Raw genomic sequence first — 71398 nt, forward strand, 5'->3', positions numbered from 1 at the left:
GTCTTCACTTTTTCTTCGCTTGTGTCATTTGCTTATTGCGCCATAACCATGGATAATCTTCATCGTTTATCAGGATGCTTGGGTCAGCCTTGACATTGAAGGGAGGAATTTCATGAAACTTTTCATAATCTTCAGACATGTCTGTCTTGCCCTCCACTCCCAGGATATCCCTTTTTCTTGAAAGAACCATGTGGCGCTTTGGCTCATCGTATGATGTATTCGCTTCCTTATCTTTTCTTTTTCTCGGTTTGGTAGACATGTCCTTCACATAGATAACATGTGCCACATCATTGGCTAGGACGAATGGTTCGTCAGTGTACCCAAAATTTTTTAGATCCACAGTTGTCATTCCGTACTGTGGGTCTACCTGTACCCCGCCTCCTGACAGATTTGAAGGAAATATGCCCTAGAGGCAATAATAAAGTTATTATTTATTTCCTTATTTCATGATAAATTTTTATTATTCATGCTAGCATCGTATTAACCAAAAACATAATACATGTGTGAATACATAGACAAACAGAGTGTCACTAGTATGCCTCTACTTGACTAGCTCGTTAATCAAAGATGGTTATGTTTCCTAACCATGGACAAAGAGTTGTTATTTGATTAACGGGATCACATCATTAGGAGAATGTTGTGATTGACATGACCCATTCCATTAGCTTAGCACCCGATCGTTTAGTATGTTGCTATTGCTTTCTTCATGACTTATACATGTTCCTATGACTATGAGATTATGCAACTCCCGTTTACCAGAGGAACACTTTGTGTGCTACCAAACGTCACAACGTAACTGGGTGATTATAAAGGTGCTCTACAGGTGTCTCCAAAGGTACATGTTGGGTTGGCGTATTTCGAGATTAGGATTTGTCGCTCCGATTGTCGGAGAGGTATCTCTGGGCCCTCTCGGTAATACACATCACTCAAGCCTTGCAAGCAATGCAACTAATAAGTTAGTTGCAAGATGATGTATTACGGAATGAGTAAAGAGACTTGCCGGTAACGAGATTGAACTAGGTATTGAGATACCGACGATCGAATCTCGGGCAAGTAACATACCGATGACAAAGGGAACAACGTATGTTGTTATGCGGTCTGACCGATAAAGATCTTCGTAGAATATGTAGGAGCCAATATGAGCATCCAAGTTCCGCTATTGGTTATTGACCGAAGACGTGTCTCGGTCATGTCTACATTGTTCTCGAATCCGTAGGGTCCGCACGGTTAACGTTATGATGATAGTTTCATTATGAGTTTATATATTTTGATGTACCGAAGGTTATTCGGAGTCCCGGATGTGATCACGGACTTGAAGAGGAGTCTCGAAATGGTCGAGACATAATGATCGATATATTGGACGACTATATTTGGACACCGAAAAGGTTCCGGGTAAGATTGGGACAATACCGGATCACCGGGAGGTTATCGGAACCCCCCGGGAGGTATATGGGCCTTATTAGGCCTTAGTGGAAAGGAGGGGAAAGGAGCAAGGGAGGGGGCGCCCCCCCCCCTCAAGCCCAATCCGAATTGGGAGGGGGTCGGCCCCCCTTTCCTTCCTCCCTCCTTCCTCTTCCTTCCCTCTCCTACTCCTAATAGGAAAAACGGGAGTCCTACTCCCGGTGGGAGTTGGACTCCCCCCCTTGGGCGCGCCACCCTCCTTGGCCGACCCCCTCCTCCACTCCTTTATATACGGGGGCAGGGGGCACCCCAGAGACACACAAGTTGATCTTCGTGATCGTTTTCTTAGCCGTGTGCGGTGCCCCCCTCCACCATAATCCTCGATAATATTGTAGCGGTGCTTAGGCGAAGCCCTGCGACGGTAGAACATCAAGATCGTCACCACACCATCGTGTTGACGGAACTCTTCCCCGACACTTTGCTAGATCGGAGTCCGGGGATCGTCATCGAGCTGAACGTGTGCTAGAACTCCGTAGTTTCGGTGCTTGATCGGTCAGGCCGTGAAGACGTACGACTACATCAACCGCGTTGTTATAACGCTTCCGCTTCCGGTCTACGAGGGTATGTAGACAAAACTCTCCCCTCTCGTTGCTATGCATCACCATGATCTTGCGTGTGCGTAGGAAATTTTTGAAATTACTACGTTCCCCAACAGCGGCATCCGAGCCTAGGTTTTATGCGTTGATGTTATGCATGAGTAGAACACAAGTGAGTTGTGGGCGATATAAGTCATACTGCATACCAGCATGTCATACTTTGGTTCGGCGGTATTGTTGGATGAAGCGGCTCGGATCGACATTACGCGTACGCTTACGCGAGACTGGTTCTACCAACGTGCTTTGCACACAGGTGGCTGGCGGGTGTCAGTTTCTCCAACTTTAGTTAAACCAAGTGTGGCTACGCCCGGTCCTTGCGAAGGTTAAAACATCACCAACTTGACAAACTATCATTGTGGTTTTGATGCGTAGGTAAGAACAGTTCTTGCTCAGCCCGTAGCAGCCACGTAAAACTTGCAACAACAAAGCAGAGGACGTCTAACTTGTTTTTGCAGGGCATGTTGTGATGTGATATGGTCAAGACATGATGCTAAATTTTATTGTATGAGATGATCATGTTTTGTAACCGAGTTATCGGCAACTGGCAGGAGCCATATGGTTGTCGCTTTATTGTATGCAATGCAATCACGCTGTAATGCTTTACTTTATCACTAAGCGGTAGCGATAGTCGTGGAAGCATAAGATTGGCGAGACGACAATGATGCTATGATGGAGATCAAGGTGTCGCGCCGGTGACGATGGTGATCATGACGGTACTTCGGAGATGGAGATCACAAGTACAAGACGATGATGGCCATATCATATCACTTATATTGATTGCATGTGATGTTTATATTTTATGCATCTTATCTTGCTTTGATTGACGGTAGCATTATAAGATGATCCCTCACTAAATTATCAAAGTATAAGTGTTCTCCCTGAATATGCACCGTTGCGAAAGTTCTTCGTGCTGAGACACCACGTGATGATCGGGTGTGATAGGCTCTACGTTCAAATACAATGGGTGCAAAATAGTTGCACACGCGGAATACTCAGGTTAAACTTGATGAGCCTAGCATATAACAGATATGGCCTCGGAACACGGAGACCGAAAGGTCGAGCGTGAATCATATAGTAGATATGATCAACATAGTGATGTTCACCATTGAAACTACTCCATCTCACGTGATGATCGGACATGGTTTAGTTGATTTGGATCACGTGATCACTTAGAGGATTAGGAGGGATGTCTACCTAAGTGGGAGTTCTTAAGTAATATGATTAATTGAACTTTAATTTATCATGAACTTAGTCCTGGTAGCATTAGCATATCTATGTTGTAGATCAATAGCTCGCATTTAGCTCCCCTATTTTATTTTTGATATGTTCCTAGAGAAAACTAAGTTGAAAGATGTTAGAAGCAATGATGCGGATTGGATCCGTGATCTGAGGTTTATCCTCATTGCTGCACAGAAGAATTATGTCTTTGATGCACCGCTAGGTGACAAACCTATTGCAGGAGTAGATGCAGATGTTATGAACATTTGTCTAGCTCAATATGATGACTACTTGATAGTTTAGTGCACCATGCTTAAACGGCTTAGAATCAGAACTTCAAAGACGTTTTGAACGTCATGGACCATATGAGATGTTCCAGGAGTTGAAGTTAATATTTCAAGCAAATACCCGAGTTGAGAGATATGAAGTCTCCAACAAGTTCTATAGCTAAAAGACGGAGGAGAATAGCTCAAGCAGTGAGCATGTGCTCAGATTGTCCGGGTACTACAATCGCTTGAATCAAGTGGGAGTTAATCTTCCAGATAAAATAGTGATTGACAGAATTCTCTAGTCACCATCACCAAGTTAGTAGAACTTCATGATGAACTATAATATGCAAGGGATAACGGAAACGATTCCAAGCTCTTCGTGATGCTGAAATCAACGAAGGTAGAAATCAAGAAAAGCATCAAGTGTTGATGGTAAACAAAACCACTAGTTTCAAGTAAAGGGACAAAGGGAAGAAAGGGGAACTTCAAGAATAACGGCAAGCAAGTTGCTGCTCAAGTGAAAAAACCAAGTCTGGACCTAAGCCTGAGACTAAGTGCTTCTACTGCAAAGGGACTGGTCACTGGAAGCGGAACTACCCCAAATATTTGGCGGATAAGAAGGATGGCAAAGTGAACAAAGGTATATTTGATATACATGTTATTGATGTGTACTTTACTAGTGTTTATAGCAACCCCTCAGTATTTGATACTGGTTCAGTTGCTAAGAGTAGTAACTCGAAACGGGAGTTGCAGAATAAACAGAGACTAGTTAAGGGTGAAGTGACGGTGTGTGTTGGAAGTGGTTCCAAGATTGATATAATCATTGTCACACTCTCCCTATACTTTCGGGATTAGTGTTGAAACTAAATAAGTGTTATTTGGTGTTTGCGTTGAGCATGAATATGATTTGATCATGTTTATTGCAATACGGTTGTTCATTTAAGTTAGAGAACAATTGTTGTTCTTTTTGCATGAATAAAACCTTCTATGGTCATACACACCAAAAAAATGGTTTGTTGGATCTCGATCGTAGTGATACACATATTCATAATATTGAAGCCAAAAGATGCAAAGTTAATAATGATAGTGCAACTTATTTGTGGCACTGCCGTTTAAGTCATATTGGTGTAAAGCGCATGAAGAAACTCCATGCTAATGGGATTTTGGAATCACTTGATTATGAATCACTTGATGCTTGCGAACCATGTCTCTTGGGCAAGATGACTAAAACGCCGTTCTCCGGAACAATGGAGCAAGCAACAGATTTGTTGGAAATCATACATACTGATGTATGTCGTCCAATGAATATTAAGGCTTGCAGCGGGTATCATTATTTTCTGACCTTCACAGATGATTTGAGCAGATATGGGTATATCTACTTAATGAAATAGAAGTCTGAAACATTTGAAAAGTTCATATAATTTCAGAGTGAAGTGGAAAAACATCGTAACAAGAAAATAAAGTTTCTACGATTTGATCGTGGAGAAGAATATTTGAGTTACGAGTTTGGTCTTTAGTGAAAACAATGTGAAATAGTTTCACTACTCACGCCACCTGGAACACCACAGCATAATGGTGTGTCCGAACGTCATAACCGTACTTTATTGGATATAGTGCAATCTATGATGTTTCTTACCGATTTACCACTATCGTTTTTGGGTTTATGCATTAAAGACAGCTGCATTCACGTTAAAAAGGGCACCATCTAAATCCGTTGAGACGACACAATCTGAACTGTGGTTTGGCAAGAAACCAAAGTTGTCGTTTCTTAAAGTTTGGGGTTGCGATGCTTATATGAAAAAGTTTCATCCTGATAAGCTCAAACCCAAATCAAAGAAATATGTCTTCATAGGATACCCAAAGGAGACTGTTGGGTACACCTTCTATCACAGATCCGAAGGCAAGACATTCGTTGCTAAGAATGGATCCTTTCTAGAGAAGGAGTTTCTCTTGAAAGAAGTGAGTGGGAGGAAAGTACAACTTGATAAGGTAATTGTACCTTCTCCCTTATTGGAAAGTAGTTCATCACAGAAATCTGTTCCTGTGACTACTACACCAATTAGTGAGGAAGCTAATGATGATGATCATGTAACTTTAGATCAAGTTACTACCGAATCTCGTAGGTAAACCAGAGTGAGATCTGCACCAGAGTGGTACGGTAATCCCGTTCTGGAGGTCATGCTACTTGACCATGACGAACCTATGAACTATGAGGAAGCGATGATGAGCCCAGATTTCGCAAGATGGCTTGAGGCCATGAAATCTGAGATGGGATCCATGTATGAGAACAAAGTGTAGACTTTGGTTGACTTGCCCGATGATCGGCAAGCCATAGAAAATAAATGGATCTTCAAGAGGAAGACGGACGCTGATAGTAGTGTTACTATCTACAAAGCTAGAATTGTCGCAAAAGGTTTTCGACAAGATTCAAGGTGTTGACTACGATGAGAGTTTCTCACTCGTATCTATGCTTAAGTCTGTCCGAATCATGTTAGCAATTGCCGCATTTTATGAAATCTGGCAAATGGATAAACAAAACTGCATTCCTTAATTGATTTATTAAAGAAGAGTTGTATATGATGCAACCATAAGGTTTTGTCAAGCCTAAAGGTGCTAACAAAATATGCAAGCTCCAGCGATCCATCTATGGACTGGTGCAAGCATCTTGGAGTTGGAATACACGCTTTGATAAGTTGATCAAAGCATATAGTTTCATACAGACTTACGGTGAAGCCTGTATTTACAAGAAAGTGAGTGGGAGCACTACAGCATTTCTGATAAGTATATGTGAATGACATATTGTTGATCAGAAATAATGTAGAATTATTCTGCAAAGCATAAAGGAGAGTTTGAAAGAAGTTTTTCAGAAAAAGACCTCAATGAAGCTGCTTACATATTGAGCATCAAGATCTATAGAGATAGATCAAGACGCTTGATAAGTTTTTCAATGAGTACATACCTTGACAAGATTTTGAAGTAGTTCAAAATGGAACAGTCAAAGAAAGAGTTCTTTCCTGTGTTACAGGTGTGAAATTGAGTAAGACTCAAAACCCGACCACAGCAGAAAATAGAAAGAGAATGAAAGTCATTCCCTATGCCTCAACCATAGGTTCTATAAAGTATGCCATGCTGTGTACCAGATCTATTGTATACCCTACCACTGAGTTCGGCAAGGGAGTACAATAGTGATCTAGGAGTAGATCATTGGACAGCGGTCAAAATTATCCTTAGTGGAATAAAGGATATGTTTCTCGATTATGGAGGTGACAAAAAGGTTCGCCGTAAAGGGTTACGTCGATGCAAGTTTTTGACACTAATCCAGATGATTCTAAGTCTCAATCTGGATACATATTGAAAGTGGGAGCAATTAGCTAGAGTAGCTCCGTGCAGAGCATTGTAGACATAGAATTTTGCAAAATACATACGGATCTGAATTTGGCAGACCCGTTGACTAAATTTCTCTCACAAGCAAAACAAGATCACTCTTTGGGTGTTAATCACATAGCGATGTGAACTAGATTATTGAATCTAGTAAACCCTTTGGGTGTTAGTCACATGGAGATGTGAACTAATCACATAAAGATGTGAACTATTGGTGTTAAATCACATGGTGATGTGAACTAGATTATTGACTCTAGTGCAAGTGGGAGACTAAAGGAAATATGCCCTAGAGGCAATAATAAAGTTATTATTTATTTCCTTATTTCATGATAAATGTTTATTATTCATGCTAGAATTGTATTAACCGGAAACATAATACATGTGTGAATACATAGACAAACAGAGTGTCACTAGTATGCCTCTACTTGACTAGCTCGTTAATCAAAGATGGTTATGTTTCCTAACCATGGACAAAGAGTTGTTATTTGATTAACGGGATCACATCATTAGGAGAATGTTGTGATTGACATGACCCATTCCATTAGCTTAGCACCCGATCGTTTAGTATGTTGCTATTGCCTTCTTCATGACTTATACATGTTCCTATGACTATGAGATTATGCAACTCCCGTTTACCGGAGGAACACTTTGTGTGCTACCAAATGTCACAATGTAACTGGGTGATTATAAAGGTGCTCTACAGGTGTCTCCAAAGGTACATGTTGGGTTGGCGTATTTCGAAATTAGGATTTGTCGCTCCGATTGTCGGAGAGGTATCTCTGGGCCCTCTCGGTAATACACATCACTCAAGCCTTGCAAGCAATGCAACTAATAAGTTAGTTGCAAGATGATGTATTACGGAACAAGTAAAGAGACTTGCCGGTGACAAGATTGAACTAGGTATTGAGATACCGATGATCGAATCTCGGGCAAGTAACATACCGATGACAAAGGGAACAACGTATGTTGTTATGCGGTCTGACCGATAAAGATCTTTGTAGAATATGTAGGAGCCAATATGAGCATCCAGGTTCCGCTATTGGTTATTGACCGGTGACGTGTCTCGGTCATGTCTACATTGTTCTCGAACCCGTAGGGTCCGCACGCTTAACGTTACGATGACAATTTCATTATGAGTTTATATATTTTGATGTACCGAAGGTTGTTCGGAGTCCCGGATGTGATCATGGACTTGACGAGGAGTCTCGAAATGGTCGAGACATAAAGATCGATATATTGGACGACTATATTTGGACACCGGAAAGGTTCCGGGTAAGATTGGGACAATACCGGATCACCGGGAGGTTATCGGAACCCCCCGGGAGGTATATGGGCCTTATTGGGCCTTAGTGGAAAGGAGGGGAAAGGAGCAAGGGAGGCCCCCCCCCAAGCCCAATCCGAATTGGGAGGGGGCCGGCCCCCCTTTCCTTCCTCCCTCCTTCCTCTTCCTTCCCTCTCCTACTCCTAATAGGAAAAAGGGGAGTCCTACTCCCGGTGGGAGTTGGACTCCCCCCCTTGGGCGCGCCACCCTCCTTGGCCGGCCCCCTCCTCCACTCCTTTATATACGGAGGCAGGGGCACTCCAGAGACACACAAGTTGATCTTCATGATCGTTCTCTTAGCCGTGTGCGGTGCCCCCCTCCACCATAATCCTCGATAATATTGTAGCGGTGCTTAGGCGAAGCCCTGCGACGGTAGAACATCAAGATCGTCACCACGCCGTCGTGTTGACGGAACTCTTCCCCGATACTTTGCTGGATCGGAGTCCGGGGATCGTCATCGAGCTGAACGTGTGCTAGAACTCGAAGGTGCCGTAGTTTCGGTGCTTGATCGGTCGGGCCGTGAAGACGTACGACTACATCAACCGCATTGTTATAACGCTTCCACTTCCGGTCTACGAGGGTACGTAGACAACACTCTCCCCTCTCGTTGCTATGCATCACCATGATCTTGCGTGTGCGTAGGAAAATTTTGAAATTACTACGTTCCCCAACAAGATTGACCCATTTGCACTTAAACAAAGGGACCTTAAAATCATGTCCGTAGTCAAGTTCCCATATGTCCACTATGTAACCATAGTATGTGTCCTTTCCGCTCTCGGTTGCTGCATCAAAGCGGACACCGCTGTTTTGGTTGGTGCTCTTTTGATCTTGGGCGATCGTGTAAAATGTATTCCCATTTATCTCGTATCCTTTGTAAGTCAATACAGTCAAAGATGGTCCCCTGGACAACAAGTACAACTCATCACAAACAGTGTTGTCACCTCTGAGACGTGTTTCCAACCAACTACTGAAAGTCCTGATGTGTTCACATGTAATCCAGTCGTCGCACTACTCCGGGTGTTTGGAGCGCTGACTGTTCTAGTGTTCATCGACATACGGGGTCACCAAGGTAGAGTTCTGTAGAACTGTGTAGTGTGTTTGAGACCAAGAATATCCGTCCCTGCATATTATTGAGTCACTTCCAAGAGTGCCTTTTCCAGTCAGTCTCCCCTCATACCGTGATTTAGGGAGACCTATCTTCTTAAGGCCAGGAATGAAGTCAACACAAAACCCGATAACATCCTCTGTTTGATGGCCCATGGAGATGCTTCCTTCTGGCCTAGCGCGGTTACGGACATATTTCTTTAGGACACTCATGAACCTCTCAAAGGGGAACATATTGTGTAGAAATACGGGCCCCGGGATGACAATCTCGTCGACTAGATGAACTAGGATGTGCGTCATGATATTGAAGAAGGATGGTGGGAACACCAGCTCGAAACTGACAAGACATTGCGCCACATCACTCCTTAGCCTTGGTATGATTTCTGGATCGATCACCTTCTGAGAGATTGCATTGAGGAATGCACATAGCTTCACAATGGCTAATCGGACATTTTTCGGTAGAAGCCCCCTCAATGCAACCGGAAGAAGTTGCGTCATAATCACGTGGCAGTCATGAGACTTTAAGTTTTGAAACTTTTTCTTTGGCATATTTATTATTCCCTTTATATTCGACGAGAAGCCAGTCGTGACCTTCATACTGAGCAGGCATTCAAAGAAGATTTCTTTTTCTTCTTTCGTAAGAGTGTAGCTGGCAGGACCTTTATACTGCTTCGGAGGCATGCCGTCTTTTTCGTGCAAACGTTGCAGGTCCTCCCGTGCCTCAGGTGTATCTTTTGTCTTCCCATACACGCCCAAGAAGCCTAGCAGATTCACGCAAAGGTTCTTCGTCACGTGCATCACGTCGATTGAAGAGCGGACCTCTAGGTCTTTCCAGTAGGGTAGGTCCCAAAATATAGATTTCTTCTTCCACATGGGTGCGTGTCCCTCAGCGTCATTCGAAACAGCTAGTCCGCCGGGACCCTTTCCAAAGATTACGTGTAAATCATTGACCATAGCAAGTACGTGATCACCGGTACGCATGGCGGGCTTCTTCCGGTGATCTGCCTCGCCTTTGAAATGCTTGCCTTTCTTTCAACATTGATGGTTGGTCGGAAGAAATCGACGATGGCCCAGGTACACATTCTTCCTGCATTTGTCCAGGTATATACTTTCAGTGTCATCTAAATAGTGCGTGCATGCATGGTATCCTTTGTTTGTCTGTCCTGAAAGGTTACTGAGAGCGGGCCAATCGTTGATGGTCACGAACAGCAACGCCTTTAGGTTAAATTCCTCCTGTCTGTGCTCATCCCACGTACGTACACCGTTTCCATTCCACAGCTGTAAAAGTTCTTCAACTAATGGCCTTAGGTACACATCAATGTCTTTGCCGGGTTGCTTAGGGCCTTGGATGAGAACTGGCATCATAATGAACTTCCGCTTCATGCACATCCATGGAGGAAGGTTATACATACATAGAGTCACGGGCCAGGTGCTGTGATTGCTGCTCTGCTCCCCGAAAGGATTAATGCCATCCGCGCTTAATGCAAACCATACATTCCTTGGGTCCTTTGCAAACTCATCCCAATACTTTCTCTCGATTTCTCTCCACTGCGACCCGTCAGCGGGTGCTCTCAACTTCCTGTCTTTCTTCCGGTCCTCAGTGTGCCATCGCATCAACTTGGCATGCTCTTCGTTTCTGAACAGACGTTTCAACCGTGGTATTATAGGAGCATACCACATCACCTTCGCAGGAACCCTCTTCCTGGGGGGCTCACCATCAACATCACCAGGGTCATCTCGTCTGATCTTATACCGCAATGCACCGCATACCGGGCATGCGTTCAGATCCTTGTATGCACCGCGGTAGAGGATGCAGTCATTAGGGCATGCATGTATCTTCTCCACCTCCAATCCTAGAGGGCATACGACCTTCTTTGCTGCGTATGTACTGTCGGGCAATTCGTTATCCTTTGGAAGCTTCTTCTTCAATATTTTCAGTAGCTTTTCAAATCCTTTGTCAGCCACAGCATTTTCTGCCTTCCACTGCAGCAATTCCAGTACGGTATCGAGCTTTGTGTTGCCATCTTCGCAATTGGGGTACAACCCTTTTTTGTGATTCTCTAACATGCGATCGAACTTCAGCTTCTCCTTTTGACTTTCACATTGCGCCCTTGCATCGACAATGACCCGCCGGAGATCATCATCATCGGGCACATCGTCTGGTTCCTCTTGATCTTCAGCAGCTCCCCCCGTTGCAGCATCACTGTATTCAGGGGGCACATAGTTGTCATCGTACTCTTCTTCTTCGTCGTGTTCCATCATAACCCCTATTTCTCCGTGCCTCGTCCAAACATATAGTGTGGCATGAAACCCTTGTAAAGCAGGTGGGAGTGAAGGATTTTCCAGTTAGAGTAAGACCTTGTATTCCCACATTCAGTGCATGGACAACACATAAAACCATTCTGCTTGTTTGCCTCAGCCGCATCGAGAAACTCATGCACGCCCTTAATGTACTCGGAGGTGTGTCTGTCACCGTACATCCATTGCCGGTTCATCTGCATGCGTTATATATAATTAAGTGTCCAAATTAATAGAAGTTCATCATCACATTAAAACCAAAGTACATACATAGTTCTCATCTAACAACATATAGCTCTCCAGAGCATCTAATTAATTAAACCATACATTGAAACTATGTAAAACATTTCAATGCGAAAACAAATGCGATCATAATCGCAACCAAGGTAACAATTGATCCAACGGCATAATGATACCAAGCCTCGGTATGAATGGCATATTTTCTAATCTTTCTAATCTTCAAGCGCATTGCATCCATCTTGATCTTGTGATCATCGACGACATCCGCAACATGCAACTCCAATATCATCTTCTCCTCCTCAATTTTTTATTTTTTCCTTCAACAAATTGTTTTCTTCTTCAACTAAATTTAACCTCTCGACCATAGGGTCGGTTGGAATTTCCGATTCACATACATCCTACATAAATAAAATCTATGTCACGTTGGTCGGCATAATTTTCATAAACAATAAATGAACCAATAGTTATAAAGATAATATATATACCACATCCGAATCATAGACAGGACGAGGGCCGACGGGGGCGGATACCAAAACCATCGCACTATATAAGATGCAATAATAAAAGTAAGAAAATAATACAAGTATCTATGTAAACATACAAGTAAGAATATTTTTTCCTTTCAAAAAGAAGATAAGAACAAGAGGCTCACCACGGTGGTGCCAGCGATGAGCTCGGCGTGGGTGATCGACGGCGGTGAAGACGGGGACGAGGCGTGACGGGCCGCTAAACCTAGACAAATATTGAGGAAAATGGAGCTTGAAGGTCGAGCTTGGAGAGGAGAAAGCTTAAGTAGTGTGGCTCGGGCATTCCATCGAACACCTTGTGTGCATAGGAGGTGAGCTAGAGCACCACCAAGCCCTCTCCCCCTCGGCCAGAGAAAAACAGAGCAGTGTGCTCTGCTCTTACGCGAGGGGGTATATATAGGCTCCTCATTGGTCCCGGTTGGTGGCATGAACCGGGACTAAAGGGGAGCCTTTGGACCCGGTTCATGCCACCAACCGGGACCACTGGTGGTGGGCCAGGAGTGAGGCCATTGGTCCCGGTTCGTCCCACCAACCGGGACCAAAAGGTCCAGACGAATCGGGACCAATGGCCCACGTGGCCCGGCCGGCCCCCTGAGCTCACGAACCGGGTCCAATGCCCCCATGGGTCCCGGTTCTAGACTGAACCGGGACTAATGGGCTGACCCGGCTTGGACCGTTGCCCCCTTTTCTACTAGTGATGTAACAAAGTAATAGTAGAAATAACCAGATAGTAGCACATGCAGACAATGATGTATGACCTGAAATTTGAATCCTCAGGGGTGGGAGGGCCAGTCATATGCCTTTGTTGGGCAGGTTTGGTCACAAGGTCTCCTCATCCATAAAGGCCTATCATTTATTCTCTAGAGATCTAGTCATGAAGTCCAAACTCAACCACAAAGGGTATATCTTGAGGCAATCCCTGCCCTTCAAAAAAATTGTGGCTAATCCACAAGGTTGAATGCTCTCGTGAACTCCTACTACCCAGGAGTTCCCAACTCTAAGAGAAATAGGCCCGTTGAATGCTTGGAGGCGAACTCAATGCTCTTTGCTCACCGAAGATGAAATATCTCACTTGAATCTCACCTCTCTCCTAGTTTCCATTTATCTCCCACATAGGGATTTACTCAAAAGATGACTTGGTTGGAGGGGATGGGGAATGGTTAGGACCCCTTTAGTGTCGATCTTCGAAAAGTTGGTCGGGTAGTTCGAGCCCTAGACCGTCTATGGTAAACTTCTCTGGTTGGTCAAAAGTCAATCAAACATGTGCTTCACATGAAATTCTTGCATATGGACATTCTAGGTTTAAATGTCATGATCACTAGGCTCAGAATACTCCAGGCATCACCTTGGACAGTTTGGGCAACTAACTGTTGAAAATATGCCCTAGAGACAATAATAGATGTTATTATTTATTTACAAGTTTTTAGTTAGTGTTTATATTTTGTGCTATAATTGCAATGGTTTTGGGTAGTGCAAGTGGGGGAGGTTCCATTCCCGAGGTGCCAACTGTTGCAACTGTTGGAAATCCGCATCTAGGGATGATGTCCTAGTAGCATATGGTCGCCGGAGCGGACGACAACGACCATTCCTGCGGTGTCTTTGGGTAGCGCAAGTGGGGGGAGGTGCCATTCGAGGGAGAGGGAGAAGGCAACCGTGTGTGTGACATTGAGGAGCTCACTAGGTGCATAACGGCAGCACCGCTGGTGCTCGGGTAAGACCAGAGTGAGGAATTTGACAATGGCGACCATGGCATGCTCGGAGCTCGCAGGGAAGACGGCCAGAGGTCACGGGGCTTGCTATGGGGGACACTCACGTCTTTTGCGGCACATCAGGATCCTTGCGGAGCGGAAGGAATCGTCCGACGTGCTTCAACAGCATCGAATCGAAAGCGGCAGTCTGAGGTCGGAGGCGGGGAAGATGCATTGTGGCGCTCGGTACTGGCCATCTCTCATAAAATTAGTAGGCTTTTAGGACGAGGGCATCTCGTAAGAGCTTCCTGGCGAGGTGGAGGTGCTTGGGGTTGTTGTTGGCCACGCGGAGACGAAGGCAGCGGAGCGTGGGTAGCTAGCCGCGGCAGCGCATGCTCCCTGTGCAGCCGGCGCTCGCCGGAGTTGAGAGAGAGAGGCCGTGAGGTAGAGAGAGAGAGGTGGGAGGCGAGAGAGAGTCCGTGAGGGGCCCACATGTAAGTGAGAGGGAGAGAGGGGGTGAGAGAAAGAGTTTTTTATTTTTATTTTTTCTAAGTGGGTCCCACATGTAAGTGACACATGGAGGCAGAAACAAAATGTCCAATAAACGCCCAATAAACGGTAACGGCACATAAGAGCATTTTTATAAAGTGAACTAACGGCACATGGGCAAATTTGAGCAGGCTTTGAAATTAGGGGCAAATCTAAGCAGGTGGTTCGAGTCGGGGACAAAAATGCAAATGACCTTATCAAGATCCATCAACATTTTATTTGAGATTCAAATTTACCATCCATCAAATACTTTATTTGAGCAGGCTCGTATTTTGAACACTATCTAAACTATGAAAAAGTAGTGAATTATCAGCATACCAAAGGGCCTGGTGTTATGTTATTATTTCTAGGTCCTTCCCTCTTTATAAAGAAAAAACAGTTCTGAGTTCTATGCAGCAATACAAAAGAACATAACTACATAAGCAAAAGTTGGAGCTAAAGTTTCTTATTTAAGTTGCAGATTCTGCTCAACTCTGCAACCCATCTCTGTCCCTCTCGGTCGATCCGTAGGCTCAATGCCCGGAAATAACGAGCTCTCTAATGCCCCTAATTAATTATGCAGATAGTTAATTCAGCTGCCTTTTGTCTGACATAACGAAGACATCTGCGAGACCGCCCGGCCTGTACTATGGACTCATTCTGCTGTGCGCCCCACACTATATATAGATCACAGTGCCTTTGATTACAGACCCTTTTTTTTCGCTGGAGTGCCTTTGATTAGTAGTGTCTGTTCGTCTTTCAGGGAGTTAGCTGGTCTGTGTATGTGTGTTTGTTTTGAGCCCAAGGTCAAGGTCGGCTAGCCCCAATTTTTGGCCAAAGTTTTGTGTGCCCATGTATTAGGCCAATTCTGGTTTGAAAAAATGAATTAGAGTTAGTAATGAGCCATTGGCACTGCTAAAAAGTTGGCAACCTTCCAACCAAACTTTTAGTCATTGCAACAAAGTTGGTAAGTTACATTTAAGAAAAGTGTGGTGAGAGCCACATGGATGTTCATGTTTATGTCGCCATTACTGCGGCCCACCTCATCTTCGGTCGGTCTATCTGGATCGAGGTAGTCATCAAGCCCCTAGCACAACACTCGCCGACCGACTAAATCATTGTTCTCGCCCCGGCCGGCATGGAAGCGGTCGCGTTGTTCACCGCAGGCTTCTCCATCGGTACGAACATCGTGCATATAAGAGCTGGTGTACTCGCCCGAGTAACGCGTCCTCACGCTACTGTAGTATGGGTGTTGCTCTTCATCGCCGGAGCAATCGTTGTCGCTGTGATGTGGTCTTTTGTCGCCACAAGACAGGAGAACTCACACGACAACTACCCGCCGACATAGCTAAAAGTTTCAACGAGGGAGCCCGGCCTTCCACTCTCCAATCTCCGCGTCGGGACGGAGAGATGCACACGCTGCTCCTTCAAAATTGCATATCTGCAGTTGGCACTTTTGGTCGAGCTCACGGGTTCATCGTCACGGGTTCACGGGATTTTTTTCGATCCCCATTTTAACGTCCGGATTTGTGCCCGTGTATTTTCGTTTCTGAATTTTGTTTGCTTTCACTGACCAGACGCGCAGGAAGCCGGGGCCAGGGGAGAGGGAGGTGGACGCCGACGGCCGACCTCGCGGGCCGGGTTCTTGCTTGCACGACTACGCGGCGAACAGGGACAAGATGGAGCTGCTCGTGTGACTGAAGACGGTCGAATAGTTGGTCGAGAAGTAAGGTAGGCAGTTGGGCATGTTAGCAGGTGAGTTGGATAAGACTGAACCCATTAGGCCACTATATCGGTGGGAAATCAAGATCATGAAGTGTAATTATACCTGTGAGTGGTTGTAAGAAATAGTACACCATCAAGATCACGAATACAAATGGGTACTATCTGTTAAACATTCGTGAGTAATTAAAGAAAGGAACAATCCATCTTCTAGCTGTTGATTATGAAAGATCATTTAGTCTCGTGGATGTATGTGACGAGGCGCCCAAGAAGACTAGAAATAAAAATCAGTGAGCTGAATCCATGTCTGGTGGCCACCAGCTCCTGTGTAAAGGAGTGGTGCATGAGCTTCATTCAACTTCACGAAATGTGCATATTGGACACCGTGGGCATTCCATCTTTGCTTTAATTTCCCATTCGATGGAATCGTAGGACCAACGGATCTAAACGTGAAGAACCGAAACTTCAGATTATTGCTGATCTCAAGTCTAAATTCAGGTTTACCTTTTGTTATGGGAGCACCTGCTAATAGATTCTGCAGTTTCGAAATGGTGTATGAACCACCAGCCGCACCCATTCTTCTTCCATTGACGCCCTTAAATTTGTGAACCTCTATCTGTATTCGCAAGGCCAACCCCGCTGGCCGCTGGTATAAGCATCCGGTGAAATCGTATCACATGTCACTGAAGAAGGAGCTTTGCACTTACCCGGTTGCCCCATCCCCACCCTCTAGCTAGAGCTGCTGCCAAGAAAGAGGATCCAACTGTGCCGAGTTATCAAGCTCTTGCTGTAATCCTCTGCATACTCCAGAATGTGTTCTTGTCCAGAGGATGGAAATGTCTAGTCGATGTAATATTGCCCTTCAGGGCTCCCTTGGCCCAGACGTAATACAACTCATGGTCTCATGTGTTAACCCTGCTCTGCACACATGATGCAGTTTTTTTTTCCAACCGGGCAACCCCCCTTTTCCACTAATAATCACTTAACGGAAAGATTACAGTATCCAGTCTATTTTGGAGTTGCAAACACCAGCGACGAAATATCACACCGAAAACAGGACACTTGAAAGGAGGGAGCGAGCTATCAGGAAACCCGCTATAGATGCTCGAGGAAACATCTAGTACGGGGCAAAAACCTGATAGCACCACATCAAGTCAGACCAAAATGAAACAAGATAAAGGCTACAATTCCACATGTTACAGTTATGCTCCTTGGATGATGTAATTTAGGCCCTTTTTCTGTTCAAGTTTAGGTTATTGACCAGTGTTCCTCTGCTGTCAACAAACCTGATGCCTGATACACTCCCTCCATGTTTACTATATGAGGATTTACTACTGACAGATATCATTTGATTTGCTTTTTCTATCATGAAAAGTAATAGTCAAAACTGTAAGTTGGACACTTTACACAGACAAGTATAGACAGTTTTTTTTTCCTTTCCGGCATGGTGAAATTGGAACTTTGTACAGATGTGAACAGATTTCTCCTTCAAGATATCAAGATGTTAACAAAACGAATAGGATCAGCCACCCACCCCAGGTAAGAAAAACTACCATATCAACAGAAGCCCCCCCAACTGGCCAAAAACCCAAAATGTGCAGAGGCAGCTGCTCGCAGCAACACATACTTGGGACCATATCACGATCTCACAAACAGCCGGGCAGCATTAAGGTTGCAAGAAGCTGGGTCCCTGAGGCAGCTGCAGAAGCCATCCTCGTCGGTCGGGAATGATGCCGGCAATGGACGGTCCGGAGTCACACCGACCTTTTTGCCAACAAAAAACATTCAAAGTTGGGCCATCTGGTATCAACATCTGTTGAGTCTTATCGATGCCATGGTGCGGCAAAGCAAAGCAATGCTCACCTTATCTATGTCAGTATGCGCAGGGGTTTCGTAGCGCGCCACCGTCACGGCCAACCCTGAGCCATCGGACAGTGCAAACACCGACTGGATCTTGCTGGAAGTTGGAAGGTAAGTGGTGTGAGCAGCTAAGCATGCCAAATCAGAGCAAAACACATGACAGGAGGGACAGTAGGGCAGTACCCTTTTCCATATGTTGGTTCCCCATACACCACTGCCCTCTTGTTGTCTTTCAGTGCTCCTGCAAGGATCTCACTTGCACTTGCGGTTCCTTTGTTTACCTGGTAACGAGTTCAAGTGTTCAAAGGTCACTTCTTGCGATGCATACAGTGTCATATGATTGATCAAGAAAATCTCTAATTACGGCATTGTAAGCAACGGTAGCTCGTACCAGGACAACTAAAGGTTCTGATGCAGCAATCGTGCTAGCTCCATCTGCCTCATAAATGTCACGGACACCACGGCTATCACATATATACACAATGACACCCTTGTCCATCCTGAGAAAACAAGAGTAGTGTTAAAACTTCACCCAATTTAGCAAGCGATTTAATATGGAAAAATAGAATCAATATAGTAGTTTTCAGCCCAGAGTTACTACATATTATGAGAACAGCTTATTCACCAAAGAATCTTTTTCATATTTCTATCAGTCAATTACTCAGTTAACATATTCCAGATTAAAGTAGAATTAAGAAACTACTTGAGTACATCGTCAACACATATGCAGATGTAGAGCAGAACTCATGTGCTGAAATATGATGACGTAACAGCCTACCAAATCTTCGCAATCTCAATCCCTTCGGGAAAAAGACCACCGCTGCATCAAACAGAGCCATGTCAATATTTCAATTGAGTTAGGTGATAAGGCACCCCAAGTTTTGCAGGTAAAAACCTGTTATTCCGCAGATCCAACACAAAGGCCTTTACGTTTTTCTCCCTTAATTTCTTAATGGCTTCCTTAACAGACCCTGGAATAGGATAGTTAAGTGGTGTGGTCAGCAGAGCTTGACATCTTTAAAACGATAAATACTTCAAAATGAGAATATAATTTCGAGCCAGAGCCAACTAAAACCTGCAGCATTTTGGTTAAATGTTGTTAGTTTGATGTAACCAATCTTTGAGCTATCCTCTGAACCTGGAATCTCACACATCCTTGACCTCACCGGGTTTAAAGTATATCTTTCTCGCCTGGCATATATATAAGATGAATGAGCAACAGCCACTCTATAGTCTTGAGTAAAGTACTGAATCATTTCTTCTGAAGGAACTACAAAGGAATGGAGCGCAGGAGTTTACTTCAAAACAACATGTCTGGTATCAGCTCCACTGAGAATAGTCAAATCTATTGAGCTTCCTTCAGGACCCCTAGCAGGAACCAACAAGATTATCAGCCACTAAAATATTAGGTACGCAACATTCGCTAACACTGTATTTTGATCATATAAAGTATTTGTAATAGCCAGATCTTACTGTAAGCGATCTGCTGCGTCATATATGTCCATGTCTTGTGCGCTTGTGTCGTCAATTGCCAAAATAACGTCTCCAGACACAATGCCCGCCTTTTCTGCAGGACCCCCTGGGGCTGCTGACATTACGGAGAGCCCTGCAGGTGATCCTTTAAGGGCCAACGGGTAGCCGATGGATAAACCTACACCCGTGAGGGCACCTTGCGTGCCAGACTTACTTCAGGAAAGGCAATGGCATGCATCAGAAAGCAGTTTATACTATATGTTATAAGTGGGCAGTAGCCAAGCTTGTGGGAGCATCATACCCGCAAACTCTTGAATTTCTCGGGTTCCAATAACCGAGTGAACGGATCATCCAAGGTTGCAAGCATTTTCTTAATCGCCGCATCTGAAATGCAGTCCGGGGTGAGCAAATTCAATCACATAGCGTAAGAAACAAAGCATCGATCATATCTGCACAAACCAATGGTCTGTTTAAGTGGTTCATTGTGTTTATAAACGAAATTCAGATTCAACAATGGAGTGGTAGGATAAAATAGGTGCATGTGATCGAATCATCGAATTTGGTTTCTAGTACTTTGTAGAAATGTGAAGGGACATGTGATGACTTGCAGAAGTGCAGGCCGGATAAATTATTTTCGCTAGGGAGACAGTGTTCTAAGTGGATAGCAATCAGACATCGCACAGTTATTAGGGCCATACATGTCTCCTGCCGCGTGTTCATGGGGTCGTCGCGGAGGGCGCGCTCGCGGTACCTGAACCAGCTCTGCCCGTTGAAGGACTTGTCGTAGTAGGCGCGGTCCACCGCGCGCCACGCCTCCAGGAACAGCAGGTTCTCCTCCGTGAGCGCGGACGCTGCTTGGGGCCAAAACCATGGGAGAGGGAAAACACGAGTCAGCTAGGAGTGGAATCGAAGCGCAGGACAGCCTGAACCGAAATTTGAATCCAAGCGCTGGGTTGATTACATGGGGGCGGCGCCCTGCAGTAGGCGGGCGCGGACAGGGACACGGCGAGCGCCATCCCCAGAACCGCGCGGCGGCCGAGGCCGGCGGCAGCGGCTTCCGTCGCCGCCGGGCTGGCCCGCGCCACCGTGGAGCCCCGGAGGGCCCGGTCGACCTGTCTGGATCGGGGGCCCAGGGAGGAGGAGACGTGCCGGGGGGAGGCCGCGCGGGACGGGGCCACGTGCGGGCGGCGCACCGGGAGGAGCATGGGGCCGGGGGCGCGGCTGTGGTGGGAGGAGCTCGCGGGAGATGGAGGAGAGGAGAGGGACAGTGTGTGTGGAGGAGAAGCACGCGGCGGGCAGAGGGATGCAGCAGATCAAACGGAGAGGCTCCCGGAGAGGAGGGAGGGAGGAAGGGATTTTTTGCGTGGATTTTGGGCTACGGCATCCTATGTCCCAATCTGTGTTTTTCTCTTGTTTTTATATGCATCTGCCGCTGAGAAATCATAAGAATACTGCAGTCCCGGACTGAAATAGGGTTCAACTAGGAACGCAGGCATAGGGAGAGGGGGCAATAGTGTGGAATTCAGAATAGGAAGGGGGGGGGGGGGGGGGGGGGGGCAACACTGTCTGTTTTTGCCTTGGTTTTGTAGGCAATCAGGTAGAAAATAAGTAGTCAATAATCAGTTTTGAAATTATGCGAGTTTAATCAGTTCAGAGAATAATCAATATGAAATGTAGGCAAGGAGATAGATATATGTAGGCAATCAGATAGAGTTATGTAGGCAACGATCAGTTAGATAATAGGCAGTAATGTGTGTTTTTGTTTTCTGTACGTAAACAATCGACGTACATTTTTGATTTTGTAGGCAATTTTAATTAACATTTTTATAGGCATTGTTTTGTGTGTTCTTCGTAGGCAATTAAATTAGCATCATAGGCGATACTATTGTGCTTTCAGCAGGCAGTTCTTAGGAATGTTCGCCATGTGTTCGTAGGCAACACCACTGTGTTTTATGCAGACAATCAGAGAGAGATAAGTAGGCAAAACAATGCATAAGATGTGTTCATAGGCAATCCCGTAGGCAATAACGTGTGTTTTTGTGTTTCATCAGCTGACAACACATTTTTTGTAGAGAAATACAAGCAAGGGGGCAAAATACTCACATATTTTTTTCTTGCCATGGATTTTGTGCCTTTTTTATGCAGTACTGTAAGATACGTGAGAAAACTACATATAGTTTTGGCATGGCATGGCATGGAAGCACTAGTTGTGGTTCTAGTAGTAGCTGCAGATTTCAGAGATGGCACTAACCTCTGTCATTTTCCTTTTGGGTAGCAACTAAAACTACGCGGCATACATGACACACATTCTAGCAGGTAGTCAAGATGAGAAAGTTATACTACTCCCTCCGTTCCTAAATATTTGTCTTTCTAGACATTCAAATGACTACTACATACGGATGTATGTAGACATATTTTAGAGTGTAGATTCACTCACTTTGCTCCGTATATAGTCACTTGTTGAAATGCCTAGAAAGACAAGTATTTAGGAACGGAGGGAGTATGTAGCATATACACAGGTTTTTTCAGTACAAACCAAGGAAACCCCCTTACGAGAACAGATTATGAACCGACTCTCACGTTTGCTGGAGGTAAACGTGCGACTCCTGCATTAAGATTCAGGACTCATACAGATATTTGTTGTAGTAGCTCCTAGTGCATAAGATTGGCATCTTTGCCGCATTGAAGTTTGACTTCATATGCAAAGAATAGGTTGCTTGAGTACGTAATTACCTCGAAATCTCATGTGATGTTTTCATGTAATTTGGAATCGAAACTTGAAACCATAGTGTACATTCGATTTTCAGTAACTGAACTTTTTGCCATTTTAAAAAGTTAAATGCGATGCTGCTTTGAGTGAGCTTTGAGTAATGAATCACCTCGAAATCTCATATGATGCTTTATATAAGCTGGATTTTGGTACTTAGATGTGTGGAACTCAATTTCGGTAATTGAAAACGGCCATTTTTTAGAAGTTAGATGTGCCGGTACTCGAAGTATTTGTGCATTTTTTTTTCAGCAGCTAATGTGATGGAGTGAAGCTCTGAGCAGACTTCCACAAAATGTTCCCTCTTTTTTGGTGCTTTCGATTTTGGGTGGTGGTAGAGCTTGCACCATGCTAGCTCCCAGTCTGCTGTATTTGCTCGGCCACATTTGCAAACACAAGCAATAATAAGACTAATTTCAGTAATCACATGTTTAAATGTAAACAATGTTGTACATGTATATATGTAGGCATCTTCATTTGTATACTAGGCATTTTTTTAGTAGGCAATTTGTTTCAGCCAAAACACTAAATCACCCACCCCACAATTTAACCACATAGTTTCAGACTACTTTCTACGCAGGCAACTAAGTCATTTTCTCCATGCTATTTTACTTTCTGTTTTCCAACTATGAGATTTCTAAATCATTTTTGCCCACTAATAGCAGAGCAACTTCAGTTTAGTGGGAAATTTTACCAACTAATTTCAGGCTACTTTTTGCAAAGCATGAAGGAAACTAGAACATTTTTCAACCTGCAAAATTCTTTCTCCTGAAGCAACTATGCTCCCTTTTAGTTGGGTTCCTACAAAGTGTGCCTGCAAAGGTTTCTCTAAGCAACTTTCTTGTATGTGTTTTTTCTATGAAACGGGGCCCAAAAAATGAAACAACATCAAAAAGTGCTCAGGATCTCTCTCTAACATCCAGGTCCAAAATCGGAGGGGGAGGGGGGGATGAATCATCCTGGTTCATCATACATCATCCAAGGAACAACTCGACCAATCGGACATACAAAGTCGCCCACCACCGGGTGCTAAGTCGCCTAGCCCGCCGACATACTCGCCTACACATCCCCAACCCCCTTGAAAAATCGCCTAAGCCAACCAAAACGAACTCGCCCATCACCGGATGCTAGGTCGCCTAACCCGCCAACCTACTCGCCTACACATACACACACCCACCTCCCTTGAAAAATCGCCTAAGCCGGCCAAAACGATCTCGCCCACCACCGGGTGCTAGGTCGCCTAACCCTCCAACTCACTCACCTACACACACACTCACCCCCCTTGAAAAAAGGCCTAAGTCGGCCAAAACAAACTCGCCCACCGCCGGGTGCTAGGTCGCCAAACACGCGACATACTCGCCTACACACACACTCACACCCCTTGAAAAACCGCCTAAGCCGGCCGACACGAACTCGCCCACCACCGGGTGCTAGGTCGCCTAACCCGCCGACCTACTCGCCTACACACCCACTCACACCCCTTGAAAAACCGCCTAAGCCGGCCGACACGAACTTGCCCACCACCGGGTGCTAGGTCGCCTAACCCGCCGACCTACTCGCCTAGACACATCCAAACCCCTTGAGAAATCGGCTAAGCCGGCCGAAACGAACTCGCCCACCCCTTGGTACTAGGTCGCCTAGACCCGACGACCTACTCACCTACACACACACAATCCACCACCTTGAAAAATCGCCTAAGCCGGCCAAAATAAACTCGCCCACCACCGGGTGCTAGGTCGCCTAACCCGCCGACCTACTCGCCTACACACAGACCCACACCCCTCGAAAAATCGCCCAAGCCGGCCGAAACGAACTCGCCCACCACCGGGTGCTAGGTCGCCTAGACCCGACGACCTACTCGCCTACACACACATCCACCCCCTTGAAAAATCGCCTAAGCCGGCCAAAATGAAATTGCCTACCACCGGGTTTTAGGTCGCCTAACCCGCCGACCTACTCGCCTAGACACACCCAAACCCCTTGAGAAATCGGCTAAGCCGGCCGAAACGAACTCGCCCACCCCTTGGTACTAGGTCGCCTAGACCCGACGACCTACTCACCTACACACACAATCCACCACCTTGAAAAATCGCATAAGCCGGCCAAAATAAACTCGCCACCACCGGGTGCTAGGTCGCCTAACCCGCCGACCTACTCGCCTACACACAGACCCACACCCCTTGAAAAATCGCCCAAGCCGGCCGAAACGGACTCGCCCATCACCGGGTGCTAGGTCGCCTAGACCCGACGACCTACTCGCCTACACACACATCCACCCCCTTGAAAAATCGCCTAAGCCGGCCAAAACGAACTTGCCCACCACTGGGTTTTAGGTCGCCTAACCCGCCGACCTACTCGCCTAGACACACCCAAACCCCTTGAGAAATCGGCTAAGCCGGTCGAAACGAACTCGCCCACCCCTTGGTACTAGGTCGCCTAGACCCGACGACCTACTCACCTACACACACAATCCACCACCTTGAAAAATCGCCTAAGCCGGCCAAAATAAACTCGCCCACCACCGGGTGCTAGGTCGCCTAACCCGCCGACCTACTCGCCTACACACAGACCCACACCCCTCGAAAAATCACCCAAGCTGGCCGAAACGAACTCACCCACCACCGGGTGCTAGGTCGCCTAGACCCGACGACCTACTTGCCTACACACACATCCACCCCCTTGAAAAATCGCCTAAGCCGGCCAAAACGAACTCGCCCACCACCGGGTGCTAGGTCGCCTAACCTGTCGACCTACTTGCCTACACACGGACTCACACCACTTGAAAAACCGCCTAAGACGGCCGACATGAACTCGCCCACCACCGGGTGCTAGGCCGCCTAACCCGCTGACCTACTCGCCTACACACGGACCCACACCCCTTGAAAAATCTGCTAAGCTGGCTGAAACGAACTCGCCCACCACCTGGGTGCTAGGTCGCCTAACCCGCCGACCTACTTGCCTACACACGGACCCACACCCCTTGAAAAATCACCTAACCTGGCTGAAACGAACTCGCCCACCACCAGGTGCTAGGTCGCCTAACCCCGTCAAGCTACTTGCCTACACCGACACCCACACCCCTTAAGAAATCGCCTAAATTGGCCAAAACAAAATCACCCATCCCCTGGTGCTAGGTCGCCTAACGCGCCAACCTACTCGCCTACACACACCCATACCCCTTGAGAAATCGGCTAAGCCGGCCGAAACAAACTCGCCCACCCCTTGGTACTAGGTCGCCTAGACCCGCCGACCTACTCGTCTATACTCACACCCACCCCCCTTGGAAAATCGCCTAAGCCGGCCAAAACGAACTCGCCCACCACCGGGTGCTAGGTTGCCTAACCCGCCGACCTACTCGACTACACACGGACCCACACCCCTTGAAAAATCGCCCAAGCCGGCTAAACAAACTCGCCCACCACCGGGTGCTAGGTCGCCTAACCCGCCGACCTACTCGCCTACACACGGACCCACACCCTTTGAAAAATCGCCCAAGCCGGCTAAAACAAACTCGCCCACCACCGGGTGCTAGGTCGCCTAACCCGCCGACCTACTCGCCTACACACGGACCCACACCCCTTGAAAAATCTGCTAAGCTAGCTGAAACGAACTCGCCCACCACCCGGGTGCTAGGTCGCCTAACCTGCCGACCTACTTGCCTACACACGGACCCACACCCCTTGAAAAATCACCTAACCCGGCCAAAACGAATTCGCCCACCACCAGGTGCTAGGCCGCCTAACCCGCCGAGCTACTCGCCTACACACACCCACACCCCTTGAGAAATCGCCTAAACTGGCCAAAACAAAATCGCCCATCCCCCGGTGCTAGGTTGCCTAACCCGCTGACCTACTCGTCTACACTCACACCCACCCCCCTTGAAAAACATGCCTAAGCCGACCGACACGAACTTGCCCACCATCGAGTGCTAGGTCGCCTAACCCGCCGACCTACTCGTCTACACTCACACCCACCCCCCTTGAAAAATCGCCTAACCAGGCGGAAACGAACTCGCGCACCACCGGGTGCTAGGTCGCCAAACTCGCCTACATACCCACTCGGGTGCTAGGTCGCCTAACCCGCCAACCTACTCGCCTACACACACCCCTTGAAAAATCGCCTAAGCTGGCCGAGACGAACGTGCCCGCTCCCCCCGGTGCTAGGTCGCCTAACCCATCGTCCTAGCAACCTAAATCACCATATTTTTTGGGCAATATTAAGTTTTTCAATTTTTCGGTTCCGTTTTTTCATTTTTACAGTAGTTTTTTTATCAGTGAACTACAATTAACATGGATGTACACTGATGGAGCAGCTAAATGCATGTTTTTTGTTTTTTCAGGTATGGCTGCAGCGATGTACAATGCTGAAAACTGGGACGGCACCTATGTCCTGGAGTATGTATCATGAGTGATTTTTGGTTTTTTCATTTTTTTTCTTTCGCATACCAACATGGTCTACTTTAGTAACAAGTAGCATAAATAACATGGTCTCTTCTCAAATTAAAAAGCATTCAAGTCTTCTCACGATCATCAAAATCATCAGGGAGTTTAGTGAGATCAAGCTCAGCCATATGCACATTTTTAGAAGAGGGAAGAAAATTCTGTATAAGCGACAAATTGTAAATAAAACAATGAAAACATCTAGTTTTTCGCTCTCTTTACTAGTAGCCAGCTTGGCATATCATGTTTACTACTAGTTGGCAGAAAAATGGCAGGCGAGAAATTTACATTATTGCTACTTGTAGTACTAGCTCAGACTTTTTTTTTCCTGGTTTTTGTTTTGTAAGCAACTAGTCTCTTCTCATTTCCATCTTCCCTTTTTTTTAATATGGGATGTATGCAAGCTTTATCGCAACCAGTTTTTCCTCTCCTTTTTTGTGTGCAGAGGCAAGGTGCAAGACAATAGGCAAGATAATTCAAGAGCAGGAATTTCTTCTCAAGCATCCAGATTCAACATAGGGAAGAGGAGGCAACTACATGTGAAGGCTAGCAGTATCACACGGGAGGTACAGAGGGGTAGTCCCAGTAGTTCAAGAACTAAACAGGAATCAAGATTTTCTGTTTTGTTTTTGCCCAAGGATTAGTAGGGATAATAGTAGTGCAGAGTACTTCTACCTTGGTGTTTTTTCTGGGAGGAATTGCCCAGTTTGTCGAAATTTTCTTGCCAACGTTTGCTCCACAATATTGCCTGATCAGCAACAAAGAGTTGCTGGGCAAGATCTATGGCCTTCTTCAGGATTTGGCTTGAATTGCCCCTTTTTTGTGTGTGTGTTTTCTGTTTGCAAGGATCTCTCCCCCCTGCTAGGCCATGGCCTGCAGCCGCCGGCGGCTGGGAGGTATAGCGGGTCAAGGGAAGAAAAAAGTAGACTGCTATGGATCTGTGACAAGAAAACTACTTTATAAGAAAAGATAGAACCAGAAAACTACTTTATAAGAAAAGATAGAACCAGAAAAAAAAAGAAGAAAAAGAAAATAGAGATAGTACTCTCGGTCCAAGCGACCAAGCCGCTACAAGAAGGAAGAGAAGTCAGCATATTGGGATGTGCCATGCGGGGAAATTTCAAGGTTTTTTTTTTCTAGATTACTAGTTGTCGGTTAGATTTTTCATTTGGATGAAATACAATTTTTTCTAAATGTGAGCATTTATTTTACTTGAGAACATTTTATTAACATAATAATCACTGTTTCAGAAAAATACAAACATTTATTAAACGTTTTGTGCCTGCGCCTACTCTCCATGGTCAAGCCGGCATGCACAGTCGCTGGGTCCAGCGTGGTGTCATCATCAGAGCCCGTCTCCATCGTAGTGTCATCGTCGGAGACCTCGAGAGAGCTAGCCGACATGAGTATGGCGTGGCAGCTTTGCTAGGTGGTTGCAAGGGCGGCTATATCGTGCTACTGCTCCGACGACAGGCTTTCCCACATAGCTCTAGAGCTTGCAGACATGGTGGATGTGGTGCAAGGAAGGAGGATGAGGAGCGGATGTGTTGTGCCGTGGAGTTTAGCCGGGTGTGGCCGCCTTTAAATAGAGGAATCCGGTGAGGCCAAGCGTCTAGGTGCATCAATACGCAGCGTCAGAGTTGGTTTCTCGGCCGGTGAGCCTACTTAATGGTGGCATACGGACAAGCGGGTATAAAACGGGTGTGGTAGATATTCGTCCCGCCCCATAAGGTAAACATCTCTTTGGCATTGAACAGGCGCGGACACTGGGGATGCGGCGCGGGCGACACTCACGACCGGCGCGCCGCTTCAATGCTAGTGCCAGTGAAAGGCCGCGTCCGCTCAAGGCTGGCGTCATTGAGGAGCGGCCGTTCAATAACGACATGAATGCGGGCAGCTGGCGCCGGGCGGGAACGCACGCGGGCGAGGGAGGAGGGTTTTAGGTGGGCTAGGGTAGTCATGAGCAGGCGTGATAGCGGTCCGAACGCCCACAAAGTCCCCCCACCCCCTCCTCACTTTGTCTCCGGTTTACAGGAAAAAGCGTGTTTGGATCCGCTTGCGGAGCGATACAGGACCAAGTTAGATGGCAAAACACGTTGGGATCATGCGATCCAAACGGTTGCGGAGGGTTTAAGTGTCAGTGTTGGAGGTGCCTTTAGACGGTTTTTCATATGTGATCCCTCTCTCTCTCAATGAAATAACCTGTATGCCTATAACCTTTACTGTAGTTACCGATCTACCACCCAACAGATATGCAAATGAACAACAGTACGGTCATGCAATGATGTAAACAAGTTGAGCCATGCAACGGACAAATGTGCAGGCTTCCAATAGGCTAAGGAGGCGTTTGGTTACTCGCATTCACTTGCATGAGATTTGTGTATTAACTCAGCCCGTCCTCTCTCAGCCTGGTCAAGTCAATGACACAATCAAACGCTGGGAAAAAGTAAGAGCTTGTGTGAAAGTAGGTGGGGATTGATAGTTTTTTTCTGCGGGGTAAAGGGAGTTTTTATTGCAAAATAATAGTATTACAATCAAGAAACCATCAATCCTCAATACAAGGTGGAACCAAGTTTGACCACACAGTTGTAGTTCTCTTGGGGTGGCCATAATTGACCAACTGATCTGCAACTTTATTCTGACTATGATTAATATTCTGAGGTAAAAACTCTCTACTACTCATTAACTCCTTGATCTCTAGAACTAACGGGCCCATAAGCTGACTTTACCAGGCCATTGTTTGACAAAACAGAATGTGCTTTAGAAGAATCCGATTGGACGACCACCGGTAGCAATGTATGTTGGATAGCCAAAGCCATACCTTTGCATGCGGACATGGATCTCCACCTCTAGTGGGTCGCTGCAGTGGAAGATATATCAATACGCAACAAATAAGATTTTGCCGGTGGCATCTCTGAGCACCACATCAGCAGCAGCTGAAACATCGGAGTCCTGGAAGGAACCATCAACGAAGAGGGCAACGGTGCCCGACCAAGATAATTCCTCTTTTCAACAAATAAAGGCCGTATAGATTTGCATGTGTTGCATTTGATTGTGGCGGCGTGGTGTATGTGGTGTGAGAGAGCCATGCAAGTATCAAAGAATCATTCCCGTCTCGTGTTGTGCGCATGCCTGCATGAGGAGAAACGGTCGATTTGGACGTTCCTCTTAGCAGGTTTTGAGGTGCTTTAAACATCGTGTTTGCCAAAATTTAAGGCCGTAAATTACCAAACAACTGAAAAGATGAAAGATTTTTTCTACCAATTTTAATACAAGCCCACTCAGAAGTACATTTTACCAAGCTACCAAACACATCGTAAGTTATTCATACGTTCCATCTCGTTAGATCAGTTGACGAAAAACATCTTTATATTATACTCTCTCCGTCTCAGAATAAATGACTCAACTTTGTACTCAGCAAACACATCGTAAGTACATTTTTATGAGTCAGTTATTTTGGGACGGAGGGAGTAGAACGGAAGAAGTAGTATGCTTTACCTCCATCTTTTTCTTGTCAGACAGGGATGAGCGAACGGCCGCTACACTACACTACTGCACTGTGTTCACCAGCCGGAACTCTCGAGACCAATGATGTGGTCACTAGCTAGCGAAAGATGCTCTGCGCCGCAGCAAACTGTTCTGGCCGCAAGTATGAAAAAAAGGGGTCCTGCAGAGTAATTGAGAGAGTCGACCAGAAAAAGAGGTAATTAACTAACTTTTTTATTTTGAGATTGAGAAGATGATACTCCTTCCGTAAACTAATATAAAAGTATTTAGATCACTAATTTAATAATCTAAATGCTTTTATATTAATTTATGAAGGAAGTAATTAACTAACTAATCGTGCGGCCCATGGGTTAGCGAATCTCTTCTTCCATCAATCAATCCACAGAGAGTAAGGAGCACCGTGCCCCTATCTGACACTGCACTTGGCCACTGTATTTTTTCCTTTGTCTTTACGATATAATACTCCCTCGGTCTCATAATATAAGACTGTTTTTGATACTAGTATAGTATAAAAGAAGTTTCTATATTATAGGGGAAATACTAGAGCCCACGTACATGTCCGTCAGTCAAACAGCCAAAGTAGTGCTGCTGGAAAATCTGCTAGTCAAACGGTTGGTCCAATCCGGGTTAGAATTAACAACGCTACCGTTGTCTGCTGATTGAAGTTGATGTTTGATGATGATGCGTCGATCCATCCAGGTCCAGATCGGTTCGAGTGGTCGTGCCTCGTCAGTCGCCGCTGATTATTGTTGTTTGTGCAGCTCGTCTCCGCGCGCATCCGTTCATTAGCTCCGACGACGACGACCACGATCTGCTCGGACGTGATCGCTCTGCCATGCACGTTGTCATGGTACGTGGAAACTTAGGCATCTTCAGCGCGGATCCTCACAGAGCCCGCATCCGTGATCCGCACACGATTTGCCATTCAACATGCTACACATTGGCCCGCGGATCAGTCCGAACGTCCCTTTTTCTAGCAAACTGAAGACTATTAGAAGGTCTTGCGGGAGTCTCTGGACCGCTGCCACACACATCTTCTTCGACGCCATGAAGTGCGCAATTTACTCCAGCAGAAAGTCACCATCTCCTTCTCACACATTCCCTGACAAGGGGTACTTAAAGCATCTCTAGCAGACCCGTATAAGTGGTCAAACCCGGAAAATAACCGTTTTTTGTAATTCCAGTTAAAAAAACAAGCCTGAACAGACCCCTTAAAATTGTCCAACCCTTAAAAAAATTTAAGAGGCCATGTAAACACGAACGCGAAACCCTCATATATACAGTTTTGAGGACAACTTTGCCAGGACCCTGCATACCGGTCACGTTACCGGTTGAGGAAGCTTTGCTCCCGCCAACACCATGAAGCTCGCCCAGCTGCCGCGCCCGTCCACCTCTCGGCCGCCGTGCCTGTCCGATAGTCGGCCGGCCCTCCATCCTGGCCGCCGCGCTCGCCCGTGGCTCTGCGGCTCTCGAATGGAGCTAGCTAGCTAGCTCAATCCATTCGAACGGAGCTAGCTAGCCGCTCAATCGATTCGAAGAGTTAGCTAGCTAGCTCGATGCGCCGGCCGTTCGATTCGGCCACCGCCTCTGAAACCCTGGCCTCCGCGCGCGCCTCGCGTTTTTCCTCGTCCGCCTGTCCGCCGGATTGACGCGAGGAAGAAGACGACTAAAAAAAGAGCTAGCTCTAGGTCTGTTCGGTATAGTCGGAGAATATTCTTTTTTACGGGTTGATTATACGGAGTCTGAGTCTATCCTCGCCCGCGCCGGCCTGCATATACTCTTTTTCGCGAACTGCAAAATACTTATGCAGGTCGGGATTTTGCGGGGTCTGCTAGAGATGCTCTTAGGCCCTGTTTGTGTCATCGTTGATCTGATTCGAATCACCTGGGGATTCACTTTGGTAGAAAGTGGACTCACAGTTATGTAAGACCCTTTTTCCAATTTTGATTGAATTTGAATCATCTGTAGCTTCGCTTTAGTGGTGAACCGTCGAATCAGCTTCGTCATCAAAGTACACTTTGAGGTGCTTCATAAAATTGCATTAAAAATGGCCTGAATCCAGATTCAGCTTCACTAGCATAGCTGATTCAAAATGGTTGTTTGTTTTAGATTTCATATCTAGCTTCACTAACAATGTTGGCTTCAATGGCAAAACTGATTCACAATAGTTGTTTGTTTCAAATTTCAGATTCAGCTTCACTCGCAAAGCTGAATCTAGTTCCTAAAGCTCAAACAGACAGGACCTTAGCCGCATGTGGGTAACAGTTCTATGCACATTGATTGTTTAATACTATAATATTGACATGGCCATCCTCCGCACCACAAGTTTAGACACAACCGTCGCCACCTCTTCAAGAAAAAAAGATTAGGGTTTCCCCGCCTCCCACTGGCGTCGTCATCAGCCTGCCTCGTCTCCAGTGGCCTTAGGACCATGGAGGCACTGTGGACCTCATCCCTTGCCGCTATGAGGGATCTTGCTCTGTTTTTAGGTGTTTTTTGAGTTTGTTTAGGGTTTGTGTCCTGCTCACGAAGACGAGGTGGTGAAGGCTCCCTAAAGATGAAATGAACCTGTCCCCGCCTAGCCCCCCTTCTGATGATGTGTCTAGCGTCGGCTGAGGGCATGTGAAGGTGTGTCCGCCAGGCACGCACGCATACCCGCTCAAGACAATGAGCTTCCTGCATCGCACGCGCGCGAATCGTCCAGATTAAGATTAACCGACACCTGGCCCCAGAAGAAGAACTTTGCTAATACTAATGATCTTCAGAAGGCCGGAAATTTGCTAGTCAAACGGCACGCCCACTACGATTCTGGTAGTAGAATTAACATCCGTAGGTTGCTTCATGATTGAAGTCGTTGAGGTGATGTATGTTTCGGTGTCCGATATCTTTGTATCTTGTTTTGGGTGTGTATTGTGTGCAATGATATGATAGCGTGTGTTTGTGTCGGTTTGTTCGATGGATACTGGTTGCTATATAATATAAAGGCGGGAAACCCTTTTTCGTCAAGTTGACGATGATGCGTCGGTTCCATCCATCCATTCGAGTGACACTCTCTCTCTCTCTCTCTCTCTCTTTCTCTCTCTCTCTCTCTCTCTCTCTCTATATATATATATATATATATATATATATATATATATATATATAGTATTTGTATGGATTTCTGGAATTGATAATCATAGAGGAGCCCTCTTTACCATTCTGTATAAATGGACTATTCTATTTGTATAGATATTGGTAGAGGGGCGTATCCAACCCTCTTTTATCCACTAGTTACCCCTCTTTAGTTTAAGAGTATAGAGCAGTTTGGTAGCTCATAAGGCTCATAACCTTGGGGTTGCGGGTTCGATTCCCACTACCGGCTCCATACTCCTTCTTTATGATATATGCATGATATAATATATACATCATGCATTTGTATCTGGATTTTTTGATTTCCTAAAAGAGTTTTGGTCTAACAGTTTTTTCTCGGAAGAAGAAAAAAAAATAAAAGAAAGAATAAAATATGAAAGAAAAGCGTCCATTGTCTAATGGATAGGACAGAGGTCTTCTAAACCTTTGGTATAGGTTCAAATCCTATTGGACGCAATCTTATTTCTATCTATTCTTTAAATAACTATACTAAACTAAAAACAAAGAAAACTTTTTTGCATGATTCAAATGAAAAATCTTTCTCAACGATTCCTATTCTACTAACAAGAGTAGACATGCAAAATTTATTTGTTACTGAAGAGAAAACCGTTCCAGCTGTTCCTGAATAGCTTCCTTCAAAAGGATTTCCGCTTGCTCGGTGAATGTCTTGCTAGAAGATATAATTTCTTGGAATTGAGGTTTAGTATCTTTTAGATGTTTACGTAACTCATCCAGAAATTTATTTACCTGTTCAATTTCTAACGAATCAAGATATCCTCTTGTTCCGGTATAAATAGTAGCTATCTGCTCTTCCACTGGGAGAGGATTTGCCTGGGATTGTTTAAGCAATTCCCTTAATCGTCGACCCCTTGCCAATTGATTCTGACTTGTTTTATCGAGAGCAGAGGCGAATTGTGCAAAGGCTTGTAACTCTGCGAATTGAGCTAGTTCCAATTTTGATTTGCCAGCTACTTGTTTCATGGCTTTAATTTGAGCCGCGGATCCTACTCTGGAAACAGAAATACCCACATTAATAGCGGGTCGAATTCCGGCATTGAATAGATCCGCAGATAAGAATATTTGTCCATCTGTAATGGAGATTACATTAGTAGGAATATAGGCGGAAACGTCTCCAGATTGAGTCTCAACTATTGGTAAAGCGGTCATACTTCCTTCGCCTAAAAGAGAATTTAATTTAGCGGCTCTTTCTAAAAGGCGTGAATGCAAATAAAAAACATCCCCTGGATAAGCCTCACGGCCGGGAGGTCTTCTTAATAGAAGGGACATTTGGCGATAAGCTTGTGCCTGTTTGGAGAGATCATCATAAATTATTAAAGTATGCCGTTCGCGGTACATAAAATACTCAGCCAGGGCTGCTCCCGTATAAGGAGCGAGGTATTGTAATGTAGCAGGTGAATCCGCCATTTCAGCTACTACAATAGTGTATTCCATGGCCCCCTCCTCATGGAAAGTAGTTACTACTTGAGCTACGGAGGATGCTCTTTGACCGATAGCTACATAAACACATATTACACCTTGCCCTTTTTGATTGAGAATTGTATCTGTGGCTACTGCTGTTTTGCCAGTCTGTCTGTCCCCAATAATTAACTCTCGCTGACCGCGCCCTATAGGGATCATCGAATCGATAGCAATAAGCCCTGTTTGAAGAGGTTCGTATACGGAACGCCTGGAAATTATACTTGGAGCAGGAGATTCAATTAAGCGAGATTCGGAAGCTATAATTTCGCCTTTCCCATCAATAGGTTTAGCCAGAGCATTTACAACACGACCCAAGTAAGCCTCACTCACGGGTATCTGAGCAATTCTTCCTGTTGCTTTTACAAAACTTCCCTCTTGTATCATCAACCCATCGCCCATTAATACAATCCCAACATTTTTGGATTCCAAATTCAGAGCAATACCCCTAGTACCTTCTGCAAATTCGACTAATTCACCTGACATTATTTCACCAAGACCTATAATACGAGCAATCCCATCCCCCACTTGAACTACGCGACCTATATTCTCAATCCCTACTTTCCTATTATATTGTTCAATACGTTCGCGGAGAATTTTATGAATTTCGTCGACTCGAAGGGTTGCCATTAGTGTTTCTTGACTCTTTTTTCGGAAGCAAGGGGAAAAATAATGCCTAAATTCTAAACGAAAGTAGAAGTTCAAGGCCTAATTAATTTAATTATCTCTTCCATTCCAGGGACCCGAGAATGCCAATATTAGCACGAATCGTACGGAAATGTAACTCGGTATTCAAACAACTATTCAGAGTTCCTAGAGCTCCTTGTACGGCCTGTTGGAAAACCCGCTGTCGGACCTGATTCATTGCCCTTTGTTTTTCAAAATAAAGGGTTTCGTTTTTAGACTTTTCCAATTGTTCCAAACTAATAGAAGTAGCATTAATCAAATTTGCTTTTTCTCGTTCTATCTCAGAGTATCCATTCATTCGATACTCATCCGCTTCTAGTTCGACTTTCTGTAATCGAATCCGAGCTTTTTCGAGTTGCTCAATGGTCCCTCTACGCAATTCTTCTGAATTTCGAATAGTACTCAAGATCCTCTGTTTTCGATTATCTAATAAATCTTTTAATGAAAGTAGATTATTTTGTAAGTTTACAACTTTTATGATCTCTTCCCGAACCAAACATGAATCTTTCGATTCATTTGGCTCTCACGCTCCTTATTTTTTTTTTTTTCTATAGCTATTTCCATATCTTTTTTTTAAGTAATGAGCCTATCCTCTATCTTCTTTTTTATGTTTATATTTCAATATACCGAAACCTATATAAGACTAGATAAATATTAAGAGGACTCTTCCGCCTAGATAAAAATATATCATGGTCAGCAAAGTTGTTTCTTTATTTTTATTTGCCCTCTTTAATAATTTCAATTTCATTAAGAAAAACTAACTAAATAAATGGAAAATGAAAATTAATAGAATTCTTTTTTTTTTTCTTCAAATCCAAAAAATTTCTCTTTTTTATACATAGGTCGTCGATTCGGCATTGGTTAAAAAAGGGCAGGGTGCCCCCTTTTTTTTTCTAGTAAATAGTTCAAACCATTTTATCGATATGAGTGTTCTATATCAGATAAATTTTACATTAGCTATTTCCCGTTTAAATTCGGTACTAATACTAATATAGTTGTAGAAAGAGTACCTCTTTTTGCCTGGACTTCAAGCAGTTTAGCTTTAACCGTGTTAATGGTCTCACATTCTTGGTTTATAGAGAATCAAAGTTGATTTACCAATGAGTCGCGAAATGCTATGGTTCTTCCATATGATTTCTGAATTTATTCAGAAGTAATTCGTCGAGATCGTGCACCCTTTTCTTATTTATCCGAAAAATACTAAAAAATATTATAAAGTGCAGCCGGATAGATCCAATCTATTCTTGAAATAGACAACTCGCACACACTCCCTTTCCAAAAAAAATCAAAACACCAACCACTACAGTTAGATTTATTAGATTTGTTGCTAAAATATCGGTATTAAGCCCGAAACTGCCAGCGGATGGCCAGTGAGCTAAAAAAACGAAAGAATGGGTTACATTTTTCATATGCTCTCCTCTTATAGATAGGACGAACAAAGAACAAAGTTTTTCGATCACTTACTTCGCTCGCCCTTTTTTGATCGGTTTTTTTAATGCAAATAGATTCAATCTAGTAATTTCTTTTAGATTAAGTCTTACGTCTTGTTTGACCGGTGAAAGACTTCCTTTGTTGAAATGTTCTGTTCCCAAAATTCCTAAAATAAAAGGAAAAAACTTTCCACTTTCCTAAACTAAGGACGGGAAATAAGAAGGTGAGCATATCTTCTAAATTAATAATACTCAACTCAGCCCTTCCTAGAATGGGGTATTATCTGTCCCGATAAATAGATAATTCCAGGAGTAATAAATAGGAGTAAATTAAATAAAGTATTGATATAATTGGAATTGCGGAAGCAAATACCAATTTACTAAAAAAAGAAAAAAGTATCTAATCGAAATCGAAAGAATTTTTTTTTAAGATTAAACAAAAGGGTTCGCAAATAAAAGCGCTAGTGCCACAACTAGTCCATAAATTGTTAAAGCTTCCATAAAAGCTAGACTAAGCAATAAAGTACCTCGTATTTTACCTTCTGCTTCTGGCTGTCTCGCAATACCTTCTACAGCTTGTCCTGCAGCAGTACCTTGACCAACTCCAGGTCCAATAGAAGCAAGCCCTACGGCCAATCCAGCAGCAATAACAGAAGCAGCAGCAATTAGTGGATTCATGGTGAGTAGTTCCTCGTGTCAAAAAAAAGAAATGGTTAAGGATACAATCAACCAATAAATTCTTACTTCTAAGCTCTATTGGGGAGAAGTAAAGTAACTAAAAAGTACAAATTGAAATCAAATTGAAATGATAATGTGAATTGTCCGAACTACATAGAAGGGAATTCCATATCCATATATCGGATTAGATAATGAATCTAACCTAGGAATATATAATATAATATCCTATATATACATTTGTTTCTTCTATTTTGTTTGCATATTTTCTCATTTTCTATTGAATCGGATTCTAAAATCATTGCTTAAAGTGGAAACCCGCATAAAAGAGGACTCCACTTATAGACATTAAGGATATTATAGTATAGATCTAGCCTGACTCCACCCTCCTTAATGCATATATACTTTGAAAATTCCATAATATAGTCTATTCTATTCTCTCTCCTACAACTCTAGGCTATATATTCATACGCATTTCTAACTATTTTTTTGCAACCAAGCAGATTATCCGGAACCATGCATGAATTGAGCTAAGCTGCAAAAAAAAAAATACTATTTCCAAAAATAGTCAATTCAATGATGACCCTCCATGGATTCACCTATATAGGCTGCGGCTAATGTTGCAAAAATAAGAGCTTGAATACCGCTTGTAAATAATCCAAGAAACATGACCGGTATAGGGATTACTAAGGGGACTAAAGAAACAAGAACAACAACGACTAATTCATCCGCCAATATATTCCCGAAAAGTCGAAAGCTAAGTGATAATGGTTTTGTGAAATCTTCTAGGATGTTAATTGGTAAAAGGATTGGAGTTGGTTTAATATATTTCTCGAAATAGCTCAATCCTTTTTTGCTAAGACCAGCATAAAAATATGCCGCTGACGTGAGTAAAGCTAAAGCAACAGTAGTATTTATATCATTCGTGGGCGCTGCTAATTCCCCATGGGGTAACTCTATAATTTTCCAAGGTAAAAGAGCACCCGACCAATTCGAAACAAAAATAAAAAGGAACATAGTTCCAATAAAGGGAACCCAGGGACCATATTCTTCTCCAATCTGAGTTTTGCTCAAGTCTCGAATAAACTCAAGGACATATTCAAAAAAATTCTGACCGTCGGTCGGGATGGTTTGTGGATTCCGAACAGCTATGACAACTGAACCTAGCAAGATAGTAATTACGACCCAAGAAGTGATGAGTACTTGGGCATGAATTTGGAAACCTCCTATTTGCCAATAGAAGTGTTGGCCTACTTCTACACCCGATATATCGTATAACCCCTTGAGTGTTTTAATGGAACAAGGTATAATATTCATATTGTCCTCTGATAAAAATTGAACTTCAAAAAAGGAATTCTTTTGATTCAACCATCTCTTTCTCAACTCAGCAACTTGAAGTATTAATCTTATATTTAGGATACCAAGAAAGCACATCAGATCATAATATATATCAATACCCTCTAATATATATCAATATTCCCCTTCTTTTTTCTATGCAAAAAAAATTCTATGCAAAAAAAAAAGATATAGTAAAGTAAGTGATTCCATAAATTTACGCAGTTGCCCAAGAATTCACTATATATTCTTAATCAACGATTTCTTATATAGAGAGAACGGCCCTCACAAATTGAAAATACTAATTTGTTAAGAATCAATCGAATTGAAGTCATAGTGTCATCGTTGGCTGGAATCGATATATTCGCGAGATCCGGGTCACAATTTGTATCGACTAAAGAAATAGTAGGAATCCCCAAAATGGCACATTCCCGAAGAGCTATATACTCTTTTTGCTGATCAAGGACGATCACAATGTCTGGCAATCTCGTCATATATTTGATCCCGCCGAGATACCTTTGCAAGGTAGATAATTTTCTCTTCAAGATTGCCACATCTCTTTTTGGGAGATGGTGGAATTTTCCCATTTTTTCTTCTGCTCTTAAGTCTCTAAATTGAGAAAGTCTAGTTTTCGTAATCGACCAATTCGTTAACATACCACTGAACCACTTTTTATTAACATAATGACAACGAGCCCTTATTGCAGCTGATGCTACTAAATCTGTTGCTCTTTTTTTGGTACCAACAATTAAGAAACTTTTTCCCTGACTTGCTGCATCAAAAACTAAATCACAAGCTTCTGATAAAAAACGAGCCGTTCTAGCGAGATTTATAATATGAGTACCTTTACGCTTTGCCGAAATGTAAGGGGCCATTTTAGGATTCCATTTCTTAATACCATGACCAAAATGAACTCCTGCTTCTATCATCTCTTTCAAATTAATGTTCCAATATCTTCTTGTCATTTTTTCCACACTTCCTTTTTTTTTAATCCTACCATTCCATTACGGAATTTAGTTCTTTTTGAAGATTAAGAAAGATCCGAAATAGCTTGAAATAAATAATAATTGTTCCGAGAGAACCTTGTACTAAGATAAGAGTTGGCCATTGATACATGGTATAAACATAACCACCTTAATGAATTAACTGACTTGTTTTACTTATTAAAATAAAAATCTTAAAAATCTAAAATTTGACCTGTTAGTGTTCTAAGTTCAAAAGTATATATATATATATATATATATATATATATATATATATATATATATATATATATATATATATATATATATATATATATATATCGTCGGTGGCTACTCCGAGTCTCCGCACGGATCCATTAGCTCCGACGACGATCTGCTCTACTCTGCTCACACGTGATCAGACTAGCATGCTGCTATTAAAAAACAAATATTTAGATAATACCTCCGTCCTGATTTATTAGTCCTCTTTGTAATTTGAGCCAAAATTTGACCAAAGATTTAACTAAAAAAGTTGTAATGCATGTCAACAAAAACTATATCATTGGATTTGTAATTGAACATACTTTTCAATGATATAATTTTTGGTGACATGCATGAATATTTTTTAGTTATATCTATGATCATAATTTGGCACAAAATACAATGATGACCAATCCATTTATGCTTAGCTTTTAGACGAATCTTTAGTTTTTTTTCTTGAGGATCAGACGAATCTTTAGTACTGATGGTAGTACTAGTAGTACATGAGATGTGTCAAATCTGGCGTTAGATGCGCAGCTGGACGGGTCAGGCGGTCCGCCGGAGTGCGGCGGATTAGTTTGACGGTGTGTCCGCGTGCATGGCCCGCGCCACCTTCTCCGGCTAGATCATGCCGCCAGTTCCCGCCAGAACCGGGCATGCAATGCATGTTCCATTTCTCGCGACGAAACAGCAGCTGACAGATCGAGCATCGGCGTTTCACCTCAGCAAGCTAGTGCAGGCGTGATCGTTAATTAAGGATCGTGCGGGCCGCGTAGCACTGCCTGTCTCTCGATGCCAGAGCGTTTGGTGATCATGTGTTGATTGCAGACGTGCCTCCCCAGCTGAAAACCAGCTTCTACTCTGATTGTAATGTGATCCCAGTTGCTAATTAATCGATGGATGAGGCCGTTCTAGTTCTAATAAATAAATAAAATCTTTAGAAAAGGTGTATGTGCAATGAGCAAAGTTACTGTGAACTTCACCACACTTGCCACAAGCATACATGCTCTTGTTAGGTCACTACATACTGTGAACTTCACTACACAAGCTTACAAGACTTCACTACATACCGCGAACTTCACTACACAAGCTTACAAGACTTCACTACATACTGTGAACTTCACTACACTTACCATAAGTCAAAAAAAATTGAATAAAATAAATGTGTTCATTGTCACACCCAAATGATACATGCAAATTTTCAGAGAAAAAACTTAAACATTTTGACCTGTGCCAAAAAAAGTCAAACGCCAAATGTTCACTTAATTTTGTTTTTCAATCGACCAAGCACTGATGTCCCATATGGCATGAAAATTGGCAAGCACACTTGCTACACTAATATGTACATCTACAAATAAATTTCTGAATTTTAAATGTATTTGCTATTTATTTCTATTTTACTGTTCATCAGAGAGCATATGCTTCCCAGAGAGCCAAAAGTCCACGTGCAATATGTTGTAGTTACTTAGCAATAGAGAAACGGAGTGTCGTTGATGAAAAATTGAAGGACCAACTATATACAAGTATTTCCGGAGTTATACTAAAACCATCCAACACATATACCGTGTCTACGAAGGGCACAAAAATTTAATGAAGAAAATAACTCATGACCTACGTGCATGGATTAACCGTGAGTATCGCAGTCATGAATGACTTTTAACGGTTCTCTGTCTCGCGTTACACGCGCGCGCGGGTGGTGTCAGCTGCATACGCGGAAAGCGGCAGCAAGTTACTCTCTCCGTAAACTAATATAGGAGTGTTTAGATTACTACTTTAGTGATCTAAATGCTTTTATATTAATTTACAGAGGGAGTAGTTAATTACAACTACTCATAGCTGATGAGAAAGAGAAACAAGAGCCACGACCACGCGGTCCGCATGCAGTGGATTAATTAGATTAGAGACACCTATGTATAGCTGCAAAGCAGATGTGAAGGAATGGATAACCCGCGGTTAATCATGTGGATGGGACGTCTTGAGCTTACCATGCATGTGATATGGGCAACGCTGCAACACTGCCCACCTGATTTTCTTTTTAGTTGCACTTGATTAATACTACCTTCGTCCTAAATAGATAGGTGTCGGTGATCTAATATAAAGTTGTACTATAAGATAAATTATTGAAATACACTCTGAAACAAAGAGAAACTCGAAAACTTAGGGAGTGCAGTCTTGTTTTGTCCTTACAGGAAAAAAAATATTAGGATGCCCAGGGAAGCATTGGATGTGAGCACACAACTCATCTCTAGTTCGTGCACTGCCTATTGGTCGTGGCTCTTTGGGAAACGCTTGCGTACGGCACGCCGGCTGAACGCTTCGGCCGGTCGACTCCCTCGTTCGTGCACTGCCTATTGTTGGAACCGGCTTCTTGATTTGCTGGAATCGATGTCATGAGCGGTGCACATATGCTTCAACAGGGTGTGCTGTGATAATGTTGGAACCGGCTTCTTGATTTGCTGGAATCGATGTTGCGAGCGCATCATTTTGCTGCAACCAGCCGCAGAGATTGCTGGAACCGGCGTCTAGAATTGCTGGAACGGGCTCCTTCTTCGACGGCGACCATGGTGACCATGATGCTTTTTTGCTTCTTTTTTGTTGCAACCGGTATATGTTTTTCCTGCGATCGGTGATTTGTTTTGCTACAACCGTTTCATTTTTTTGCTACATTCATTCACGGCCGAGCTGAGTCCCGTGACGGCGACAACTTTTCTTGCTACAACCGTTGTAGTTATTGCTACATTCGTCGAGGATTTTTGCTACATCCTTTTTTCATGGAGAAGCTGTCGGCTCGACGACGGTGATGATGATTTTTTTTGTTGCAACCGTCGTTGCTTTTTTGCTACATATAGTCATTTTTTGCTGAGATTATGTGCTACATCTGGCGACAGAAGACGGCGAGTGCGGGAGGCTAACGCGTGCGCGGGCGGTGCTTCGATCTCCGACGAGGGGATTATGACGAGGGTCGCCGGCGCTCGCCGCAGCCTCTCTCTCTCTCTCTCTCTCTCTCTCTCTTCGACGCGCGGCGGCTGCTCACGGTGCGGGAGAAGAAAGAATTAATCGAGGAGGAAGAAGAAGGGGACGACGCACCGGGGGGGGGGGGGGGGGGCACTTAATCGTGCGGCCTAGGATGCAAGCATCGTGTGGCTGCCGTGCGACCGACCCAAATTTGGGCCGATGCGCCAGCGCCTATCAGTGCCCTTCTTCTTTGTGTTGCTTGCTAGCGCTCTCGCCGTTTACTCCCGAGACCTTGACGCGTTTGAATCCTCTTCTTCCCTCCCGGGACCTTGACGCTTTGACGTGTCGTCCTCCTCTCCCTTCTCAACCCCATCACCCCCCTCCCCCTCCTTTCTCAACCCATTGCCCTCCTCCTAGATCTATCACTGACGTGGCGAGCGGACACAATGTCAAGTCTGAGCATTGCCATGTCATGACCAAGCATCCGCCAAATCCGACAGGGAGGCCAAGTTTTCTTTATCTCTCATGGTAAGGATGGTGGCATCCCCTTCCTCCCCTATCCTTACCCAAAGGTATCACCGCATCAGAGGTTCACTTCCTTGGTCTAGCCTTCGTGAATTTTAATTAGCATCAAATATTATTTTGTTTCTTGCAAAAAAAATCAAATATAATTGTGTACTCCCTTCGTAAAGAAATATAAGAGCGTTTAAATCATGATCTAAATGCTCTTATATTTCTTTACAGAGGGAGTAATTAGCAACAAATATTGTTCTTAAGAAGATAGAGGACTGGTTAGCTCCATGATTGTTTTGTTTTCGCCCTCAATTCTCAAGGAGAAACGTGTACAATGGACTTGATTAGATCTAGGTAGAGCAGAGCTACGGTGAAAATTGCCACACCATCCAACAGTTAAACACACAGTGCATTTTCAAGCATTTTTTGTTTATCTACCCACTCAGAATAACCAACATATTTTGCTCAAAATAAATAAATAACCAGCATATCTGCTAAAAAAAGAACCAACATACTGTATTATCTTCACTCTACTTATTCAGGGGAGGCCGAGCGCTGTTACTTCAGGCCACGTCAGCAGCCAAGAAGTCAAAGCCTAGACAATGCGGTCAACGTGGCGGGCCGGGTGGGGTCGGGCTTCTTCTTGTCGGAATCTCTGGGCCTGAGCCCGCGCGCCCTCTCGCGCAGCGCGAGCTTTTGCACCTTGCCCGTGGCGTTCTTGGGCAGCTCGTCGACGAACACCACCTTCCTCGGCACCATGAAGTGCGCCATCTTGCTCCGGCAGAAGGCCACCAGCTCCTCCTCGCTCACCTCGCCGGCGCCGGAGTCGAACTCCTTCTTCAGCGCGACGAAGGCGCACGGCGTCTCGCCCCAGTGCGGGTGCGGCATGGCGACCACCGCCGCCTCCTGCACCGCCGGGTGGCCGTACAGCGCCGCCTCCACCTCCACGCTGCTGATGTTCTCGCCGCCGGAGATGATCACGTCCTTGGACCGGTCCTTGATCTCCACGTACCCGTCCGGGTGCACCACGCCCACGTCGCCCGTCAGGAACCACCCGCCGCGGAACGCCGCGTCCGTGGCCTCCGGGTTCTTGTAGTACCCCTTCATCACGCTGCTCCCTCGCAGCACGATCTCTCCGAGGGTGGCGCCGTCGCGGGGCACGCTCGCCATGGTCTTGAGGTTCTTGATGTCGGCCCCGGCGAGGGAGATCGCACTCACGCCCTGCCGTGCCTTGAGCGCAGCGCGCTCCGGCGCCGGCAGCGCGTCCCACCGCTCCCGCCACTCGCAGACCATGGCCGGGCCGGTCGCCTCAGTCATGCCGTAGGCGTGCGTAACATGGAACCCGAGGCGCTCGACGCGCTCCAGTAGCGCTGCCGGCGGTGGCGCGCCGCCTGTGAGCACCTCGACGGCGCGGGGCAGTGGGTTGCGGTTGGCGTCGAGGAGGACGTTGAAGAGCACGGGCGCGACGCACATGTGGGTGACGCCGTGGTCGGCGATGGCGGAGTACATGGCGTCGGCCGTGGGCGCGCGGACGCAGACGTTGGCGCCGCCGCGCGCCGCAATGCCCCACGTGAAGGTCCAGCCGTTGCAGTGGAACATGGGGAGCGACCAGAGGTAGACCGGCTCGTGGCCGACGCCCCACTGGAGCAGCAGCCCGACCGTGCTGAGGTAGGCGCCCCGGTGGCTGTACACGACGCCCCTGGGAGCCGACGTGGTGCCGGAGGTGTAGTTGAGCGCGACGGCGTCCCACTCGTCCACCACCTCGCGCGGCGGGTGCCTGTCCGGGTCGCCGCGCGCCACCAAACCCTCGTATTCCAGCTCGCCCACGCGCGCGCCCGTCGGCGCGTCGATGTCGTCGATGACGACCAGCAGCGGCAGGGACGACGAGGCGACGCTCTTGAGCGCGTCGGTGGCGACACGGATGTACTGGTAGTCAACGAACAGGAGCTTGGGGGTGGCGTGGCGGAGGATGGCGGCGACGCCGGCGCCATCGAGGCGGGTGTTGATGGCGTTGATGACGCCCCCGGCCATGGGCACCGCGAAGTGCATCTCGTAGAGCGCGGGGGTGTTGGGCGCGAGCACGGAGACGACGTCGTTCCGGGCGACGCCGAGCGCTTGCAGCGCGGCGGACAGGCGGAGGCAGCGGTCGTGCGTCTGGCGCCAGGTGAAGGCGGTGCCGCCGCAGACGACGGAGGTGCGGTCGGCGTAGACGGCCGCTGCCCGTGGCAGGAAGGTGACCGGGCTCAGCGGCACGTGGTTGGCGTCGCGCTTCGGCAAGCTGTCCATGGCCGGTGGATAGATGGATACCAGTTTTCAGTACTGATAGATTCCTCACGTGTTGGAGGATCGACGGGTGATCTGATCTGATCCGATCTGGTCTGCGCTTGAGCAGACAACGAGAGATGGAAGCAGTAGCGAGGAGGAAGAATGGTGGGTGTGTTTGTGTGGAGCGGAGGGGCGGGTTGCTGCTTATTTATAGTGTGCGCGCGGGAGAAATGGACGCCTCACTCTCTTCATATTCCTGGTAGCTACCACGCGGGTCTTAACGAAATTCAAAGCTTAAACCGTGACGTGTTTGGAAGTGGAACTGATTGTGTGTGGTAATTTACCTCTCTTGGTTATTACATGAATCTTCTTCTTCTTCTTCCTTTGAAAAACTTTCGACATATTCATTTTCAATCATGACAATACACCAAATAACAGAAATAATAGAAACTAGTACAATCTAGACAACCCGACAACGAATACAAGCACTGAAGCGAGCCAAAAACATGGTAAACAATTAGAAAGTCATCGTGCTAAGACTTTATAAAACCAACGCACCAAAACAACAATCATCGTCAATGAAGAGAAGCGTAGATCGAACAAACCCAGCATGAAAACACGCGAATATAGACGAACAAAGACCGAATTCAACTAGATCCACCACATTTCAATGGGAAAAGAGGGCGAATCCGCAACAAATTTGTGATGAGGAAAAGACAAAAGAGCCGGTACTCACCGTTTGTTTTGTTTATTGAATCGAATATAAAAAGGCGCACACGGTATGATATCACGTTTATGTTGCTTTGAAGTTCCCGTGGCATTCATCGGAAGAAGTTGCCATGGGCATGATAGGTTCCTTTAGTTACGCGAGGAAGAAAACAAAACACAAGTGTATCCTATCCTCGACGGGACGACCGTATGCATTTGTTTCCCGCGCTCATGAATCACGTACGGCCGGCGCGCTCACCTTCCTCCCTTGAGCATCAAAGTACACGACTACCATACATACACACAACAAAGAAAAATACAATGGATACATTCAGACATGCTCATTTCTCAAGTCCAGCCTTGTGCAGGGAAGCAGGCGTGCATGCATAAAGTACGTGTGAAGAGGAAGGCCTCACTAAGCATACCCTAAAGAAACTGTGTGAAATGTCGTTAGTTGTTAAGCTGGAATGTTAGAGCAACTTTAATGGGGCGACCCAAACGGACGGCGCATTTGTCCGCTTTTTATCCGTTTGAGTCGGCCGCCCGCCCGGCGTCCACCCAGTTTTGCATTTGGGTCGGCAATGCGCCCAACGCGCCGACCCATTTCATGTCCGCATTCAACTTTTGAATAAAAAAAGGCCCGCGACCGATCATCCCAGCGGCCATGTCTCATGCCGGCACCATGCCAGCACCGGCATACAATGCCGGCTTCAAAAAATACCACAGTTCCTGCTGGCGCACTCGCTCGCCAGCCGGCCGGCACACATGCCAGCACGCAAAAAATGGTGGGACTTGGAATTCGACCACGCCACCGCGGCTCCCGTGATCATGCCGGCACACCTGCCGGCATACAAAAAGATGGCCCTCGACGCCATAGATCAGTCGTCCTGGAACTTGAGCATGTCGGCCTGCATCTTCTCGAACCACGGCCTTTTCCCTGGCGACAAGGCGTTGAGATCCACCTTCATGATCTCCACCCCGGTCATCATGCTTGCAAGAGCCACTTCTTTCGCCTTTGTCTTGGCGTTGGCGGCCTCGATCTCTAGCATCTTCGCTTGCTTCTCGGCCTCGAGCTCGAACATCTTGGCTTGCTTCTCGACGTCAAGCTCAAGCCTCCTCCTTTGGATCTCCCTGAAAGCGCTCATTTGCTCTTCTTTGAAACGTCGGCACTCCTCCTCCTTTGAGTCCTTCTTATTCATCATGCCGTCCACGCTTGTGATCAAGGCGTTGGTGGCCGCATCTCGCTTGTCCTCCTTCTTGGAGTTGGTCTTCCCCCGCGGTCGTGCCGGCTCGCCCTCCCCAACATCCTCCACGGCGCCCTCCCCCCCACGTGACTTGAGTGCAGCATATTGTGCCTTGAACTTCTCTTCGTCCTTGATGACACGATATCAACGGGAGAGGTTGAAGCACTTGCCATTGTGTTGAACCTTGAATGCCTCCAAAGCTTGAAATGCCTACAAAATGTTTTCATGCAAGCATATGGGCAAGTGATAGCAAATGAAGACGTAAAAAAATGATCCTGATGGCACAAAAGAGGTCGACTTGCTTGCTATCATACCATGTCTTGCACGCCGATGCCGCTCACGGGGCGGGCCTTGACGCTCTCAAGGGTGGCACAAAACTTGTTGCACTCTTGTTGGATTACCCTCCACCGCTTGGAAATGGAGACCCACCCGCGCGTGCTCACAAATTGGTAGGGCAGAAACTTCTTGCGCTCATGAAACTCGCGGTGCACACGAGTCCAAAAGGTTGAATGCTTTTGCTCGGCGCCCGTCTTTGGGTCTTGTCCAATGTCTCGCCAACACTCGCATAGAAGCTTGTCCTCGGCAGCTATGTACGCCTTCGTGCGTTTGCTCTTGCGCTTCGGCTTCGGCCCGGCGGCTTGGTTGGCGAGCTCGTCCTCGAACAAAGGCTCCACTTTGATGTCGCACTCGTCCTCTTCCTCTAGCCCATAGTCGTCCGGGAACTCGTGGTCGAGGGGGAAGCCGTCCAGGTCGACGCCGACCTGATCACGCATGAAGGCCGCCTGATAGGGATCATAGCCAGCGGCCGGCGTGAACGCCCCGCGGCCGTCCTGGCTTTGCGTCTCGCCAGGATCGTAGCCAGCGCCCGGCGCACCACCCTCGAAGATGAGGTGTTGCATGTAGTCCTCGTCGGCGGCGGATGGCATTTCCTCGAACAGGTTGCGGGCGTCCGGGAGACCGCCAGCCGGTGTCTGTCGCGCGCGTTTCCTCGCGCCGCCGGACGACGAGCCACCGACCACCGGGGTGGCGTTGAGGTCAATGGGCGCGGGCGCGGGTGTGGAAAGCGCGACCACGCTCACGTTGGGTGAGCACTCCCCGGAGAGGCGGGAGGCCTGCGGGTAGACGTGGAAGCCGGGGACCGGGTTGCAAGCCGATGCGCGGGGTGAGTCGGGCACCATCCGAGGAAATGCCGACGAGCCGATCCTGGCCGCGGCGACGGCGGCTTGAACGAGGTGGTGCTGGCTCGTCCTCGAACAAGCTGAAATGTCATTATCTGTTCTTTTGCCCCCCCCCCCCCCCCCCCCCACCCCCGACTCTGCTTTGTCCCCTCACCAATCTCTGTCAGGCTCCGCCGCTGTGAAGAACGGCATCGTCGCCACACACGCCACACATGGCTGCTACGATTAATACAGACGCGCGATGCATGTAGGCAGGCACGACCGGAACGGCAATCCACTCCTTCCGTCAAACTTTGGATTTGGTATGCGCTTTTTTTTAATGGTTTCAACTGCCCAGGTCGTTCAACTCATCGTGTACGAGACCGACCGATCATAGTAAAAATTTCCAGTCACCTGAATGAATTCCTCGGACGACCGTGAACGAGAATGCAAGAGGTACGTAGCCAAACGGTTTGTTTAACCGCTGGATCGATCGATCGCATGGTCATGCACATATATTGACGGTGTCGCCCCCACGCGCCGTGGACGAGGGCCGGCCAGCCGGCAGCCGTGGACCCGTGGTTGTTGAAGATGGTGAAAAACGAAAGGACCGCCTATACCTCAGGTATCTGGGGGAAAGAACGGCGTTCGTTGAATATCTCAGCTCTTGGATGCAAAAAAATGAACAGTTGGATGAGCGTTTTCAACCTCTCGGTCGTTTCATTCTCCCACGAAGAGATCACACGCATCTATTCCAACCATCGACCTGCCCTGCCCTACCCTATTCGCTTGCCTCCACCCTACGGTCGGCTGCCCCCCTCCCCGCCACCTCACTGCCCTGCCCTGACCCCCCCCCCCCCCCACACACACATACACACGCACACGCACACACACACCTCAATCGTCGTGTTTGCACTGCCACGGCCATCCCTCTAAGCCCCTTCCCCCTGCCCGGTCGATATACAGCAACGGCAACGAGCATCGTGCCCTTCCAACCCTCAACGGTCAACCTGTTTCCTAGCCTCTACTTAGGACGTTGTCGCTCGTCTCCATCTTTAGTGAGGTCCTGGTTCAGCCTTGTCGGCACTGGCGGAGCTATGTGAAAACCAAACCAGGCCGTGACCCGCCCTACTTTTGATCAAAAATACATAATTGTAACAAGGCCCAGCCCACGCACTACAACACAGGTCCGCTGCAGCACCCAGGTGTAGCATGCATTCAGTTTGGCCTGCCCAAAAATCTGTGTGCTCGTCGGTGTTGACATTGTCGCTCTTCACGCGCCCTTGTCTTCGGCCTCATCCCAAAAGTGATTCATGCGAGCTAATTTTCAAGTAATAACCGAGAAATAGCAAACGTGAAAAAGGGAAGAGTTTCATGCATGTTTAACTCTGGTGAAGTGCATTTCTCCGGCCGTTTTATGGGATGGCCCAAAGAGGCAGTCCTAGCAGGTCCACTAAAAAGGGCTCGGACCATAAAAATTTTACGGGCGGCCTGCAAACCGCCCGCTATTCCGGTGTATATGCTGGATCTGGGATGATTTAGGGTTCATATCCCGCGGATCCCCCATCCGGCGAGAAATCCCGCAAACTCTAGCCTCTATTTTTGCCGTGTTTAACCACCGGAAATTTCCGGAGATGGTGTCAGCGGGTGACGGTCATGGTGGTCGAGCGGGTTTCGCGGCCGTGGGTGGTTCGGCGACCCGCCTTGCAAACGGCCCAACGATGCGGAGGCCGAGAGCTCCTCCCTCCACCTGTAGGTGGATGAACGGTGGAGGGGTAGCAGGCGCTCGACCCGCGCCCCTGCTCTCACAGCGCCGGAGCTCGGGCGTGGACAAACTTCCGCCGCCTCGACTGCATCTTCTCCTCTCCGCTCAAGCGTCGCCGGGAGGCGGAGAAGGCGCCGTGGTGGGAGGCCAAGGAGGCCGCCGACACCTGAGATGAAGCTGCGTCCGTGCGTGTCCCGACGCTCTTCGAAGAGCACCAGCTTGCGCACACCCTCTCGAGCACGCTCATGTAGCACACCCTCCACGACAACCCGCCTCCTCCCGTCGACGACGACAACAGCGATGACAGCGTCGCCGGGAGGCGGAGAAGGCGCCGTGGTGGGAGGCCAAGGAGGCCGCCGACACCGGAGATGAAGCTGCGTCCGCGCGTGTCCAGACGCTCTTCGAGGAGCACCAGCTTGCGCACACCCTCTCGAGCACGCTCATGTACCACACCCTCCACGGCAACCCGCCTCCTCCCGTCGACGACGACAACAGCGATGACAATGGCTCCGGGATGAGGAATAGAGTAGTATGCACCCCTGTAGTATGAACTACCATATGCTATGTTCAATTTCCGTATGAACTTTGCTATGCTATGTTTTATGTACGTACTATGATGAACTATGGTATGATATGTATTTTATGTGTGGACGAACTCCGGTGATCTAGTTTTTAAGCACAAACTACTAATTTGAATATGTCGGCTCGGTACGAGGGATCTGCTCTGGTTGAGCGTCTGGCGTCCTGCAAAAACGTTTCCAGGACACTGTAAACGAGTTTTGCGAGACGGCTGGTTGCGGCATCTGCTGGAGATGCTCTCATTGGTGGTGGCATCCGACCTGCGTATTTTGGGGTCTCGTGAGCTAGACTGGTCAAGCGCATGCAGGAACATGTGAGGTGGATCGAGCTTAATGCGTTAGTCCTGCATGTTTTCTCAATGCAGAAACATGTGAGGCCGATCGAGCTTAATGCGTTGGTCCTGCATGTTTTCACAGACAGGGGGTTAAACTGGCAGTGTGAGATCCATCCTTTCCGGGAACCTGCGAGCCATTCCCTTTTGAGATGTTGACAAGTTTTCCTTCAACGAGGAGGACCTAGGTATACCTAGCTAGCTGGTGATTGGTCGATGGCTGAGTTTTACGTTGCTCTCTCCCTCCACGGTCCGTCCACCTGTGCTTTACTTGAACCAATTGATTCAACGACGATGACCGGCCGGAGCGATGATGAGATCGATGATGATGCATGTCCACGTCCAATTGTGCTAACGGCGAGAGACGACCGGCGCCGCCCGGTCCATGCAGAGTCCGTCTTCAATCAAGTCTAGAGTTCAGACCGATGATGATCATGTGTTTCGTCGTCCAAACATGCATCCTGGGCCCTGGCCACAACATCCTCGTAATTTAACTGGATGATGCATGTACAATTACTACTACTTCTCGAGAGCAAACTTTGGCTGTCATATACTGTATCACATCCCCCCCCCCCCCCCCCCCCCCCTCTCATAATATGGCACGTATATGGTGCTCCAGACATTGCCGCACTTCTCATCAAGTGGCACAGTGACGGAGGACGAATTTTTGTAGGTAGCGCGGACTCTAAAGCATAAAAATAGTCAATGCAAAATGTAAGTAGTTCATGAAATAATTTCTTTCATGTGATATATAGGAGCGGAAATTCGCACGGGCACGCAGGTGCGGGGACCTGCCCGGCCGCTAGATTTCTTGGCGATTCACAGGAGTAGTTAGATTCCGCGCGAGAGCACAGTAAGTTTTCAGTTCCAGTCGTCATTGAAACTAAAGATTTTGTATCCGAAACTTGTGATTTTCACGCTCACTTTAACCAAGTTTCATAGATAAAAAATTAAGATATTTTTTTTTGTCGGTCGTGGGCACAAAAATCATAATTTTATCGTTTCCGCGTACTAAATTTGAAGAGTTAAAACTTAACATTTATTTTCAAAATTTATCAAAATTTATTCAAAATAGATCTTGTTTGAAAATCCTCGTCACGAGAAACACTAATATGAAAACAGAACTTATTTTTGAACTTTTTATTCAAAAATTAAAATAAAAATAAAAAACCAAAAGACAAACAAAAAAGCAAGCGCGAGGGACTCGGTGCCCCTGCACATGCATAGCACAAATCCTCTCCCTATATAGGAGTATTTGATACTACACGTCGATCTTGTCTTTCATAACGATTTAACCCAACGTGGAGGAGGCCGTATTTAGTTTTCTCCCTCCTGAGTGGATTACTTCCGTACTCCGGTTCATGTTATTTGTCGAGCTAAAAGCAATCCTAAAAGGATGCATTCGGTTGTAAGTTGTAACAAGTCCGGATCGTACTTCAAAATATAATATAATTTGAGTGTGATTTTTATACAACGAGAAACTCAACGGGTAAAAGAGGGCGAAATCCCAACCAATTTCTGATGAGGAAAAGACAAAGCCGGCACTCACGGTCTGTTTTGTTTATGAATATAAAAAGGTGCATACGATATCATAGCATGTTATATTGCTTTGAAGTTCCCGTGGCATTTCCATCCCCGGAAGAAGTTCCCGTGCTATGATACGGTTCTTTAGTGATTTGTTTGTTTAATTACTCCCTCTGTAAACTAATATAAAAATGTTTAGATTATTAAAATTCCCTTCGTGAACTAATATAAAAGCGTTTAGATTACTACTTTGATGATCTAAACGTCTTTCACTGGTAGAAAAAGAGGTTTCCGTCCAGCCCCATTAGTCGCGAAACTGTAGGAACCGCGACTAATGAAGTCTTTAGTCGCGGTTCGGCTGACGAACCGCGACCAAAGGCTTGGGCCAGGGCGCTCGGTGGCCAGCTGGTGCACGTGAGGGGCTTTAGTCGCGGTTGGCCAGGCCAACCGCGACTAAAGGTGCCCAAAGGCCTTTAGTCGCGGTTGGCCTGGCCAACCGCGACTAAAGCTCCTCCCCTATATATACCAGTTCAGCGCACTCACTTAGCCATTTGGTGCCACTTCTCTTCACAAGGGGGTGTAGGTTTGCTTTTGGTTCCTCTTATGCACACAAGGTGTTTGATGAAATGCCCAACAGCGTGAAACAAACATGATATGAAGTGTTGGAGCCACACTTGAGGTTCCTCCTCGATCGCGGTTAGCAACTTGAACCTTTCATGCATGTGTGTCATTGATAAAATATGCATGTGTGTTGTTCATTGTTTAATTTCTATTGTTTATAGCTAGTTACTTTAACAAATGCATGATGGTTAATTATATATTTTATATTATAATAATGCAGATGAATCGGCAATGGATGTACGGTAACCGACTCTCCCGCGAGTTCACTACGGGTTTGAAAGATTTCCTCGTAGTGGCTAATGCGAACAAGCAGAAGGGTTTTGTTATCTGTCCATGTGTTGACTGTAAGAATCAGAAGGGTTACTCTTCGTCGAGAGAAGTTCACCTGCACCTGCTTCGGCACGGTTTCATGCCAAGCTATAATTGTTGGACCAAGCATGGAGAAAGAGGGGTTATAATGGAAGAAGATGAAGAAGGGGATGATTTCATCGATGAAAGCTATCTTGCTCATTTCGGTGATACTTTCATGGAGGATGCTGAAGGTGAAGGGGAAGGTGAAGGGGAAGGTGAAGGGGAAGGTGAAGGTGAAGGTGAAGAAGAGGCACGTGATGAGACCGTTGATGATCTTGGTCGGACCATTGCTGATGCACGGAGACGCTGCGAAACTGAAAAGGAGAGGGAGAATTTGGATCGCATGTTAGAGGATCACAGAAAGTCGTTGTACCCTGGATGCAATGATGGTCTGAAAAAGCTGGGCTGCACACTGGATTTGCTGAAATGGAATGCACAGGCAGGTGTAGCTGACTCGGCATTTGAAAACTTGCTGAAAATGTTGAAGAATATGTTTCCAAAGAATAACGAGTTGCCCGCCAGTACGTACGAAGCAAAGAAGGTTGTCTGCCCTCTAGGTTTAGAGGTTCTGAAGATACATGCATGCATCAACGACTGCATCCTCTACCGCGGTGAATACGAGAATTTGAATGAATGCCCGGTATGCACTGCATTGCGTTATAAGATCAGAGGCGATGACCCTGGTGACGATGTTGAGGGCGGGAAACCCAGGAAGAGGGTTCCCGCCAAGGTGATGTGGTATGCTCCTATAATACCACGGTTGAAACGTCTGTTCAGGAACAAAGAGCATGCCAAGTTGTTGCGATGGCACAAAGAGGACCGTAAGTCGGACGGGGAGTTGAGACACACCGCAGATGGAACGCAATGGAGAAACATCGACAGAGAGTTTAAAGATTTTGCAGCTGACGCAAGGAACATAAGATTTGGTCTAAGTACAGATGGCATGAATCCTTTTGGCGAGCAGAGCTCCAGCCATAGCACCTGGCCCGTGACTCTATGCATCTACAACCTTCCTCCTTGGTTGTGCATGAAGCGGAAGTTCATTATGATGCCAGTGCTCATCCAAGGTCCGAAGTAACCCGGCAACGACATCGATGTGTACCTAAGGCCATTAGTTGATGAACTTTTACAGCTGTGGGGCAGGCCTGGTGTCCGTGTGTGGGATGAGCACAAAAAAGAGGAATTTAACCTACGAGCGTTGCTTTTCGTAACCATCAACGATTGGCCTGCTCTTAGTAACCTTTCGGGACTGTCAAATAAGGGATACAATGCATGCACGCACTGCTTACATGAGACTGAAAGTGTACATTTGCCAAATTGTAAGAAGAACGTGTACCTTGGGCATCGTCGATTTCTTCCGAAAATTCATCCAGTAAGAAAGAAAGGCAAGCATTACAACGGCAAGGCAGATCACCGGCCGAAGCCTGCGGAACGCACTGGTGCTGAGGTATTTGATATGGTCAAGGATTTGAAAGTCATCTTTGGAAAGGGTCCTGGCGGACAATCAGTTCTGAAGGGAGCTGACGGGCACGCAACCATGTGGAAGAAGAAATCTATATTCTGGGAGCTAGAATATTGGAAAGTCCTAGAAGTCCGCTCTGCAATCGACGTGATGCACGTTACGAAGAATATTTGCGTGAACCTCCTAAGCTTCTTGGGCGTGTATGGGAAGACAAATGATACAAAGGAAGCACGGCAGGACCAGCAACGTTTGAAAGACCCTGATGACCGGCATCCGGAATGGTTTCAAGGTCGTGCCAGCTACGCTCTGACCAAAGAAGAGAAGGTCATCTTTTTTGAATGCCTGAGCAGTATGAAGGTCCCGTCTGGATTCTCGTCCAATATAAAGGGAATAATAAACATGGCGGAGAAAAAGTTCCAAAACCTGAAGTCTCACGACTGCCACGTGATTATGACGCAATTGCTTCCGATTGCTTTGAGGGGGCTCCTGCCAGAAAATGTTCGAGTAGCCATTGTGAAGCTATGTGCATTCCTCAATGCAATCTCTCAGAAGGTAATCAATCCAGAAGATCTACCACGGTTACAGAACGATGTGATCCAATGTCTTGTCAGTTTCGAGTTGGTGTTCCCGCCATCCTTCTTCAATATTATGACGCACCTCTTGGTTCACCTAGTCGAAGAGATTTTCATTCTCGGTCCTGTATTTCTACACAATATGTTCCCCTTCGAGAGGTTCATGGGAGTATTAAAGAAATATGTTCGTAACCGTGCTAGGCCAGAAGGAAGCATCGCCAAGGGCTATGGAAATGAGGAGGTAATTGAGTTTTGTGTTGACTTTGTTCCTGACCTTAAGCCGATTGGTCTTCCTCGATCGCGGCACGAGGGGAGACTAAGTGGAAAAGGCACGATCGGAAGGAAATCAACGACATGTATGGACGGCCATTCTCTGACTGAAGCACACCACACTGTACTGACCAATTCCAGCTTGGTGGCTCCGTACTTTGAGAAACACAAGAATATTTTACGCTCGGACAACCCGGGGAAGCCTGGATCCTGGATTAGGAAGGCCCACATGGAGACTTTCGGCAGTTGGTTGAGAAAACATTTAATGAATGACAATGATGTTGTAGATCAGCTGTACATGTTGGCCAAGACACCATCTTCGACTATAACGACTTTCCAAGGGTACGAGATAAATGGGAATACATTTTACACGATCGCCCAAGATAAAAAAAAGCACCAACCAAAACAGTGGTGTCCGCTTTGATGCAGCAACCGAGAAAGGGCAAAAGGTCACATATTATGGTTACATAGAGGAGATATGGGAACTTGACTATGGACCCTCCTTTAAGGTCCCTTTGTTCCGGTGCAAATGGTTCAAGCTAACAGGAGGTGGGGTAAAGGTGGACCAGCAATACGGAATGACAATGGTGGATTTCAACAATCTTGGTTACCTTGACGAACCATTCGTCCTAGCGAAAGATGTCGCTCAGGTTTTCTATGTGAAGGACATGAGTAGCAAACCGAGGAAACGGAAAGATAAGAAAACGATCAGTACATCATGCGATGATCCAAAGCGCCACATTGTTCTTTCAGGGAAAAGAAACATCGTGGGAGTGGAGGACAAGACAGACATGTCAGAAGATTATAATATATTTGCTGAAATTCCGCCCTTCAAAGTGAACACCGACCCAAGCATTAAGTTAAATGATGAGGATGCTCCATGGATACGGCACAATCGTAAGCAAGCAGGGACACAAGGGAAGAAATGATGTGTAATAATTTATTGTACCAAACTTTGTTGAATGGATCATGTGAATTATATTACCCGTGATGTGTTTGGTGTCCATTTTCGAATGATTTGAGATACCACTGAAGATACATGAAATTTGGAGTGATTTAGTCATACTCCTGCCTAGGCGTATAAAATTTTGAATTGAATTAGTTTTATTTTTCTGAATTTTTTGATATAATATTTGTGTTTTTAACATATTGAATTGAATTAGTTTTATTTTTCTGAATTTTTCGATATATTATTTGTATTTTTAACATTTTGAAAAAGAAAAAGTATTTTAAGAATACCTTTAGTCGCGGTTGGCCTGCCCAACCGCGACTAAAGGTCGTTGCGCGCGGGAACGAAAAACCCGCCAAAAAAGCCCTTTAGTCGCGGGTCGCCTTACCAACCGCGACTAAAGGTTACCCTTTAGTCGCGGGTCGCCTCCCCAACCGCGACTAAAGGTCCCTTTAGTCGCGGGTCGCCTCCCCAACCGCGACTAAAGGGGGGGGGGCTATAAATACAGGGGCCCGACCCGTCGCGGGCATTTCTCGTCTTCTCTGCCGCGCCGAAGGCCTGCCGCCGTCGCCCTCGCCCTCGACGCCGCCCGCCGTCGCCCTCGCCCTCGACGCCGCCCGCCGTCGCCCGCCGCCCCCTCTCGCCCACGTACGGCGCCCGCCGCCCCCTCTCGCCCTCGTATGCCGCCCGCCGTCGCCCGCCGCCCCCTCTCGCCCACGTCCGTCGCCCGCCGCCCCCTCTCGCCCACGCCGGCCGGCCTCCCTCGCCCACCGCGCCGCCTCTCGCCCGCCCTCAACGCCGCCGCCCGCCGTCGCCCGCCGCCCCCTCTCGCCCACGTACAGAGAGCTAGCGAGATCGTGGAGAGGGAGAGAGAATTTTTTTTGTTCTTTTTAATTTTAACTAGTTAATTAGTTTAACAAAAACGGTAAAATAACTTAACAAAAAAGTATAACCGTAAAATAACTTAATTAACAAAAAATGTATAACTTAACAAATAACCGTAAAATTTGATAATTAACAAAAAAAAAACGTATATACGGAGAGGGGGCGGCGAGGGGGGCGGCGATGTGCGCGGTGTTTTTTTAGGGATCGAGAGGGGGCGGCGAGGGTTATACATGTGTGTTGTCCTCGCCTCCCTCTCCGTGACGCCGTCGTCTGCCGCCCCGTCTCGCGCTCTACCGCGACACCCTCTCCCACCCCTTCCTCGCCCCCTCCTTTTGCCACCGCCCTTTCGCCACCGCCACCGCCACCGCCCCCCTTCTTCACTTAATTAATTTGTTTTTACTACATGTTTTCAGACTGACATAATGGTGGACGATAGAGCTGACCCGATTATGGACAACTATGATCCGGACGGTGAAGCACATATGTTCGGCATCATAAACGGCGATATTCTATATGTGCCGACCGGACAAGAAGAAGATGATATCTCTTCTTATCTGAACCTTGACGGTGAAGATGAAGGGCGCCGTCAGCAAGATGATGCCGAACAAACGTTGATAAACGACGATCTTCAAATGGAAGTAGCAACCACCTCCGGCGCCGAGGTATATATATACATTGAGCCTCTGGTGATACAAACTAACTGATTTGAATAAATATGTGTGGACTAACGTGCGCGACTCTCTTTCTTATTTTAGCCCTCGGCCGGATCGTCGAAACAATCGAGTACGTCGTCAAAGCGTGGCGCAACCAAGATGATGAAACAAGGAGAAACATGCACCATCGAGGTTGTCGACAGTGCAACCGGCAGGCCGCTGGAGCCCCGCAAGAACGCCACCAAGTTTGTCAACCAATGCGGAGCCATTGTTAGAGACAACGTCTCGATCACCGTCCAGGAGTGGAATAAGCCAAAGAAGGCACGAATTGCTGGTTTCACTTTTGTCGATAAGAGAACAAAAAAAGATTGCTTCAAGAAGCTTATGGAACATTTCGTTCTACCTCCGGAATACAACAAATTCGATGAGGAGGGTAACAAGATTGAGGAAAACAAGGAGAGGAGGAGGCTAGTCAAACAGTTCGCTCTTCATAAGATGGCCGACGCATTCCGGAAATTCAAGCAAAATCTAGCCCATGACTTTGTCAAGCAGAACAAGACTCCGGATTTCAAAGGACAATATGAGAAACTGAAACATGATTGGCCAGAATTTGTGAAGCAAAAGAAATCGGAGCAGTTCATTCAAATATCGAAAAAAAATAAGGAAAATGCGGCTAAGAAGGAGTACAATCATATTATGGGGCCAGGAGGGTATCGCCTTTGGGAGCCTAGGTGGGAGAAGATGGAGAACGAGCTGAGGGCGCGAGGAATCCGTCCAGGTACGGAGGGATGGGACCCAAGGGCCAAAAGCTGGTGGTACGGGCATGGGGGAACGCTGAACCCGGAGACAGGGGACTGTGTTTACCGGGGCAAAATAATTAAACCCACCCAAGCCCTTATTGACGCAATGAGGGATGCTCAAGAGGGGAAGATCAAGTTCAACAGAGAGAACGACGCGCTGACAAAAGCCCTCGGGAATCCTGAACACGGAGGACGTGTACGAGGCATGGGGCACATTCCGTGGAAAATAGGGTTCCCCCAGAACGATGACCCGTACGGTTACAGAAGCCGGAAGAGAAAGATGGATCGGGAAGCAGATGTTTTGGCGCGGTTGGCATCGGAAATGGATGTGATGAAGAAAACCGTGAGTGTACTAGTAGCCGAACGAGATGCAGCTCGGGCGCAGCATGAAGATCATCCAGCGGATCTCAGAAGCCAGCAGCGGAGAAGCAGTGTGGCTTCCACGGAGGCCCCACCGGCTGGTGCAGATGCACCGACGATCGAAATTACTGCACCGGAGCCTCTGGTGGTCGAAATTACTGCACCGGAGCCTCTGGTGGTCGAAATTACTGCACCGGAGCCTCCTCGCTACCCCGTGGACGATATAAAGGAGATGAAAGAATGTCATCTGTATTATCCTATCGGGAACATGTCCATGAAGGTAGCCATCGGCAGTGCTTTACCATGTTTACCTGGAGCACTCCACCACAACAACCCCATTCAAGATGGCTATGCTCATGTCACGGTGGAGGACATAGTCCAAGGGTTTGAGGACCTGGAGATTGACATTGCTACACCTGAAGGGGAGAAAAGACTTGGAGATGTCAAGCGCCATTTCATTCTATGGCAAAAGAAGTTTATCAAGTTTCCAGGCGAGGCGCCAAGGACAACAAGTCCACCCCCCTACGGTGGTGGCAGTTCACCTACACCTCCGTCACGTCAGCCGACGCCCCCCAGTCCACAACGTCCAGCGGGTGATCAGACGCCGCCCCCTAGTCCTCGTCCGGCAGGTGATCAGACGCCGCCCCCCAATCCACCTCCGGCAAAGAAGCAGAAGCAGTCCTGGATTATTAACCCGGACCCTTATGTACCTAAGACCACAAAGGTACCGGAGCCATCATTGAAGCATCTCCCCACAAGGCCTTGGGAACGTAGTGCCGAGGAAACTGCCGCGGCCGCGGCTGCTGATCATGAGAAATGGAAGGCGGACTGCAAGAAGAAAAGAGAGCCCGAGCCCAAGCCAGTATTTTCTGATGAGCAAAAGAAGTGGGCTAAGTCATTTTTGAGCACACCGTCCCAAGCCGCGAAGAATCTGCCTGACGACTATGCACGTGAACTTCGTAGGCAGGCACTCATGTTGAAGGAGAAGAAAGAGCGGGCGGAGAACCAGGAGAACAAAGCCTTGGAGGAGGCCGAGAAAACGGAATTAGAAAGTAAAAAAAGCGGGAAACGAGTTGCCCAGCTCGGGGAACAAAGTAAACAATCGATTGCCCCGCTTATAGTGAAAGCCGCCGGTCCGGATGGCCCCGATATCATAGCAGCTGCGGCAGCACATGGATTGACTGTAACGAGTGCCAGAGAACAAGCGGCCAACTTAGGTATTACTCTTCGTGAACTGTTAGGCCTTGATGAGGCGCCAGTGAAGGATGTAGTAATTACATATGTGAAGAATGGGCCTCTCGTCGAGCCTGCGCAGGAAGAGGATCTACCTCCACAAATGAAAGGTCTGCTGAAATGGTACAAGGGTTACATAAAAAATAAAAACGCCAAAGAATATATTTATGCGGAAGTTAGATATGAGCATCACTTCAAACATTACTATGTACAAATTCATCTGAGTGAATTGTTCCAGCTTTTCAATCTGCGCGAGCTCGACAAATCTATCATCAGTTGCTACGTTCTGTAAGTGATTTATTTCTACCCCATCTCGTTCATATTGCCTGCACTATATATATGTCCTAACTATATTGTTGTGTCCGCTATTATACATGCAGAATGAAGATTAAGGAATGCAGAGTAAGGAACATCCATGATGTTGGGTTCATTGACCCACACATCGTTAATGGATATGTGTTGGAGCATCACCCTGCCGACATGGAGGCAGACCTGTGGCAGTTTCTTACAAAGCAGGAACTCAAAAGTGATATTCTATTTCCTTACCATTTTGGGTGAGTGTTTCTGTCTTGAGCACATTATCTTTTGTTTACTCCATGCATGGTATGTGGCCGGCTAATCGATGAGTTATGCATGACGTACTGTGCATGTATCGTGTCCGCAGGTTCCACTGGATTCTGCTAGTAATTAAAGTTGACACCTCAGAATGTCTCGTCCACGACTCTCTGAATAAGGATCCAAAGCTTTGGGTCGACATGAGAAGAATGCTGCAGAAGTAATTATTTTCATTCATTTGCGTTCTATATCGATCGGCCTATTTCGTTCATTTCCTAATATCAAGTAACTAATAACTCTCTTGTTCATTTAATTTTCTTTGCCTCGTAGGGTTTGGAGACGGTTCGTAGATACAAAGGTCGGTGAATTCAAAAAAGAGCTAGAATTCAAAAGGGCAAAGGCTAAGAATGGTGAGGATATTCAGCCAGCGGGGACCAATCTATGTGCATACTATGTCTGTGAGATGATCCGGAGATACACCTCTGAGCGGGTTCCGAGTGATACCAATGCTCAGAGGAATAACCTCCGGATGATGCTTAGTCCAGAAGCTCGCTTCCGACCACTTCAAGAGGAACTAGCTGGATGGTTCAGGAGGGAAGTCCTCCATCCTAAAGGAGAACACCATTACGAGGACGTAGAACTTTATATGCATTAAATTATGTATGGAAACTTGTTCAAAATTGTATATGGTCATCCGATGATATTGAATATATATTGTATATTCCTCTTGAATTCTTTTTGGTTCTAATTTCAAATTTGTTTGAAATAGTACATTCATATGCATGTATGTAGTACCGTAGAATATGTGAAACTCCTTCAAAATTAAAATAAAGCACAAAAGAAATAAAACAATACAAATTAAACAGAAAACAGGTTTAGGGGGAGGCTAAAACCCTAAACCTGCGGCGGCCTTTAGTCGCGGTTGGCCAGAAGAACCGCGACTAAAGGTCCTCCGCCCCGACGGCCGCCTGGCGCCCATGTGGACGGGCCTTTAGTCGCGGTTCTTAAGCAACCGCGACTAAAGGGTGGGGCCTTTAGTCGCGCCCGTTCGGTCGCAGTTGCGCAACCGCGACTAATGGCAGTTGCGAACCGCGACCAAAGGCCCCTTTTCCATCAGTGTTTATATTAGTTTACAGAAGGAGTATTTGTCAAGAAAACAAACACAATATCTTGGATCGTATGACCGGCCGCGTGCATTTGTTTCCTGTGCACATGGATCAGTGGAACAGGTACGACGGCCTGGGCGCTCACCTTCCCATTCTCCCGGGCATGAAAAATACAATAGATTTATCCTGACTAGAGTGCTAAACATGCACACATGCTCATTTCTGCAAATCCGACACACATTTCCATTCATTTTTATCGAAAAATGCTTTCGCCCCATTATATATATAAAGCAACGAACAACAATTCCATTCATTTTTAAACAAATAAGAACACGTGAAGTTCTTCTCGCAAGACAAAAGTACATGTGAAAAGATCAACAAGATCGGCACCTGCTACAAGCCAACGGTGTAGCTAGCGACAGGGCAGTTCACCCATTCTGTCAACGTATTATCTGTATGTGTTTTTAATTTACTTATTTACGCATGGTTTCAAGCGTTCAACTCAATGTGTACACTAGAGACAAGTAGGACGACTGGACGATGTCGATCCGGAGGCACAGAGTAGAGGAAAACCATAACATCCTGATTAAAATACGCACACAAATGAAAGAATATAAACCACATGCTCATTTCATTTGTGTAAATGCAGCACATTATTCGTTCGTTGGTTTTTGAACGAGAGAACGCCCTGCGCTGGCACGCGTACGTGCACACGTACATAAACTAGCTACAAGCGCTCAACGTACGGCATCGCCCGCACACAGTACACAAGAAACACGATGCATGCGTGCATGTAGGCACGATCGGCCGGCAAGGCAATGATCCACTCCTTCTGCCCATGCTGCATATCTGTCTTCGTAAACGATTTCAACCGTCCAAGTCGTGAAAGCCTAGCGTTCAACTCAACGTGCACCAGACGAGACCGACAGAGTGTATCGATTTTCCACTCGCCTGAATGAAGGAAGGAAGGAAGGAAGGAAGGAATTCATCGGCCGTGCATTGTATTGATACTATTTTTTGTGGTGGTTTGCATGTATTGAATTATTGATACTGACCGTGTTGCCTCCGGTACGCGCCGTCGACTCGACGAGGGCCGGCCGTCCGTGGTTGGTGGAGAACCCCGGAGTAGTAGAAAGAGTTCCATGCATGCATGCATGGCAGACGGAGGCGTTGGTGGTGGTGGTTTGACAAGTATACTACTCCTACCAGGAGTGTTTCTTCTTTCCTTGAACGACGACTACGAGGAGGACCTAGCTAGGTTAGGTGGTGACTGGTAATCGGTGCTTGCGTTTTAGTGCCACTGATCACATAATTACTACGTACTACTAATTCAAAAGGACTACGACCGGCCGGCAAACCAGATCAAGCAGCAGCTGGCGATGAATAATGATAATCAATTGATCGACCATGTCGACGTCCAATTGTTACTACTAGAAAAACTATCATTAACGACGAGAGGAAGAAACCCTTGGTCATTAGAAAACTAAGCGAACCTCGCATGGTGGAGATCAGGCTAAGGCTACCAACTATCGTGTAACAAACCCCCTTAGAAAAAAAAACTACATGTAACAAACACCGAGTTACTCCTCTTTTTAAGCCCATGGGTGTTGTCGTCATTGACCCAATCTCCTCCTCCTTTAATATCCTCACCTTCGTAATCTGACCCCCTCTCCCTCGTTTCATCTCCCACATTGCCAGCCGCTTCTCTCTCGTTTCCTCTTCCACTCGATCCGCCGCCATGAGCATGGCCTCCGCCTTCGGTTATGACCCTCGTCCACCCATCTCCCAAGATACAACACATCCATGTCCTCCACATCCACGGCCATCGGGAGGAAGCCGAGCAGGAGAGGTACGGGCTAACCCTAGACCGGCCTTCCACGCATTGTTGGGGTGAGGAGGATAGAGAGGCGGCGGGGGCAGGGACCGATTGTTCTTCCCGTGGGAGTAGGATCTGAGCGGGGAGGAGGAGGCGCACGCGTCGCCACAACACCAAGGAACACCTGACCGTGAAGATTCTCTTATTCCTTGATGCAGATTTATTTGTGAAAGAAGAGAATTAGCGAGAGTGGTCGAGCAAGCTCTTCCTGACGTGTTTTTCTTAGATGACCTTTCTCCAATTAAGGTATTTTAGGAAGATACTAATCGCTTAAGTTGTTTTTGTATAGAGAAGATGATTTTGCATAGGTCTAGTTGTTCTTGAATCAGTTCCAATAAGTATAGTGTTGATTTGGTTTCTTTTATTTCTACAGGTTTGAATACCACGGTCAGAAAAATCCGTTTGAGATCACAGTTTTTGCTGGTCTCGGAAAATGTATTAAGTTCATTCTGAACTTTAAGTTCAGAGAAGATGGTATTTGTCTTCTGCAGCAATCATGCCAATGCATGAGGTATGATTTAGCCTGTATAATAATTAGTCAATAGATTATATTTATTTGTACATGGAAATTGATTGTTCATATGTGAGGATTTTGTAAAAGAGAACAAGCAGTTTGATTCCTGTCCCAAACTGGCCGAAGCAACACGCAGTACCAAAGCTAGGCCCTGTTCGGAATCCCGCTAACTCCACGAAATACGGGGAGTTGGAGAGCCGGGAAACAGGCGCTCCGCCGTTTTCCACTCTAACTCCACCTGCTCCCAGAGTGGAGCTGTGGAGTGGAGATACTCCGAACAGGGCGCTAGTATCTAGATAATTCATTCAAGCCTGAAGCAACACACACGTACACAACACCTAATTGATCTTTGCGTTGATCGGTCCTCACGGCTGGAAACGTACTAATGCACACGTATAGGCAAAAAACTGGGCGTATTGCCTTGTATTGGGCCTGATTCTTTTCTTATATTTCTCGTTGTTGTTCAATGTTTACAAAAGGGTATGCATGCGTATATATAGCAGCTAGGACTACCACAGGCTAACCTACTTGGTTACAAGTTTTAATCCTAGTATACTAGGTATTTGTTCTGCGTACAACCCGGATACAACACAACACACGCCATCATTATTTCCAACATACTCTTTGTGCACTTCAATTATCTTCAGCAAAAAATGTTTTTGGCACCATAGGGTTTCCTGTTTTATTGTATCTTGTGTTTGCAGTTGCTCCCGGCGGTCGGTGCTCCTGTCTGATTTTAATAAGAGCCACGGATGTTTGCATTTGAATTCCATTATGATCATTCATATTATATATTGATGCTCTCTAGGCCTATAACCATTAATGCCTTCTAGTTATGTTCTATTTTGTCACTCAGGGCATATGCAAGTACTTTCTTTTAGTTTTTACTTGCAACAAATATCAATTTGTAACTAAGTGGCTAGATATGACTTCGTCTTATGTCCTGTACTTTGTGCCAATTTCTAACAATTCTTAGAGGTCTACCAGACTCCTCATAAAAGCCAACATGCTCAAGTAAGTTGCCCTCATATACTGATTTTATCTACCACTATACTTTGTGCCAATTTATTTATGTGAACTGGCTTTTATAACTTACTCAACATTTTGTAGGAATGATGGAGCACCTTGGTATAAAGAAGCACGAGGAGGTATTAGTCGCCGATGAAGAATTATATCCATTCAAACAATGATGGCGCCCCTCGATTGAAGATTAATAAAGAATATATTTTCTAGTTTTTTCATTTCCAAATTAGATATGAGAAGTACCTTAGTCGTGTAAGGAGTGTTTTTGACTCAAACGTCTTAAATGCCGTTTTAATTCCAGATTTGTATGTCGGAATTTTGTTAGTTGATCTTACTTTTATTAATAAAAGAGGCTATGACCCTTTCAATATTGAGATTCTTTTGCTTCCTAATTAATGCGGATAACATTTAAGCGTTGGATGCTACTAAGGATTCTATAGGTGGTTGAATGGAAATGATATAAAATTATTAGTGATGATAAAAGTGCTCGCTAATACTATAATTGTGGTTGTTATTGCCTTAGGGATGACGACCACACACTATCCCGTCGTTATAAGAAATAACGACCGGAAAATTAGTTTTAACGATGGAGCCTACTACGACCATCATATTGTGGTCGTTATTGACCTTTAACGACAACAATGCGACTTTTAACGATCACATATATGCCGCATGCAGGGTCGGTCGTCAGTCAGTCTCGGTCAGGTCAGCACCCCAAACTGCCTGCCTGCAGTGTTTACTTTGATACTTTCGTCTAAACATGTGTCCTGACGTAATAATTAATCAAATAATTAATTAAACTGACAATGTGTGTTTTACTACTACCTCCGTCCTGAGTTATAATACGCATTAACATTTTATTAGTTAAATTGAAGATTAAAATTTGGCATGGAATACAAAGGGACAAATAAACTAGAACCGAGATAGTACCTTCAGGCCGGTGCTGAGATTTTAGGAGCCCGGGGCGAAACTAAATTTTGGGGCCCTTAATAATAATCAAACACACGTGTATATATATATAATGTTTTTGATGAACACTTGATGTTTGTGTCATTGTGATCTTACAAGTATCCCTATATATAGAGAGAATATATGAAGGCCGTTATAACAAGACATCCTTGGAAATACGAAGACGTGTTAATTGTCAAGCTTACTAGAACGGTGGAGCATAGTTATATATGGTTCCAGGTACCGAAGGTTCGAAGACAATGACTCCATGAATAGTGCTAAAAGAAATTTGATAAAAAAAACATAGTTGTTCTTGGACCGCTTAATGATAAGATTATTATTCTATAAATAGCAGTGTCCAAGAAATTAAGATTAGAGGAGCAAATAAATAAAAACGATATGCAAGATATTCTTCATAGGTTAGAAATCAAATCTGCAACCGTGCAAAGTTACTCCTGCTAGTTGTGCAAATTTATTGTGCCATCCTACAATTCGACCCAAAACTACTCGTCACGATTTGCATCCAGAGCATCATCATGTTCTTAATCTATTTGATTTGAGATCTACACCATAAAATCCTTGTTCCCAAACTATAGAAGAATATCGGTCAGTGATACGCACAGCGAGCGGAAGACATTGACCTGGCAGACAACGCTCGGATCCGCAAACTAGACGCCGGTGCGCCGCCGTCTCCGACGCACAGCCATGTCTCTTTGGGTCTCCTTGTCGAGCAAGCGTTAGGTTAACTGTGGGCTGTGGCGATCTCGTCGCTAGGCAAAAAGGGCAGCGCGTGCTAGTGGAATGTGCCCTGGCTAGCCTCCGATCCTGACCGATGGTCCAGCTTTTTTCAGGGGGATTAGACGCTCCAGATACATCAACGTAGCTGTTACTACTTGGGCTAAGTGGAGCTGCAGTACAGGCCCAACTACCCTTGGGCACTCACCGATCGAGAGGAATGAAAGCAGAAAGAAGTTCATTTTTCACCCTTAAATGTGCCTCAATGGACAAATAACACCCCGAAGTCTATTTTGGTATGATTTTAACCCTGAAATTCTCAAAACCGGATAAATCTGACCCTAGAGCGTTTTTGTTATAATTTTGGTGGTTTTTGGAGAAGACGTCATTTTCTTCCTCCCTCCATCTCTCCTCTGTGTCGTTCATCGACATTCATGGCCCTCGATGCTCCCCACCGAGATGCTACAGCGTCGCCCCAGATGCCCCGACCACTCCTTCCCATTCCCCTACCCTTCTCACACCCTCTCGCGACGGGAATCGCGTGCCCCGCACGCGCCTGTGCTACAGCCAGCGCCGCCGCCCACGCATCCACCGACCACCTTGAGCCACACTGCCATGTCAAGCATCTCCGCCACGCCTCCCTCGCCTACTTTGGCAAAGTAATTTGTGCGAGTCGCCCCCTGAATTACAGTGGGAGCGTCGTCTTCCTCGTTTCGGATCTGCCGCCGGCGCGCCTGATTCCCTAGCTCCGAGGAGCCCCGACGCCTCTGTTGCCTCCCTTGAGATCCCTCTGGTGTCCGCGGCGCTGCCGACCCCTCCCAGGCAAGCCCATCGACCCCGAGTTTCTTCTTCGTGATGTTGTGCTCTGGTTCCGGTAGCTGCCGCATAGGTTGACCATATAGGTCTTCCGCCCGAGCAGACGGCATCTGCGGCGTCCCGGATGAACCGCCTCGTCCCGCAGCGGAGGGGGTGGCTCCCATGGAGTAGACAGCGGGGCGGAGTCCCATATCTCCCCGGCGCGCGCGAAAATGAGGTTGCAGTTGGCGCCCCCGACGAACAAACAGCCTTGCCTGCCGTCCATCACCTATGCCGAGCAAGTAGAACCCGCGAGTCGGCCATTCAGCATGGCACGGGCGTCGCTGCCAGGCCGAATACAAGCGGCTGCGTGAACCCCACGATGAGGATGAGCCGCCCAGCCGCGGCCACAGATTGGAGCGACAGCCGGCGGGAGAGGAACAACGGGTGGCAAAGCATCGGGGGCGCCGGCGGCCCGTCCCACCGCGCATCAATCTATTCGTAGACCATGAAGATTGCCACCGTCGCCATGCCCTCGAGGACCTCGTAGTGTGAGAGGAATGGCAGGAACAACAGCGCAAACAGGAGGCGGCGCCATGGCAAACGAGGTGCATCACGAGCAGGCAAGCTAACTATTTATGTCTGCACAGCCAAATACCATGCCACGCCACACTTCTAACCCCAAAACCGCCTAAAATTGAAGCAAAACCATCTGAGGGGGAGATTTACCCGGTTTTAATGATTTGGGGGTTAAAATCATATCAAATTTGAGTTCAGGGGCTACATTTGGGGGTGAAAAATGGACGTCTTTCATGAAAGCACTGCGTCCCTCGATCGTGGGGGCCCGCAAAATTAAGGTCGATCGGGTTTCCCTGGGTCCAGTCAACCGCCGAATGTTTGTTAAAACCATGCATGCGTGCACACATAAAGCTACCTTTGACTTGACCATGATCATAATGATAGACTAGTAAAAAGAAACCGATCTGTATGTGTACATGTTGACAAAAATGTGCCGTCCATTTTTTGCTCCAACGAGGAGGATCATATATAGAGCAAAAAAGGCCACTAAACACTTCCTGCGTTTGCACAGCACAGCGGACCATATATAGATAGGCCTAGCAGCTCTTGTTCAGAGACGGCGGCGGTCTATCTATACTGCTCGGGGAGCTGGTACCCCGTCATGACGATCTTGTCCGCAAACATCTTGCCCGTCTTGGGCATGATGTGCCAGTGCATCGTCAGGTTGAAGTCCCTGCCCTTCAGGTTGCTCCCCTGCAAGTGACACAGGCACGGCATGGATCAAACAACCGTGCAGATGGAGATTCCAAAGCATAATCCAGGGTTAATCATACAGATGATTTCCATCAAATTAACACACAATCAAGGCAACACGCTTGCCTGGTCAATAAATCTGTACTTGTTTGTGGTATGGATCAAGAACTTGGCGTGCTCCTTCGCCGGTATGATTCCATCCCAAAGGGAGACCTGTCATATATAGTTAAACCCAAAGCAATATGTAAGTCAAGGGCACTAACTTGAATTGCACAAGACAACTGATGCAGACAAAGAAAATTGACTCAATAAGACAATAACTAATATGATAATGCCAGAAAATAATGAGCCTTCCTCGATGATACAGATATATCATGTATCATGAGTACAGAATAAAGAGCATAGACCAGCACACTAGAAGTTCAGAAAACCAACAGAAGTAGCGCATATAGATATGGTCAAGCTAACATTCAGTAGATCATGCCAAATCTACAAACTTATTTTTTTATCGGAATTGCTGTGCGTACGATGAATAGTGCATACGATTTTCGTACGACGTGATCCCGCTCGTCCGTGCGATTCATCGAACGGCTGCTGTGGCTGTCGTACGTAAATCGTACAAATATTCATCGTATGTGTAGCAGGACTCATTTTTTATCGTCTGGTTTTAACCAAGCTTACCACACCTGGCTTTGACAACAATTATTTTGGCCAACTTCAGCATCTTTGTAGTCCATACAAATATGTCTGATTCAACTTCAGCTCATCGCAATTCCAAATTCCAGAAGCAAATGTCAAATCAGTGGTGCAATCAAAAGCCAAACCAGGCTGAGTTTAGACAGTTTGGCACATCATGATAGTATAGAATGGAATTCTTAAGAATGAAGCATCAGAATTGATGTTAGAAATGGACATCCAATGAGCTAAACTTTGGTGGAATTCGATCGATTTCGTCTAGCATTGCCGTCCAGTTCTTACGGGCAGATAACAACCAGAACTTATTGCTAGCTGACTAGCAGTAAC

The 71398-nt window shown here is 46.2% G+C and overlaps 5 protein-coding genes, 1 long non-coding RNA gene and 1 other non-coding gene across 8 annotated transcripts in view; 2 read left to right on the forward strand and 5 right to left on the reverse strand.

The window, feature by feature from the left end:
• Positions 1-17769: 17769 nt before the first annotated feature.
• On the reverse strand, positions 17770-21101 carry LOC543432 (carboxyl-terminal-processing peptidase 2, chloroplastic). 2 transcript variants are annotated; one of them, XM_044526650.1, is made up of 12 exons: positions 20648-21101; positions 20385-20540; positions 19988-20070; positions 19687-19895; positions 19513-19581; positions 19289-19404; positions 19109-19184; positions 18992-19033; positions 18605-18713; positions 18397-18494; positions 18217-18310; positions 17770-18117 (listed from the first exon to the last, which is right to left on the reverse strand). In XM_044526650.1, the coding sequence occupies exons 1-12, from the start codon at positions 20889-20891 to the stop codon at positions 17992-17994; spliced, it is 1422 nt and encodes a 473-aa protein (XP_044382585.1). In that variant the 5' UTR covers positions 20892-21101; the 3' UTR covers positions 17770-17991. The 2 variants fall into 2 exon arrangements, with proteins under 2 accessions (XP_044382585.1, XP_044382586.1); XM_044526651.1 differs by having other exon boundaries at positions 20385-20537; positions 20648-21079.
• Positions 21102-22200: 1099 nt separating this feature from the next.
• Positions 22201-27690, forward strand: LOC123104768 (uncharacterized). Its single transcript, XR_006450511.1, has 2 exons — positions 22201-26847; positions 27338-27690. It is a non-coding gene; the product is annotated as an uncharacterized lncRNA (long non-coding RNA).
• A 5983-nt stretch (positions 27691-33673) lies between these two features.
• LOC123104770 (ATP synthase subunit alpha, chloroplastic) lies at positions 33674-37089 on the reverse strand. Its single transcript, XM_044526653.1, has 2 exons — positions 36956-37089; positions 33674-36132 (listed from the first exon to the last, which is right to left on the reverse strand). Exon 2 carries the CDS (start codon positions 35632-35634, stop codon positions 34120-34122), a length of 1515 nt encoding a protein of 504 aa, XP_044382588.1. The 5' UTR covers positions 35635-36132; positions 36956-37089; the 3' UTR covers positions 33674-34119.
• On the forward strand, positions 33913-33984 carry TRNAR-UCU (transfer RNA arginine (anticodon UCU)). Its single transcript has one exon. It is a non-coding gene; the product is annotated as a tRNA-Arg (tRNA).
• Positions 37090-38074: 985 nt separating the features above from the next.
• On the reverse strand, positions 38075-40347 carry LOC123104771 (ATP synthase subunit a, chloroplastic). The gene has a single exon (XM_044526654.1). It carries the CDS (start codon positions 39228-39230, stop codon positions 38370-38372), a length of 861 nt encoding a protein of 286 aa, XP_044382589.1. The 5' UTR covers positions 39231-40347; the 3' UTR covers positions 38075-38369.
• Positions 40348-44254: 3907 nt separating this feature from the next.
• LOC123104769 (trans-cinnamate:CoA ligase, peroxisomal-like) lies at positions 44255-46246 on the reverse strand. Its single transcript, XM_044526652.1, has one exon. The coding sequence runs from the start codon at positions 46106-46108 to the stop codon at positions 44411-44413; it is 1698 nt and encodes a 565-aa protein (XP_044382587.1). The 5' UTR covers positions 46109-46246; the 3' UTR covers positions 44255-44410.
• Positions 46247-70051: 23805 nt separating this feature from the next.
• LOC123104772 (signal peptidase complex subunit 3B) overlaps positions 70052-71398 on the reverse strand; it is a 4185-nt gene continuing 2838 nt past the window's right edge. Inside the window, exons 5-6 of the mRNA XM_044526655.1 lie at positions 70502-70588; positions 70052-70375 (exon numbers count right to left, since the gene is read on the reverse strand). Coding sequence (XP_044382590.1) covers positions 70250-70375; positions 70502-70588 — 213 coding nt within the window. The 3' untranslated portion in view covers positions 70052-70249. The remainder of the gene's footprint in view (positions 70376-70501; positions 70589-71398) is intronic.

The sequence above is a fragment of the Triticum aestivum genome, chromosome 5A (genome assembly GCF_018294505.1).
Source record: "Triticum aestivum cultivar Chinese Spring chromosome 5A, IWGSC CS RefSeq v2.1, whole genome shotgun sequence".
NCBI classification, from domain to species: domain Eukaryota; kingdom Viridiplantae; phylum Streptophyta; class Magnoliopsida; order Poales; family Poaceae; genus Triticum; species Triticum aestivum.

Bases quoted from the DNA above. Each gene is read 5' to 3' on its own strand.
- LOC123104770 (XM_044526653.1), bottom strand. From the start codon at position 35,634: ATGGCAACCCTTCGAGTCGACGAAATTCATAAAATTCTCCGCGAACGT.
- LOC543432 (XM_044526650.1), bottom strand. From the start codon at position 20,891: ATGCTCCTCCCGGTGCGCCGCCCGCACGTGGCCCCGTCCCGCGCGGCC. The intron at 18,714-18,991 runs GTAGGCTGTTAC...TTGTTTTCTCAG, and splicing joins ATTGAGATTGCGAAGATTTG to GATGGACAAGGGTGTCATTG. The intron at 18,311-18,396 runs GTACTGCCCTAC...TCCAACTTCCAG, and splicing joins GAACCAACATATGGAAAAGG to CAAGATCCAGTCGGTGTTTG.
- LOC123104771 (XM_044526654.1), bottom strand. From the start codon at position 39,230: ATGTGCTTTCTTGGTATCCTAAATATAAGATTAATACTTCAAGTTGCT.
- LOC123104769 (XM_044526652.1), bottom strand. From the start codon at position 46,108: ATGGACAGCTTGCCGAAGCGCGACGCCAACCACGTGCCGCTGAGCCCG.